Genomic DNA, 72,089 nt, shown 5'->3' with positions numbered 1-72,089 from the left:
TATCATATTTACCGATCCGATCATGAAATCCGTAGAGGAGGTGGTGTTGCTATCTTCTATAAAAAGTCCCTAAATCTAAAAAACATCCAAGTTACCCAGGAGCTTGCTATTCCTGAGACCATCGTCTGTGAACTGTCTTTAAATATCACATTTCGATTTTTACTATGTTACAGAGCCCCTGATTATGACATCGAATATGCAAACAAGCTAAATACACTACTAACATGGGCAGCATCCTTCCCACACACTTTTATCTTTCTTGGTGACTTCAATCTACCTCATATTAACTGGACCCTTAATGAATGTACAACTGAACCCACACATGCAACCTTCTACAATACAGTAACAAATCTGGGACTAGAACAACTAGTAACCAACAACACTAGACTTAACAACTGCCTCGATCTCATCTTCTGCAATAGTTTGAATTCAATTTACGGAATACAAATTAAAGAACCCTTTTCCAACAGTGACCACAACATGACTTTTGTCTCAACATACATCCACACAAAAATCATCACAACGATGGAATCCCCAATTATAACTTCAAAAAAGGCAACTATGATCTTATAAACAATGATCTGTCATCCTTTGATTGGCAATTTCTATTCTCTGGATGCAATACTTTAGAAGACCATTACACCATATTTTTACTTGAAGTCAAAAGAGTCATCAAACTATACATATCATTAACAACTCCCAAAACCAGAAAAAATAGATTACCCATAACAATAAGGATGCTTCAATCCAAAAAGAAATCACTTTGGTGGAAAAACAAATCTGGTCACGTTGCCAACTTCAAAAGCCAATACAAAAATTTATGCCACCAGATAAAAACTGAATGCACCAATTATTACATTAAACAAGAGGAAAACCTTCTACACACCAATTCCACCCATGCTTTCTACAATTTTGTAAACAACAAACTAAAAGACTCAAGGTCCATCCTGTGGCGATTCTGTCTCTGTATTTTTCCATAAGAGAAATCCTGCTTAAGCACGTATACCTCTCAGGGCAAAGTTCACTAAACTGACAGGAAAATAACTGACAGGAAGAAGCTAAATTGATAAGATTAACACAGAGGTCTGTGTCAGATAAAGTAAAGACATATTTCACAAAAGCCTGTGAAAGGATGTATATTCAAAAGTCTGTCAGATAAGATGTGTATTCTGTAAAGACATGTTTTCCGGAAAACTATTAATCAATAACAGCCAAGAAGTTCGTTATTTGTATCACTTGTAGCCTGGTCTAAAAGATAAACTTTGTAACTTCTTTGTCTTTCTGTAAACCCCCCTCACCCCCTCTTTTCAGCATAATAAAAGAGCACAGCTTAGAGCAAGCTAGCCAGCCTAAACATTCCATCTGTCTTAGGCTCAAATGAGGCAATCCCATCTGCCTCAAGCAATGCGCTGTCTCACCTAAAGAAATCTTCGTCTTGTGTTCTTTTTTCTTTTAGCTTTGCAATCACTCTTGCGAGAGTCCCTCAATCACCCTGGCTAGGGTTACGCTGCTTGCCAAACTTCGCCCTTGCGAGGGCTTCTCTCTATCTCACCCTTGCAGGGTCCCTTTCTGAGAGGAATTCAGCAATCAACCTGAAGATCTAAACAACAGACCGGTCGCTCAACGCAACAAATGGGGGCTCGTCCGGGATGCCTTGATTTGTCCGGGATGCCTTGATTCGTCTGGGATCTCTTCGATCTTCAGGTTTCAAGGTGTGACTTCTGTCTAGAGGTGCATCTCCTTCACTCCCATTGCTACGCACCTGGCATAGGTTTCATACGAATCGTAAGTAATGGGCTCCTCACTTTCTCAAGTTTCGTCAGGGCACAGGGACGAACTTTATAGTCTAGTGAAGAAGGCTAATTCCTTTCAGAAAATTAATGGTACAACTGTGTACCCAATTTCGAAGAAATCTTTAAATAAATTTATAATTTATATAGAGGCGCACTGTCCAGCCTATCCATCTGCTGGAACTCTTAGCCATTCTCAATGGGAAAAATTAGGAAAATATTTACATGAAATTCCCAGAGCTCCCATGGATATACTTATCTCTTGGAGAGCAATAATGGCTGCTATAACAATTGTTTATCCATCCTCTAGTCTTCCTGAAAAATCTTTTTCTCTTGTTTCCTCTGATTCCCCTTCTTCTAATTTAAAAACTTCCAAGCCTCTTGCAGCTCATTTTGATACAAATTCTTCCTTACCTCCTTATCCAGACACTTCTTCCCCTCCTCCTCCTCCTTCCTACAACTCACCTCACATTCCTGATGTTAACCCTATCAACTTCACTGATTCTCCTGCCTCCTTGCCTGTTTGTAATACCTTTCAGAAGGCACTGATTAAAGGATTCTTTTTTCTGACATCTTCTCAACTTGCTGCTTGGCACAATGACAATCGCTTAGCAGTTCAATTTGTTGCAACAGCTGGCTTTTCTCAAACTGTTACCCTAGACCATCTTCTTTGTCAGGGAGCCATCCCGTACTCCACAGGATGAGATTCAGAGGGAAAGGGGGTTATCCCATCATGAGAAAGGTCCTTCTCAACCTTCTTTGTCTTTTAACAAAATTCTTCAAGGACCCCACAGATTTTTCATTCTTATTCTCAGTGTGTTCCATCTTAGAACAAATCATTTAACTGTCTTTTATAACTTCTCTGTTGTGTCTGTTCAACCTGTGGGGCTGTGATCTTATGTCTCAACTTAACACAAAACTCATTATTGATTAATGGAATCTTTTGCAAAAACTCTACCATGTGTCAATACTATGTAAATAATGTCTTGCTACTCTATTGTTCTGCTTTTTCACAATTTCTGATGTACTTGAGAAGACAAGAGTGGGAAGCTAAGATTATTTATTGCAAGTAGATTTGATGATAAAGATGAAGGAAGGAAATGGAAGTAGGAAGGAGAGAGATGGTTTGTGGAAGTGTTGTTTGGAGGAAGGAAAGAGGCTTTGAAGAGGTCTCTGGAGTTAGCTGAAGGGATTGAAGAAGAGGAAAGATGTGTGTATGTGTATGTCTGTGAATGCAATGAGGGAATTCTGGATGTTTGTTTGAAAGTAAACAAGAATTACTTATAAAATTGGCTTTTTCTAATGCAAATCAAGATTGTCAAAAAAATTCTACAGCCAGTTGCTAATAAGCCAGGAGTGACTTTGGCTGAGTTTTTACAACTCTGTAGAATTGTAGGAACAACCACTCATAAAATGGATATGCTTGCTACTGCAATCACTTCTTCATTACCAAATTCTAATTCTGTTTCCATTTCTCCTCCTGATGCTTTTGCTGTAACACGCAATGGCAATTGTTTTAACTGTGGAAAGCCAGGACATTTTAAAAATCAATGTCGTTTGCCAGGGGGTGGAGCTGCCTTTCGTGGCCAAACCAGAGGTCCACCTTCCTCATCTAAGCCAAAAACTATCTGTCCTCGCTGCAGGAAAGGCTATCATTGGGCTTCACAATGTCATTCTAATCCTTCTCCTTCTCAGCCTTCGGGAAACTAATTGAGGGGTCTTCAGCTAGCCTCGCTACAAAGGCTGAATTACCTGTCACAACATTTCCTGTGGTGCTGTTAGAGGATCTTGTGTATGATGATCCTGGTGCAGTTTTTACTCTTCCTTTAACTACAACATTTCTCAAACCTTTACCTCCTTCCACACCTGTATTGCTTATTCCCAATTCTTCTCTTACAATAGAAGGTGTGGTTGCAGCTCCTTACTTATATGATTCTTCTGCTCTTAATAATCTTGCATTGGCTGCAATAGGAGATCGTTGTTTTCTTTAAAAAGGGAACAGTAGTGGCAACACTTATAATTTTGCCTCTTTTTGAACCACTTTCTTTGTTTGCATTACAGCAGCCTGTTCAAGCTTCAAAACCAACTCTTTCTGTTACACTCAATGGTTGAATTTTTGAAGGTCTGATTGACACCGGTGCAGATGTTTCTGTTATTCGTTCTTCTGAATGGCCCTCTTCTTGGTCTCTCACAGAAGCTTCTTCAGTGCAGGGTGTAGGTGGAGCTCAAGCTGCTAAGGTCAGCTCTCATTGGCTCTCTGCTTCTACTGAGCATTCAACTTTAACTGCTTATCTTAAACCCTATATCCTTCCTCTACATTGCAATCTATGGGGACGTGATTTACTTTCTCAATTTCAGGCTTATATTCAGATACCATAGTTTTTCTATTAAAATGTCTATTTTTCCTTTATCTCTTACTCTTAAAACCTCCCAACGTTGCAAAATATCTTAAATGTTTGTCTGTACACTCTTAACTTTCTCAATCTTACTGGCTCTCCTCCCTCCACAGCGGCTTCTCGCCACTTCACTAAGCCAGTAGTTCCCTCTTCCCGTCCTCTTGTTTATTTCAGACAGCTTCCAGATCCTGCGTGGAAAGGTCCTGCACAGCTCATCACCTGGGGAAAAGGTTACGCAGCTGTTCAACTTCCTGATCGAGTGCTTTGGGTTCCTGCTCGCTGTGTCAGACCTTACCATGGCAAACCTGACTCTAACCCTAATCTTTCTTCTGATATCAATACTTCCTGTCTTTTCTCAATTTAAGGCATCTCCTGATGCTATTTTTGCTTTCCTTACTGATACTGTTACTTTTATTTTTAAAGATAATCTTCTTTCTGCATGTAATTATGTTTTTCAACACAATGGTAGTTTTCTTTCTCCTACTTCTGACATAACTATTTACTATTACTATTCTCCTTGTTTAATATTTTTAACTATACATGTTACTCAACTTACTATAGGTTCTTATTCTTGCTTAGGATTTTTTCACAATCACACTTATTTCAATCACACTGTTCTATTGCTTTCAACTTCTTCAGTGGCATCTACTCCACTATCTTCGGTTTTACTTACATTGCCATCTCAAGCTAATTCTGAGAAAACTTTTCCTGGAGATAAACTACGCTGGCATCTTCGTTGCTGCTTTCCACCCTGTGATGTCACCAAATGCATATTGCATCATTCATCTTCCTGGGTTCCTGATCACTACAAACCACCTATCGTGCGAAGACGATACCTCATCCCTGATGACATCCATCGCAAGACTACAGCTCTCATTCGAGCTCGCTATCTTGGGTATCCTGCCTTCATCGCTGACAACTCCATCTCTAAGCAGTCTGCATCTCATGCTGTTCCAAGATTTGGCTATCATTGCATTCCTAGAAGCATGCAATCATCTTCTACAAATGAACATCAACCTCAAACTTACACCTGGACTATCCTTGATTTTCAAGGAAAAATTTTAAACACCACCACTAACTATATTCATATTACTCGTGCTCAAGCACATCTTCCCTGCTCTCAATGGCCTTGTTGTGGACAGAGAATAAATCCACTCAGAATCACTTTTACTGCACAAGGAAAGACACTTGCAAGAAAACAATGGATGGTTGGGTTCACTTGGGGAGGACGTCAGTGGGATGGTCAAGGAGATGAAGGGAATATTTTTACAATTCGTCTTTCTATATCAATGTCTCATTATGATGTTGGTCCCAATCCTAATTTGAAATCAACCTTTCTACAAAAACACAATATTCAGGTCAATTCTTCTTACACATTGTTAGCAATTACACTTAATGATTCATCTAAAACTGATAGTTTGAAAACACTTGACAATAAAGTTAGCTTTCTCACATCTGTAATTGAATCAAAAGACATTGTCAAAAAACCTTTGCTGGAATGGTACTCTGACCAAGAGTCAGAAGAAGAAATAGACACTAATAACTCCTTTTCTCCAAAAGAAGTTTTGTTAACTCTGCCAAGTCATGATTTGGGGGATGAGGACTTTTCCTCGTATGAGTTGAATCTGCAAGGCACCAACAAACTGAAGGGTTTGTTGTCACCTTGTGGGACTACTCGGGAGGAGAAAGGACTCTACCTAGAATCATGAGCACAAAAAAATAAAGAAAAGGAGGAATTGTGGCGATTCTGTCTCTGTATTTTTCCATAAGAGAAATCCTGCTTAAGCACGTATACCTCTCAGGGCAAAGTTCACTAAACTGACAGGAAAATAACTGACAGGAAGAAGCTAAATTGATAAGATTAACACAGAGGTCTGTGTCAGATAAAGTAAAGACATATTTCACAAAAGCCTGTGAAAGGATGTATATTCAAAAGTCTGTCAGATAAGATGTGTATTCTGTAAAGACATGTTTTCCGGAAAACTATTAATCAATAACAGCCAAGAAGTTCGTTATTTGTATCACTTGTAGCCTGGTCTAAAAGATAAACTTTGTAACTTCTTTGTCTTTCTGTAAACCCCCTCACCCCCTCTTTTCAGCATAATAAAAGAGCACAGCTTAGAGCAAGCTAGCCAGCCTAAACATTCCATCTGTCTTAGGCTCAAATGAGGCAATCCCATCTGCCTCAAGCAATGCGCTGTCTCACCTAAAGAAATCTTCGTCTTGTGTTCTTTTTCTTTTAGCTTTGCAATCACTCTTGCGAGAGTCCCTCAATCACCCTGGCTAGGGTTACGCTGCTTGCCAAACTTCGCCCTTGCGAGGGCTTCTCTCTATCTCACCCTTGCGAGGGTCCCTTTCTGAGAGGAATTCAGCAATCAACCTGAAGATCTAAACAACAGACCGGTCGCTCAACGCAACACATCCCACCCCTGAAAGGACCTAATGGTAAAGGCTGCAATGATGACACTATTAAAACCAACCTCTTTAACACATTCTTTGGCTCAGTATTTGTAAACAGAAATGGATCCTGCGCAGTATTTCCTAGTTGAACCACAGACAACTACAATGATCTAATACATATCGATTTTACAGTAGACAATGTTGAAAAAGCACTACGCAATCTAAAACCATCTCTATCTATTGGACTGAATGGAATATGTGCCTTCTTTTTAAAAAAGCTACCCGCTGCCATAACCAACCTCTAAGCATAATCTTTGAAAAATCTTTCAGGACCAGCTCCTTGTCAAAACTATGGGCACAAGCCACGGTCATCCCCATCTTCAAAAAGGGAGATCCAAGCCTAGTTGAAAATTATAGACCAATCTCTTTATGCTGCATCACCTGTAAAGTCATGGAATCAATTATTAACCAATCCATCATTCTCCACTTAGAAACAAACAACCTACTCTCTAATAAACAATTTGGTTTCAGGAAAAAACTATCCTGTAATCTGCAATTCTTACATTGCAAAAACATATGGATTATGCAACTCGATCAGGGCAAAGCAATAGACACAATCTACATAGACTTCTGTAAAGCCTTTGATTCAGTGGTACATGACAAACTACTCCTAAAACTAAAATCTTACGGTATCTCTGGACATCTGCATAACTGGATAGAAGCATTCCTGTCAAACAGACAACAAATGGTCAAACTTGGGAGTGTCCTATCAAATTCTGTACCTGTCAACAGTGGTGTTCCCCAAGGCAGTGTTCTAGGACCAACTCTTTTCATACTCTACATATATGACCTCTGTGATCATATCAAGAGCAACTGCGTTCCCTTCACTGATGATGTAAAGCTATTGAACACCACAGACAATACTGCTACCCTTCAAAAAAACCTTGACTATGTATCAGAATGGTCAAACAAATGGCAACTTCAAACTCAACAAATAAATGCTCTGTCTTACATATTGGCAAAAAAATCAGAAAATAAAATACAAGCTGAATAGTCAAGACCTTGTTGATGAGCCAAACTCTGTCAAGGATCTTGGAGTACTCATCTTTAATGACCTAAGTGCTAGAGCCCACTGTAACTACATAGCCAAAACAGCATTAAGAGTTGTTAACCTAATCTTATGTAGCTTTTTCTCTGGTAATATTACACTAATAACTAGAGCATACAAAACATTTGCTAGACCAATACTCAAATAAAGCTCATCAGTCTGGAACCCACATTATGTATCTGATATTAATACAGTTGGGAAAGTCCAGAAATATTTCACAAGAAGAGTTCTCCACTCCTCTACTCATTGCAGAATACCTTATGCCACCAGACTCGAAATTCTAGAACTAGAAAACCTAGAACTATGCCACCTTCAGTCTGATCTAAGTATAGTATATAAAATCATACAATGCAATGTCCTACCTGTCAATGAATACTTCAGCTTCAACCATAACAATACAAGAGCAAACAATAGATACAAACTCAAGGTTAATCGCACCAAACTTGATTGCAGGAAATACGACTTCACCAAGAGAGTAGTCAATGTCTGGAATACTTTACCTGACTCTGTGGTTTCTTCCTCAAACCCCAAAAACTTTAACCTTAGACTGTCTACTATTGACCTCACCCTTTTCCTAAGAGCTCTGTCGGGGGCATGCATAAGCGCACCAACGTGTCTACCGTCCCTGTCCTATTGTTTCTTTTATTTTATTTTTTTTATTTTTATTTTATGTATTCATGTATTCATAACTGTGTTTTACTTATACCTGTTATCTTGTAAGCATTTCACAAAAATAATTAATTAATAAATAAATAAATAAATAAATAAATAAATAAATAAATATCTGGATGATCAGAAGATAGCAGAAAAGAGATGCCAAAAACTTTTTCTTCAGTCTATTGATAATCCAGATTTTTGCAGTCAGATCTAGTGCTAAAAAGTATCAATAACAACTGAGGCATTGGACGAGAAGATTTAAAAACAAATGGGCAATTATTTGACTACTACGTTTTTTTTTTAAACAGAAAAAAAATCTGTCCCAAGAATAATCTTACTTAATTAACAGAAAGCTTATATTGGCAAAATCAATTATGACTTGTCTGACCAGCAGTCAATTTCCTTAGATTATAGGTTCTATGTACATTATAATTTTTGGTGCTAAATAAGAGAAAATTAAGCTAGGTACCTTGTCACTTACAAAATCAATATATCAAGTTATATATTATTTATAAAAGTGTGTTAATAAAGGGTTTTCTTGACCATCTTCCCTTTCAAAATCATTTCTACAATTTAATCCTCATCCCCTTTTGGGATTCTAATGGTTCATAGATCCTCTTTTCAATGTCAAAACTCAATTCTGGAATCTATGAAATGATAGTGTTTTTCTGAGTATGCAGTTTTTTCTTAAAACATTTATCACAAAGTAACCATAATGATGCAGAGAAATGCAGAGAAATATAGGCCAAAGGACAAATTCTGAGCACATCTGAATTCTGTACTCTTACTGATTGCCTTAGTTAAGGTTTGGTAACAGATAAATATTAACCAAGAGGCAGCTTGCCAAAGACTCTGTGTAATCATGTGGCTATTTATCTATTTCCTTGCAAAATGTAGAAAATGTATCCAGTTCCTTCTTTCTCAGGAATTATGACTGAAGCACTGATAAAATTGCCCTCATATTTTCGTTTGACATTGCAAACTAATCTTTAAGAGCTATTGTGAATGGTTGGCAAGTTGAACTTGGAGCATGGAGACCTAAGTACATATCTACTCATTTATGATGTTGAGCAAGTGACCTTGGATACACCCTCTTTTGTAGCTTGATTTATCTTTTAGAATTATTGCAAAGGTTAAAATGGAGAAGGGTTATTCTACTTTGTGTTTGTCTTCAGCCTTAATTTGTTGCCTAGATTCGTCTCTCTCTTTCTCTCTCTTTATAAATTTTACTTGGCCACCCACCTTACCTCAGGGTAACTCTAGGTGACTTACAATCATAAAAGATAAAAACTATATGTGGGAGTTCAATAACCAGTCATTTCAGTGTCCAAAGATGTCTGACCACATATGTGGTGTTTATTATTTTTATACTATTTTTACAAGCAAAGAAGAGTAACATAGATACAGTATTCAGATTGGAGAATAAATCCCACATGGGTGAAACCTCTCAACCACATTGGTACAACCTCCCAACCAATCCTTAAGACTAGTGGTGATGTTAGTAAATGAGATCACCTATATGTCTGGAAAGTCTAGGACTTTCCAGCCTAACAGATAGAGGATGAGATCATGCAGTAGCAAAAGAGGCCCCCTTAGCCAAATGTGCAGTCTACTGCTAGCATCTAGCACCATCCAGAGGATCTCAGTGGGTACTACATTTCACTCTTTTTTATTTTATTAGTTTAAAAAAATCATAAAAGGAGTTAAAAAGAGTTAGGAGAGGATACATAATAATAATTAGAAGAGCAAGCTTGCAGTTGTTTATACAGGGCATATACTTGACCTTTAGCAAGGTAGGAGAGGGTTTGGGATGAAAAGCTATGATACAGATATTGCAAAGAGAAGGGAGACATTGAATAAGACAGCATCCACTAATTAAAAGAGCAATAATAATAATTGCATAGCGTAAAATATTTCCCATTAAGCCCATGAGTAGCCAAGCCCAAAAACCTTCCCACCAAGATCCTACATTATCCATTTTTAAATCTGAGGGCAAATTGTGTAAAATATTGAGTTGATGCTGGATGTTTCTCAATTCATCAGAAAGATTATAACAACACAATCCCTGGAAACTTTCACAATCCAAATGTTGATGTAAAAGCAAATAATCAATAGCAGCACGGTTTTGTAAAATAGCTTTTCTTAATTCTTGCATCTCATGATTAATTGCTGAAATAGCTGAAGAAGTAGCATTAATTGTTTTTGCTAAATTACATGCAACAGAATTAATGTTACGATGAGCATGGGCAGCAAGTGCGGGCACACGCACCATAGACAAAGCTAGTGCTACATATTCTTCTTTATTAAGTAAGGTTGTTTCAGAGTCACAAGTGTCATCTAGTGTAACCCTTTGTTGAGAACAATTTGAATGATGAAGTTGTTGTTTAGAAAGTAAAACAGGAATCAGCTGACTGAAGCAGCAGTGTGCTTCACTAAGATTAGCAGGAATATAATTAAAAGTGTCTTTACCACATGTAAAAAAACCATCCTTGTGGCAACCAAATATGAGCAAAGTGAAAAGAAATCTCTTCAAAAGCTGTGCAGTTTAAAGTAGGTGAGCTAATACGATGACAATGAGGTTTTTTATTTGAAGATGTACAATTAACTATTTTTGCACAAGTTATATTTGCAGGAATGGCTACCACTGGAGTATGCAAAGCAATCGCATCAAGGGGTGGATAATATGCAGCAAATCCCCAACTAGCTATAGTCCCATAGTTAAAACTTCCATTGAGTAAATATTTGCTTAAGCCAGTAAAGTTTTGAATCACTACAACAGGAGTACAAACAGGAATTAAACATGTAGAAAGCAAATTTTCCATATCATAAGCTTCAGATAAGCAAAAGGCATCATTTTGCATGATGTTAGCTAGTTGCACTCATAGGTTTTGTTTCATTCATTGCTCAAGTGAATGCTTAGGTGGAATAACAGCTGCTGATGCCAAAGGACAGCTATGAACAATTAAACATAAGCAAAGGATGGCTAAGGAATTTGCAATTAAAAGCGCAAAAATGGCAGTGCATAAATTCTCGGGAGTGTATTCTACTTGCTGATGTTATAACAATGCCTGCGCTTTGGCAGTCAAGTTCTTCACATCTCCCCACATCACTGTCACTGTACAATTGGCATGGCGGGATCGGGTTGGACGCTGACGCTGTGCTGTCTGCAGCGTCATCCTTGCCATCTCCAGGAATGGATTTGGGGACTGGTGCCATGACATCCTTGGCAAGACAGACACAATGAGCTGGAACCCAGAGAGGTCCTGTAGGAATAAGCACAGCAGCATAGCCTTGCCCCCAAGTAATTAGAGGAACAGGCCCCAGCCATGTTTTATCTGGCAAGGCCCTATAATACACCATAGGGGGAGGCAAATGTATTTTCTGTTGAAAATGTCTCTGATAAGTGGTCAAATTTTGAATAGAGACATTCAATTGATTTAAGGTAAATAATACTTTTTGAACCTGTTGTGTTACCCATGATGAATTGGGGACCCTAGATCCCTCCTTTTTTATTTGTTTTTGGAGACAGTCCTTAAAGGACCAGTTAGTGTGTTCTACTATGGCCTGCCCTGAGGAATTGTAAGGAGGCCGTGAGTCAGAACAATATTCCAGGTGGTACAAAATTGCAAAAAACTTGATGACGGATAGGCTGGCCCATTATAATTTTAGAGAAAAAGGCTTGCCCAGGGCTGTAATAGCTGAATAAAGATGTGAAATAACATGATTAGTTGTTTCCCCTCACTGAGGTGTGGCCCAAATAGCTCCCGAGTAGGTATCAATAGATAAATGAATATTTCCAGGGAGCCAAAGAGGGAATGTGAGTAACATCCAGTTGCCAAAGTTGATTAGAGGCAAAACCACGAGGATTAACACCCATGTCCCTGGAGGGGGATGCCCCAGAGCATTGGGGACAAGATAAAACAATTTGTTTAGCTTGGTTAATTGGAATATAACAAGCTTGTGCTAGGCCTCTTGCATTTTGATGGAAAAAAGAATGACTGAAAAAAGGATCTGAAAATAAAGTAGGTAAAACATGAACAGCAACATCAGCATAACTATTGCCTTCAGATAGAGGTCCAGGGAGAGAAGAATGACTACGTATGTGAGCTACATAGTAGAACTGCTTTCGATCCTCGAGCAGTTGCTGTAAAGTTAAAAATAAAGCCATGAGATTAGGATCAATCCTGGGTGTGATATAAGCACCTGGAAGATTGAGAATAAGTTGACACACATAATGAGAATCAGAGATTAAATTGAAAGGTTGTTGAGAAAAGGTTTGGAAAGCTAAAATAGCAGCAGCTAATTCTGAACATTGAGGTGAGGATTGCACTGCAGTGTAGGACACTTTCCAGGTATCATCATCCTTGTAAGCAATCGCTCCTCTCGTTTGTCCACCATCTGAAAAAATAGTAGGAGCTTGAGGCAATGGAGAAGAAGAAAGTAATGGATGAATAGGAAAGGAAGAAGTCATTAAGCAAGCAAGTCTAGGAACTTTAGGCAAATGATATGCAATACAGCCTACATAGTCAGTTAAAGCACATTGAAGAGATAAATTATTCTGAAAACAAAATTGAAAATCATATTTTGGAATAGGAAGAATAATATTTATTAAGTCAGTGCCATTTCTTCGACAAGCTCAAGTTCGTCCTAAAATTATCAATTCAGAAATAGTTTGAATAAATGGTAAAACATTTTGAGAAGGGGTATGAGGTAAATAAAGCCATTCAATACAATATACTTTTTGTTCTTCTAACACAGCTAACACGCCTGTAGGTAGTTTATTAGTAGGAAAGATCAAAAGAATTAATTGACAATTTCTATGAGGAATGCGATCTACAAACTGAGTACTTAATATATTATTAATCTGCTAAACCACAGAAAGAGCAGCAGGTGTGACTGTAATAAGATCTGCAGGTTGTTTTCCTTTAGTTAATAAATCAAATAATGGACTAAGTAAATGTGTAGGCAAAGGAAAATATGGATGAACCCAATTAAGGGTGCCTAACAATTGTTGCAAATTAACCAAAGAAATAACTATAGGTAACTTCAAAAGAGGAAAAGCTGGAGCAAAATAAGATTGCAACATTTTATGGCTTAAATAAAGATACGGAGAGTGCAGGTGCACTTTTTCTGGAGCAATCTGCAATCCATAGATACTTAGATCATTTTTTAGTTCAGAAAGCCAATTAGGTTGTATCTTTGGTGCTCCAATTAAAATATCATCCATATAATGATAGACCAAAACTAATGGATGACGTTTGGGAAAAGGAGCTAATGCTGTAGCAACATAAAGCTGACATAAGGTAGGACTATTTAACATGCCTTGTGGCAGAACTGTTCAATGATAACGTTTATTGGGTTCTGAATGATTCACTGCAGGCACAGTAAATGCAAACTTTTCTTGATCGGGGTGGGGTGGGGGCATAAGGAAATAGAGAAAAAGCAATCTTTTAAATCAATTACCATTACTTCATGAACTTGAGGGATCAAATTAGGGTTAGGTGTCCCACACTGCAGGGGGCCCATAGGTTGAATACATAAACTTATGGAATGAAGATCATGTAATAAGCACCATTCACCACTTTTCTTTTTTATGACAAATACAGGGGTATTCCATGGGCTATTGGAAGGGAAAATATGATCAGCAAGCAATTGATCACGTACTAGCTGATGAAGAGCTGTTAATTTTTCATGTGACATGGGCCATTGATCAATACATATTGGCTCTGTAATTAGCCAATTCAATGGAAGGATCGTAGCCTCAGTCTTCCAAAGTAAGGATGGCTGTTAGGAATGTAAGTCACCTAACAGTTAGTTGAGTTGGAAAATATATAAACCAGGATAGACATTTTAATACTGTCTCTATGCTAAAATGGTAATTGGGTGTGGTTCCTCAAATGGCCATAAGATGGAACCAGAAACCTGGCTTGTCCTCTTCTGTTCTGGAGAGTGTTGCCGTTCCTATTGACTGTTATTCTTGGATTTGATGTAAGTCTGTTACTGAACTGTTTTTGATACTGGACTTTGTTATTTGGATTATCCCTGGACTGAAAACTGACTACTTTAACAGTGAATGACTTGGACTACTTGTTTGCACTTTGCTTAAATGTTTATTGGAAGTAAAAACCTACATTTTACTATACAGTGTATCTGTGTGCTAGTTGTGTGTTATTCTTCACCACTCTCACTACGTGTCCCTGTATGTGCTCATTCTCCTAATGGGGAATGACTTCAACACTGGTTATGGGCCCAGGCCATACCTAGCTCAGATAACTGAGAGTTGGTGTGAATACACAGTACTATACAGACAGATGTTTACTGTTTAATTGTGGTTTACTGTCCTGGTAAAGTTGGCACAAGACCCTTCAACAAGTCTATCACTGATAACCCAGTTGGATGGAACAAACTATGTTTCCTGATCTATGAAGTGCAGTCTACTTCTGCGTAGAGAAGGGTTATGGAATGTAGTTCAAGACCCACAGGATGTAAATGCTTGGGATCCAGAAAATGAGGATGATGCCAAGAAGCTTGCTGACTTTAAATGAAACAACGAATGAGCTCTTTGTATAATTGGACTAACACTGAGTGACTAGCAGCAAGACCATATTCATGGAGAAGAGTCTGCTGCTAGGTGTTGGGAGAATTTGGATATATGTTCGTGACAGTGTAGGTGCACACATACATCTTACATGTAAACTGTTTAGAGCAGGGGTCCCCAACCACCGGGCCCCGGACCGGTCCCGGTCCGTGGAACATTTTCTACCGGGCCGCCGGTTTGCTGGGCGCCGCCATGTTGTTTTGATGAGAAAGTGCTTCCGGTGAGCTTTTCTGGTTGGAAAGCGGCGTTTGTCCTGAGGAACTCGCGCCTTAGTTTCATCAAGGGGGGGGCAGCTTCAAACAAAACTAAGGCGCGAGGATTCTTTCAGCACCCAAGGCAAGGCGAGCCAAGCAACCGTCCCGAAGCCCATCGACAAAGGTACAAAGGAGGAGTTGAAGGTGGCGGGGAGAAGCGGGGGACGGCTGGCTGGCCGGTCGCTCGGCTCACCTTGCCATGCGTGCTGATGCCGGTACCGGACCATGGATCATTTTGTGATACCAGTACCGGGCCGTGGCACAAAAAAGGTTGGGGGCCACTGGTTTAGAGCATGTCTTCTGATAAGTGGGGATATGTTAGCTCATTTGAACTTCATGAAAAGAATTTTTCAGGAGCTACATAAAAAGGAACTGATATTTCCAGAGCTGCATCAAGTTTACATCATTCTTTCCTCATTGGATGAAAGTTATCATGATTACGTATCTTCACTGGAAGTCCTGCCCAGAGATAAACTGACATTGACTGACATAACCGGAAGGTTGTTAGAAGAAGCAAGAAGACGACTGGATAGGGACCAACTGAAAAAGGAACAACCACAAGAAGAGGATTTGTGTTCAACTGCCTATACTGTTAGGAAATGTTTTTCTTGTGGGGCTAGGGGACATATAGCTAAATTCTGTAAGAAGGGAAAATGACAGAATACTGGTAATCACCAGAAGGCTAAGAAGAATGTCAGTTTAGCTATGTCTAGCAATTCAACTGTAAACCATGATTTGTGGGTTGTTCATAGTGGAGCATCACAGTGCATTACTAAAGATAGAGAGTGGTTTGTAATGATGTCTACAAGTAAACAACATGTATCACTGGCAAATGGATGTAAGATGAAAGCTTCTGGTGAAGGTACTGCATATTGTTCTTGTATAAATGAGCATTTAACTATGTTATATGTACCTAAACTGAAATATAATTTATTATCAGTAAGGGCTTTAGTTAATATTGGTTATGTAGTAACCTTTAGGGGAGATAACTGTATAATAGAGAAAGAGGGTAAAAGTGTCACTGCTACTTTAGAGAATGATTTATATGTGATACATGATAACCAGTTGCAGATGGCTAACTCAGTTTATAGCAATGTTAAGCCACATGATGAATGTATACATTTACTGCATAGATGTCTGGGGCACATTAATTTCAAAACGCTCAAACTGTTGAATTGTCAGAGGGAGTAAAATTGGTCAGGGTGTGCGCGGACTACAAGGCAACCCTTAATTTGGCATTACAGCAAAGTGTATACCCAGTGCCTGTAGTGCAACATCTGTTGCATTCACTGGGTAACGGAATTTTTTTTGCAAAGCTTGACATGGCTCAAGCGTATCAACAGCTGCCGGTGGACTCAGCCACCACCGTAGCCCAAACCATAGTAACACACAGAGGAGCATTTAGATGCAATAGGCTACAATTTGGCATTAGTGCTGCCCCTGGGATATTCCAATCCCTAATGGAATGACTCTTACAAAGCATCCCTGGAGTTGATGACATTATTGTTTCAGCTAGAGATGAAAAGGCACTTTTAGACAGCCTAAGGGAAGTTTTTAAGAGATTCCAGGCAACAGGTTTGAAACTAAAAAACAGTAAGTGCCATTTGGGCGTGCCTAGGGTGGAGTTCCTGGGGTTCCTGATCGATGCTGCTGGAATTCATCCCACGACAGCTAAGGTTCAAGCCATAAAAAGCGCTCCCACTCCAAACAACAAAACTGAGCTATAGGCTTTCCTTGGCCTCCTGAATTTCTATGCCATTTTCATTCCTCACAAGGCATCAGTAGCTGAACCCCTACACAGACTTTTAGATAAAAAAATCACCTTGGGTTTGGGGCAAGAAAAAGGCTAGCTCTTTTAAGGCTGTGAAGGACTTGTTAACTTCAGACTCTGTTCTCATACAGTTCAACAAATGCTTACCATTAGTGTTAGCATGCGATGCTTCTCCATATGGATTAGGGACAGTTTTGAGTCACAGACTGCCTAATGGTTCTGAGTCTCCTATAGCGTTCTTCTCTAGGACCTTATTGCCAGCAGAATGGAATTATAGCCAAATAGATCGTGAGGCCCTTGCTGCCATTACTGGTGTTAAACATTTCCACGAGTATGTTTATGGACATAAGTTTGAACTTATCACGGATCATAAGCCTTTACTAGGGTTATTCACTGGGGATAAACAGACTCCTCAAATACTCTCCCCTCGAATGACAAGGTGGGGTTTTTTTTGGCAGCATACTCATACACACTGACATATCGGCCAGGCAAACATCTCAGCCATGCTGGTACCCGATTCCAGCTGCAGCTGAGGACCAGGAGGCTGAGGAATCCATCCTCCTCATTGACCATCAACAGGACTTCCTACTGACTGCTGCAGACATTGCTGCCCATTCAGCTAAAGACAGACTCTTAAGGCAAATTCTGGACTGGGTGAAAAGGGGAAGGCCACAAGGGTCTGTTCCTGCTGATTGTTGTCCTTTCAAAATAAGGCAACAAGAGCTGTCTTGCAGCAAGGGTTGTTTACTATGGGGGAGTAGAGTGGTAATTCCCTCATCCTTACAAAAGCACGTACTGGGGGCACTCCACAAGGGTCACCTGGGCATCGTTTGTATGAAGTCCCTAGGCCGAAGTTATGTGTGGTGGCCAGGGATGGACCAGGCAATATCTGAATGGGTGTCAGGGTGTCAGCAGTGTCAGGAAACTAGGCCATTACCCCAAAAAGCCCCAGTAAGAGAGTGGGAAGCCCCCAGAGGTCCATGTCATGCCTGCATATTGATTTCACGGGGCCCTTCCAAGGCCAGATTTTCCTCATCCTAGTAGATGCTTTCTCCAAATGGGTTGAGGTAGTTTTAATGACCTCTACAACATCTGAAGCTGTCAACTTAGCTTTCCCGATCCAATTGTATCAGATAATGGGCTACAATTTACCTCAAGAAGTTTTGAGCTGTTTCTCATTAGTTTAGGCATAAGACATGCACTAATTGCTCCTTTCAATCCCTCTAGTAATGGAATGGCAGAACGAGGGGTCAGATCTGCAAAAGAGGCACTAGCAAAGATGGGCCCAGGGCCATGGCCAACTAGAGTAGCCCAGTATCTGCTAATCCAGCATTCTACCCCATGTCCATCCACCAATCACAGCCCAGCAGAATTATTAATGGGCCAAAGACTTAGAACAGTGCTAGACAGGCTACATCCTGCCTATACACCAGAAAAGCCCCTTGACTTGCATAGCAATACCAGAGAATTTGATGTGGGGGACCAGGTATTCACTAGGAACTACACTGGTAATCCCCTGTGGGTACCGGCATCCATAACTAGCATAACCAGGCCATGTTCATACATTGTAAAGTTAGAGGATGGCCGGAACTGGAGGTGCCACATTAATCAATTAAGGGGGTGAGGGAACCTGAGGCCAGGAGCTGTATTAACAAGGGAGAATGATGAGTTCTCAGGAACCAACACAAGACCGTCTGCACCAACCACACACCATCAGCCACACTCACCAGAGAGGCCATGGGTCGAGGAATCACCAGCAGAGATCCAACTGCAGCAGTTGGAGGTTCCGGTTGAAGAGGTTCCAGACAAAGAGGTTCCTGCCGTGTCCAACGAGCCATCGCTGCGCAGATCAACTAGGATCCGGAGCCACCCAGCCTACCTCGAAGACTATGCATGTGCTGTTGAGGTGGGAAGGAGTGCTATGTTCTGAAGTTCCCCCTTTGGTCCGGTTTCCAGCAGGCAGCGCCCAGCTGCAACCTGATTTGGCCGGTAGTTTGACAGCTGACTATATAAGGAGCTGTCAAACAGGCCAACAGCTGTTGCCTCATGGCTGAGTGGTTCATTCACTGTTAGCATATGAATTCAATAAAGCCTGAGCAACCTATTTAGCCGCCTCACCTCAGTTTGTGGTGCGTTTGTTCCCAGTATTAAGCAAGCCACATGATGAATGTATACATTTACTGCATAGACGCTTGGGGCACATTAATTTCAAAATGCTCAAACAAACTGACACACACACTGTTGAATTGTCAGAGGGAGTAAAATTGAAACCCTGTAGCAAGTATTTAAACTGTAATGCTTGTAGCCAAGATAAAAGCAAGGTTATTCCAGCAAACAGACTTAATGGGTTTAAGACCAAAGAACCTTTAGAGGTTGTGTTTGCTGACATAATTGGTCCTTAGAAACTTAGTTTAGGAGGTGCCTGCTATATTTTGAGTATAATGGACCATTACTCATGGTACGGTTTCTGCTATCTCATGAAAAACAAAACAGAAACATTCCAACATTTCTTTAACTGGCTAAGGTATGCAGAGAGAAAACTGAGGAGTAAAGTAATTACTTTAGTTACTGATAACGGGACTGAATTTATTAACAAGAGATTCCAAACAATGCTGAAATTGGCTGGTGTCGAGCATAAACGTTCTGCACCTTACAGACCACAACATAACTCGTTTGTAGAACGAAGAGGGCAAACATTACAAGCCATGGCTCGTACTATGTTATCTGACTCAGGTTTGCCTGAAACACTGTGGGGTGAAGCCATAATGTACAGTAACCATGTGTTAAACAATGTAGTGAACACAACAACTGGAGAATTGCTATTCACTCGTTGGCATGGCAGAAAACCAAATTTAAGTTATTTACACACATTTGGAGCTCCAGCATGGGTGCATATTCCCTCACAAGTAATACTGAAAGGGCAACATAGAGCTAGAACATTATTTTTCATAGGTTACGAGGCCAACCATAGATCATTTAGATTCTGGGATCCAAGCACAGCTCATGTTTATTGTAGTGCTAGTGCTAAATTTCTTGAGCACGTTGGGTGGGATAAACTGGAACAGGAATCCAGCAATGATATTATTATTGACACCCAAATAGTCCCTAAAGATGAATTAAGTAAACCATAAATAGCCATTAAAGAGGAAGAACAGGCACAAGAGGAAGTAGGAGAACAGGCACAGGAAGAGGTAGGAGAACAGGAGCAGGTGGAAAAGGTGAGTCCACCGGTTAGCCCTGTATTACCAAGATGTTCAACTCGAGTAACACAACCACCTGATAGATATCAGGCTAGTGTTGTATGCCAAGTAAATACAGTTCGTAGTAATTATAATGAACTGACACTGTATCCTGCTAAGGATCAGGCTGCTTGGCAGGAAGCAATGGATAAAGAACTGAAATCATTACAAAAACTGGAGGTATATGAAAATGCCAAGTTACCACCAGGTAAACATGCCATAGGATGTACATGGATTTATAAGATTAAGACAGGTGTGGATGGGACTGTTACCCATAAAGCCAGGTTAGTAGCACAAGGGTTCAATCAGACAGCAAATGACTACGATGAGGTGTTTGCACCTAGTCTGAAGGCTACTACATTAAGGGTAGCATTAGTGTGGGCAGCTAAGGAGAAATACATTATAAATCATTTAGATGTTGAAACGCCATATCTGCATGCACCGTTGCAACACACTATATATTTAAAGAAATCTTTAGGTATAAAAGATGATAATACAACTGATTGCTGGAGATTGAAAAAGAGTATTTATGGCTTGAAGCAATCAGGATATGAGTGGAACCAGTGTATAGTTAAGGAATTAACTAAGATAGGTTTTGTAGCTGGCATGGCTGATCCATGTTTGTTTAGAAAGGAAAGTAATGGTATAATTTCATTGTTGTTATTGTTTACTGATGACATAGCATTAATCACCAAAACTGTACAAGAAGCTACTAAAATAATTTCACTGTTAGAGAAGAAATTTAAGATAAAATGGTTAGGTGAAATCAAACAATATCTTGGTTTAAAGATAGATAAAACTAAATCTCACAGGCAGATAAAATTAACCAATTACTAAAAAGTTTTAAAATGGAATTTTGTAAACCAGCTAAAACACCAATGAGCCAGGAGTTTAGCCACAGTGATGTTCAAAGTCCTGTTTTTGATAAGAACATTTATCAGTCCTTGATTGGTAGTTTATCTTATCTCAGTAATTGGTCAAGGCCAGATATAGAATACTATGTTAACCAATTAGCGAGGTTTAATGCTGAGCCAACTGAAAGGCATTGGCAAGCTGCTAAATGTGTGTTAAGATATCTGAAACAAACAATGCATTATGCATTGTATTTGGAGCCTAAAGATGAACTAAGTCTAACTGCATATGCTGATGCAAGTTTTGCTACAGACGTAAATACACGTAAATCTACATCGGGTATTGTAGTATTATTGGGAAAGGTGTTGATTGGATGGAGGTCTATTCAACAGAAACATCTAAGTTTGTCAACAATGGAGGCTGAATTCTCATGTTATTATGTACAGATTTAGTTTATTATAAGCAACTATTGATTGACATGGGAATTGATGTAACAGATTCTATTGTTGTTTATGAAGACCACCAATCAGCAATACAGATGGCTTCAAACATTGCTGTAAGACACGATCAAAACACACAGATTTAAGATATTTAAATGTGAGACAATGTGTGCAAAGTAAGATCATTAAGCTGGAATACTGCATGTCAGAAAATAACATCGCAGATCATTTTACAAAAGCCCAAGGCTCTGTAAAGCATAAGGCTTGCTGTGAGGATTATGGAGTTAGAATGTAAGGCTGTATATATTGTCCTACCCAAAGGGGAGAATGTTAGGAATGTAAGTCACCTAACAGTTAGTTGGGTTGGAAAATATATAAACCAAGATAGACATTTTAATACTGTCTCTTTAAGGGAATGCTAAAATTGTAATTGGGTGTGGTTCCTCAAATGGCCATAAGATGGAACCAGAAATCTGGCTTGTCCTGTTCTGTTCTGGAGAGTGTTGCTGTCCCTATTGACTGTTATTCTTGGATTTGATGTAAGTCTGTTACTGAACTGTTTTTGATACTGGACTTTGTTATTTGGATTATCCCTGGACTGAAAACTGACTACTTTAACAGTGAATGACTTGGACTGCTTGTTTGGACTTTGCTTAAATGTTTATTGGAAGTAAAAACCTACATTTTACTATACAGTGTATCTGTGTGCTAGTTGTGTGTTATTCTTCACCATTCTCACTACGTCTCCCTGTATGCGCTCATTTTCCTAACGGGGAATTACCTCAACAATGGCTCCCAATTTACTGAGCAGGTCATGTCCCCAGATTCTGACATGAATATCTAATACAAAAGGACGGACCTGTATGACCAAATGTAAATGAGCTGAAATAAATTTCACATTTTGACGTGCACATTGATGACCCCCCACACCCCACATACTAGAACAGGGCTCAGTTAGCCAGGCATCAAGCCACTGCCTGGCAGAAATCACTGAAACATCTGCTCCAGCATCTAAAATTCCCTCAAAGGGCTTACCCTGCAATACAATGATCTGACAGGGCCATTGAAATGTAATCGGGGTGGTGATAGCAGCTATGATGGAAGTGGCCGGATCAGTAGAACCAAAACCTCCTTCCACTCTCTCTTTTGGCTCTCCCCCTGCCACGACAAAATAAGGCAAATGTAGGAGTTGAGCAGGACTAGAATGTATGGGCAAAATTTGAGGAAAATAAGTCCTTAATTGGACATAAATAATTCCAGTATAATCTGAATCTATCACTCCCAGGATAACAAAAATACCTTTTTTCCCCATGCTTGACCGGGGAAGGACAAGCCCCACATAATTTTGTGGCAGGGGGCCTGATAATTGTGATGGAACTATTTGAACCTCCCCAGGAAATTTAAAATTCACTTTCTCCTGCAGTATCAACTCAATACCAGCACTACCTCTTGTAGCTGCAGGAGTATTTTCTATTGTTGACTTATTGCCTCTGTTTGGACTGGGGCCAGAGACCGGCCCAGTTGGCTGTTTCTGACCAATATTCCCTTGCCCAATGATAACCTTTCTGACATTTTGGACACTTTGTTTTCGATCTTATTTTCAACTCTTGTTTTCCTGAATTACAACATTCCCATTTAAAATGACCAGATTTACCACATTTGAAACATTTTCCTTTAGGCTTTGAGATAAAGCAGCTGCTAACAAATTAGATTGATAAGAGGCTGTTCCTACATCTTGACATGCTTTAATCATTTCTGCCAAATCAGGATTAGTTCCCAGACCAATAATTGCTCTTCTACATTCAGAAGTAGCATTTTCTTTTGCCAATTTCATTAGTAACTCATGCTGAGCCTCAGGATTGTCTATTTGCCTCCATAAAGCATCTTGTTATCTGTAATAAAAATCAGGATACAGTTCAGTAGCTTTCTGTCTGATGTTAGAGAAAGCTTGATGAGGCTTGCCAGAAACAGGCACTTTTGAGAATGCTCGATAGGAACACTCAGAAGAAACCTGTAAAGTGGCAGCTGGTAAAACAATGATTATCAACTGGAGCAAAATTGCCAGATCCATACAATTGCTCAGGAATAAAAGCCCCCCTGAATGCTGGGCATGCACAGCACATTGATGTCTAAATTCACTGTCCCATACTACATATTGCACTGGAGTTAGCAAGATATGAAAGGCGGTTTTCCAATCTTCAGGTACTAAAATATGATTTCTCATAGTAGCTTCTAACATTCCCTGCACATAGGTACTTCCCAATCCCATATCTCTAATTCCTTTCCTTAGTTCTGTTAAAATTACATATGACAGAGGGCTATATTCTACTATTTGAGCTCCATTTTGATCTACTTGTCCAGTGGCATGCACGGAAAGCATTTCTGCAATTTCTTCTACATTCCCCCCCCCGTCTAATTGTTCTTCCAATATTTTCCTTGTGGGGGTGTACACTGGCTGTGGAGCAGCAAAAGATTTAGTTTCTTCTGATGGAGCTGTAGGTCCAATTGAAAATGATTTTGGAGTGACAATTTTTACCTGATCATAATCAGGAGGGGGGCTGGTAGTTAATCTTTGCCCCATTGAGACATCAAAGCCAAATTGTTCCACTGCTTGATGGCATTGATACCATCGATGTAATATTTGAACTGGAGTCCTGGGTTCAAGATGTAATGTATGCCCTATCTTTATCCAATCTTGTAACCCGAGTGTCCCGTGCTCAGGGTACCAGGGGCAAAGCTTTCCTCTCTCTTCAATCAGCTTCTTTATATCAGCCTCAGGTATGTTTGCACCTGTTTTATGTAACAGGAACTTAAGTTCCTGAACATGTTTCTGCTGGTGATGAATAGATTACAGCCCATACTTACCTCTGATCGGTCCCGGAGGATGTGGTGCGCACCTTTGGCGTCTGTTCCAGATGAAGGCAAGTATGTTGGGAGCTGAGTCCTCATAGGGTAAATGTCCCTGTTCGGGAGCCACTTGTGGGAGTTCAATAACCAGTCATTTCAGTGTCCAAAGATGTCTGACCACATATGTGGCATTTATTATTTTTATACTATTTTTACAAGCAAAGAAGAGTAACATAGATACAGTATTCAGATTGGAGAATAAATCCCACATGGGTGAAACCTCTCAACCACATTGGTACAACCTCCCAACCAATCCTTAAGACTAGTGGTGATGTTAGTAAATGAGATCACCTATATGTCTGGAAAGTCTAGGACTTTCCAGCCTAACAAATAGAGGATGAGATCATGCAGTAACAAAAGAGGCCCCCTTAGCCAAATGCGCAGTCTGCTGCTAGCATCTAGCACATCCAGAGGATCTCAGTGGCTACTACAACTTTATAACCTAAAATGACAAAAATAAGTTAGTAATACAAAAATGAATCTTTGATGACTCCCTATCCTAATATATAGAGTTAACTATGGTACAGCTTTCTGAGAAAGCTGTACAGGGCACACTGCAAATGCTAATACTAGTTGGCTGATTTCATAAAACACACTAAATATTTCATAAATTGTGAGATACCACTGCTTTCCAAAGGTGTGAGGCTTAGGATCACTCATTTCACCAAGCAAGTAAATAGATTATCCATAATAAAAATTATTCTTTAATGTTACCGTATTTGCCGGCGTATAAGACGACTTTTTTGCCCCGAAAAACATGCCTCCAAGTGGGGGGGTCGTCTTATACGCTGGTATATCCACTGCCGGCTTTCGGATGCTTGTTGGATGCAGCGAAGGCGCCTCTGGCTTCCCGGATCCCCTGCGTCGCTTCCGCTTCATCCCGCTCGCCTCGCTCCGCCCGAGGCTGCAGCCTTCCTGCTCTTCCCATGGCCCCTGGCACTCCGCCCTGCCGCTGCAGCCCCGGGGATTTCTGGAGGGCGTTTCCGGTGGTGGTGGGGGGTCGTCTTATACGCCGGGTCGTCTTATACGCCGGCAAATACGGTACATTAAACTAACTGGAGAGAGAAAATCATAACTGGAAAACTTTTGGATAAACATTTGCAAAGAACATAAACTTTTATGTGAAAATACTGTGTTTTTATTTCTTTACAATCAAGACTAGCAATTGAAATAGGATGAATATTATGCTGATTCTAAGATGTTCTTTTAAAAAAAACCTTTCAAACCAGACTGTTAATATTTACACACTATATAATGCATGTAATATGAAGAGGAACAAATATACTTAAAGCTTGTTGTGTGTCATTATCCCTTTTATCTCTCTTTTTCAAAAAATAAATATCTATAGATGCTGCAGATAAAGTGCATGTGGCAGTGGTGGGATTCTAATTTTTTTTACTACCGGTTCTGTGGGTGTGGCTTAGTGGGTGTGGCAGAGGAAGGATACTGTAAAATCTCCAGTCAGAGGTGGTATTTGCCGGTTCTCTGAACTACTCAAAATTTCTGCTACCTGTTCTCCAGAACTGGTCAGAACCTGCTGAATACCACCTCTGGTAGAGATGCAATCTATAAATATTTAGGAGAAAGGAAAAGACATGTGTAGGCTGGTGTTCTATGTTCTAGAGCAGGGGTCTCCAACCTTGGCAAATTTAAGCCTGGTGGACTTCAACTCCCAGAATTCAGAGTCTCCAAGCTTAATGTTGACAAGATTGGAGACCCCTGCTCTAGAGGAATTTAAGAAACTCTGTCTTGATCTCTAAAACCAGATTAATAAGCATAATTACTATATTTATATAATGTGCTATTACTAGTAAACCATAGCATATTTTGAAGTGCTGCCTGAGTTCATGCAATCTGCTAGAAATACAGAACCTCAATATCATTTTAGTTTAGCATGTTATGTGAATCCAGGTGTTCTATTTCATGGTAGGGATTAAAGACAGAAATCTTGTAATACTCTGTTAGAAAAATTTATAGAAATGTATCCCCTCTGATAATGTGTAGGACTGGAACTGCTGTTTTAGGTTGAAGCACTAAGCTTATTTTCTATTCTGAACTCTAAAACTTATCTTGGAATAAGTAGCTGGTTCCTCTGAGATTCTGTTATAGCTCCTTTTCTTCTTCCTCCATGAATGTCCAAAAACTTTATCTGTCCTTCTGAGACTTTTCTACATAGAATGCATCAAAATATTCTCCAATATGCAGCCAGAAAAACATGTTAATGACAGTGATTGTAATATTTTCAAAGGATTGGCTACATTATAGCACTCATAAGTGCCATGGTCCCTGCCCTGCCACTAGAGGGTGCTCAGGCTTCATATATTAATATGAGTTAGTCTATACACATCTGCACATATACACAATTCTTTTGATATGGTTTATTACATTTCAAAAGCAGGAATAAAATGCCAACAAGCAAAGAAAAATAAAAAAGAGAAAAACTGGACAAAAAGCAAGATAGAAGTATGAATAAAAAAGGAAAAACTAAAGCAAATTGTTCTGCTTATTACTCTCTGGATGGGTATAAAGCAGACAGAGCAACTCCACAAAGCATCCATACAAAGTATTTTTTATTGGTTCATCAGGCATCCTTATCAACTCACAGTTATGACGAGATTCTTCTTAATGTCCAACCCTTTACATATCTGCATTATAGTGTAGAAAAATAATAAACTCTCATCCTCATGATGATTGAAGCAGCTGCATAGTAATGGATTCAGGCAAGAGTGAGGGAATCTCCCCCAACCCAACAAGAGTCAATTTAGTGACCAATCAGGATTACAGGTGTGACCACAAGACATGGACTACATTTCCCAGGATACCTTAACTACATTTACCATGATGCATTCCTTTAAGGGGACAACTCTCAATTCCTAATTAACTATCCCAAATCCCATTAGCTCTAAACTGTCTGGACAGCACACAAATGGAAAATGAATGACTTCCAACTTCCTTTGGTACAGATGTCTATTAAAAATACATCAACTTTCACTCTAAAATTAACAATAGTCTACATTACTTGCATAATACCATATAATTCTAATCAACAAATCCCTGAACCAAAATTTCGTTTATCTCAGTTTTTTTGCAAAAAATCCAAAAGTGACTTCCAAGTAGAAATAAAATTGGTCAAAATCTTTTCTTTAATCAAGGGTGTCAATTTTGCCACACCTGGGGATCTGCTAGTCCTGGTACAGAGCCTGCAACATGGAGTACCATTAGTGAGATTATACTTTTTTTTCAGATTATGTGTTTTAATGCTTTTAATCATTTTTAGTATTTTTTTGTTTTAATGCTTTTAATCATTTTTAGTATTTTGTTATTAATATTATGGTTATTTTTATATCGTTTGTGTGCTTGTTTATAATTCTGCAAGCTGCCCAGAGACATCCATGTGATAGCTGCCAAATTAATTTCCAAATTTTCAAAGATCTTGATGATATCATTCAGGTGATGAAAATATGGTTCCTAAACAAAGTGTGAGAAACCATTAGCTTATTATTTCTGAGATTAAGGCTTGCCAAGTGCAAATTCTCATTCTATGGAAATGCTCTATTCCACCTATAAAAATAAATTATTTAATATGCAAATATAACCAGATGCCTTTTGATTGGAAGAAATTTGATTTAATATGATGTGTATTGGACTCATAATCTTTTGCAATAAGCCTTGTTCTCATTGAGTTGATTTTGAACATGCACACAAACATAGGTTCTTGCATAGACATTGTTCCTGTTCAAGGCAACATTTATCCATCTGAGTGGCCCATGCTACCATTATTTCTTTAACTTGTTCCTCCTCCATTTTATATCCCAATAGGTATTTATAGGTTGCCTTTATTGCTTTTTCATCTGTTCCTAATAATATTTTAATTAATGTTGTCAGTTCTCTCTTTATACCTCATTCATTTCTATCTTTCCTGTAGCGTGATTGGAAAAGGACATTTTCCTTACTTCTGTCCACACAAAGGTTCAGATCTTTTCCAGAACCATTCATATGTCTTTAACTGATTTGTCATTTCTGTGTCATGTAATGTAATCTTATATCTTCTACAAACAAACAAGTACAGAAAAAGTTGTAACAATGGAATCTATCACAACTACAATAATACAGTTGTTGTGGCCTGTCGGCTTCTGGCTCTTCCAGCTGCTAAATCAGATGAGGAGGAGGCGTGGGAGTCAGGATCAGCATCAAGCCAACCTGAGAGCTCCAAGAGGGAAGAGGGAATGGAGCTGACAGAGGCAGACCCTGGACTGTCCTTCAGCCCTGAGATGGAGAGTCAACAGCCCCTAGGTCTGGAGGAAGAGGAGGAACAGCTGAGTCCACTGCCTGATGCGCAGATGCACAGAAGGCAGAGGAGAGGAGAGGAGAGCAGTGGAAATCTGTGGGCTGATCCTTGAGATGGAAAAGCCACCACTGCTAACAAAGTCCCACCTTAGTTCTGGGGATAAAAGGCAAGGAGTAGGGATAAATATTCATCTTCTAGCCAACAGGACTTGTTAGCCTGCTGTAAGAGAGAAACTTTTTGCCAGGGCTGCTGGCATTCCTAATAAATGAATCTTTGAGTTAACTTTAGAGGGTTTATTGGATTTTGGGGAGCTGGGTAAGAACAATAGCATTACAACTGTATACTTCCTCTTTGTGACTCTGACATTAAACCTTTTTACATTCAAAAAGACCTATTTCTGAATTCTGAAACATGCAAGTTTGTACTTGTGGTGCTGAAAATATACTGCAATACTTTTAATTGTTTTAACAAGAATGTTCCTATTATCTTCTAAAACTATTCTGAAAAATAAATCTAATGAAATGGATTGAAATGCTCTGTATCTATATTTGAATTTTCAGGAAAGTAAACTTGCATAAACATACTGTCCCTTTTCCAATTCCTGGACTGCCACTGTTGTTTTCATTTTTCAAGCCACTATAGGCACTTGATTAGCCTCCAAATAATGGTTGACAAATCCTAGATTTTAAACCCCTTGATTTTTTTCTTGGACAGGTTGCAATGTGGGGAAAATAGTATATTAACCCCAGCATAACTGAGGACAACTTAAATCCATCTTATTCATGGGCTGGGCAAGAAGTGAAGGGGGGAATCTCAACTGGCAATTCACAGAGGTTGTTTACACCAATCACTCATTTTTAGACTGATATAACAGTAATGTGGACAGGTTTTATAATACCTCTAAAATGGCCAGGTGATAATAAAAGACATTACAAACAGGACAGTGGCCTATGGCAATGTTATAGGGGCATGATAGAAAAAGATATTGCCAGTATCTGGTTAACTCCAAGGCCATGAAGCCTGGTTATAAGAGTGAGAAATGATTCCTGGTTATAAGAGTGAGAAAAGTCAGGAGAAAACAAATGGTGAAACAGTGCTGATGCTGTATGTGGAGGGCCACAAACTTGGGTAGAAGATTGTTAAAAGAAGGTAAACGTCTACAGATGTTTTCAGGGTCATCATGTGGAAGATGGTGCAGACTTATTCTGTGTTGTTCTACAGAAACCAGCTAAAACCACTGGGTGGAAATGTTGGAGAAGATATTTCAACTATTTAATTGGAAAAACCTCTTGAATGTAAAATGGCAAACTTTGTGCTTTTGGGTTCTATTTTTCAGGAAGTTTGGAAGGTCAGAAAGATGCCAGAGTTTCAGATCCAATACTGCAGGGTTCCCCAAAATGATAGTTATCGACCCCCTAAGGGTGAATGGGACTATTGAAGGGGTTGAATATTAGGATTCATGGTAGTATGAGGTAAAGTAATGTCTATTACATTATTTTCATATAATAAATATTTGGGGGTCAATGAACTTCATGAAGAGCTTGATGATCTGAAGAGTTTGAAGATCCTTGCTATACTGGACAGAACAGTAAATTGAATTACATCTATTGATTCTCATCAGCTTTGCAATTTTAAATCAAGCACACCGTTATCTTCAAACATATCTGCTACCCCGTGTACTGGTGATGAAAATATAGAAGACTTTCCATCCTATCTTATTGGGAGTGCAGTGGCTGGACTGACTGGCAATTCTGGGAATCAATACAACTGATTTTAATCTAGCGTTGAATTTTGCTTTGTAATAACATAGCACATGATAAAGAAATGCATGCATAAAGGGGAAAAAGAGAATGAGATATTTTGACCAACATATACAAAGGAAAGAAGGAAAGCTAGAGTATAAAAATATATTACCAGTCACTTTTATAATAGTGAGCTCCCTTCTGGATTATTTCCATAACACCAAATAAATCCATGCATATTTCTGTCCTCTAAAATCAGTATATCCTAACTACCACAAATGATTTTTAAATTTCAGATATAGAATATAGATATCCTAGGGCCTTTGGGATTGTTTCACTCAAAGGAATGTGTTAATCTTAGACAATTCCCAATCCAATTTTACTGTTTTTAACCCAAGTTATGATAGCTCTTGATTAGACTCAGAAGACTTCAAAGTTAGCCCTGCTCAGTTTGGATATTATAGCAAGTATGTTGTTTAATGAATTGTTAGATAATTGTTGGAAAGCTATGTAGTATAATGGCACAATGATGTAGCAAAATTACTGTCTTCTCATCTCAGACAGAATCTGAAAATTGGAATTTGTTGCTTTTATTTAATTATTTATTTAAAAAAGGAAAGGACATTCTTTGAAGACTCAGCTTCTTTCATGGCTACATATTCAGCTTGGTGTGTAAAAGAATGGCATACATGAATAGTACACCGTAGTGAATATTGAAAATTGACTTACAAGTAGTTGCTTTGTGACTATTTAAACTTATAATGGACCTCCCCAAAGCTACATATGATCCAGGTTTGAAGTTCCAAAGGCTGCCCTCCCTGCAGTCACTTTATCAGATTTGGGGTGTTTGGCATTCAGCCTGCATTTATGGCTATTTGCAGCATCCACAGTCATGTAACCCAATTCACAATGTTTGCTTGTTTGTTTGTTTTGCTGGAAACCAATGTTTATTTCCAGGTTCTGGCAAAAGAACATCCATTGCAGACAATGATAAAAAAATACTTAAAAGTCTGAGCTTTTACTTAACGACTGCCACAAAATCAGCTGTAAAATGAGGTGTGATTCCATAGTCACCTGCCCAACAATTTATGATCATAAGTCTGAACTCAGTTATAGATGTTAAGTTGAGGACTATCTATACCAGGGGTTTCAAACTCAATTTCATTGAGGGCTGCATCAGAGTTGTGTTTGACCTTTGGGGGGGCAGGGTGGACATGGCTAGCATGATGTCACTTGTGTCGGGCGCCTGTGGTGGCTCGAGTACTTTGCCAGCGAAAACAGGCTCCTGAGCTCCGTTTTCATCTACGATGGCTTCCTGCAACCCTCTGCCAGTGAAAATGGAGCTCAAAAAGGCCGTGCATGGCCCTTCTGAGCTCGGTTTTTGGTGGCAGAGGCACTGCAGACCAGTCCTTTGCTATTTTCAGGGTGGCCCCATGGGACAGATCTAAGCATCCCCTGGGCCTTGAGTTTGACCTATAGAAAACTCCATGATTCATTCTGGTGTGTGTATGGTCTTATGCCTACTTGTGCTTTGTATAAATTGATTGCCCCATGTACTTTTCTTGGTGTTTGAGCTGAACAAGTCCATTTGAAAGGACATTGTGGTACATAAGCTATTACAGACTGACATAATCCTGGAAACTTCCAGTAGCTTTTTCTAGTGAAATTTTTGGGCTTTTATGTATCAAATATTTGAGAAATGCCTAACTTGACTTTGCTGACACCCCCTCCCCACCAGTCTATCACACACACACACACACACACACACACACACCAAACAAAAGAGAAACAATTCTCTACCTCCCCCTTCTAGGCCACCCTGAAAAGTAGCACTTTGTGGCAGCCCCAAGACTAGACCCGGAGTTGGGCTTGGGCCTCAGGTCAAGCTTAGTGACACAACTGCCACTCAAAAGGGCTGCCTTGTGTCCAAGTCCCAGAATATTGCCGCTTACATTCAGGCAGTGTTTGACAGCAGTTATTTGAGGCTTTCTGACAGTAAGAACAATCAACCAATGGAACAGCTTGCCCTCGGAAGTTGTGGGAGCACCATCAGTTGAGACCTTTAAGAAGAGATTGGACTGCCATTTGTCAGAAATGGTGTAGGGTCTCCCACTTAGGCAGGGGGTTGGACTAGATGACTTACAAGGTCCCTTCCAACTCTGATTATCTGTTATCTGAGGCTGCCACAAAGAGGAGGAGGGTCAATTTATTCTCCAAAGCACCAGAGGGTAGGACAAGAAACAATTTTGGGAAACTAATCAAGGAGAGAATAACCTGGAATTAAGGAGAAACTTCCTAACAGGGAGGACAATTAACCAGTGGAACAGCTTTGCCTTCAGATGTTGTGGGTGCTTCGTCACTGGAGGTTTTAAAGAAGAGAAGTCTCTTGCTTGAGCAGGGGCTGAACTGGAAGACCTCCAACTCCATTCTGGTTCTGAATAGATGATATAAAATTGTTATTATGTTTTCCAGAGTCTCCTCAGCCTACTTCTTTCAAACATCATTCTTAATTTGTGTGATGGAATCTGCTATATGACTTTTCAGAAATGTGAAAAATGGTAATATTATACCTATTCTTTTTTTTTTTTAATTTTGTGCCTTGCTCATACCTGTAATAAGTACAGCTTCACTGAGTTTTTAATTCAGAAACAAGCTGTACTGGCTTCCAGTTCTTTTCGGGTGCAATTCAAGATGCTGATCGTTACTTTTAAAGCCTTTTATAACACAGGCCTAGATTATCCACGGGACCATATTTCCCTTAAGACCTGGACCTGCCCTACCAGGTCAGATAGGATGGACACAATCTTAATTCCTTCCCCTAATTATTTTCATCTGATGGGAGCTAGGAAGCATGCCTTTTCCACTGCAGTTCCTGCCCTATGAAGTACAGTAATACTCAACACTCCTAGCCCTGCCTAAAGCTTTGAAAGACCTGGCTTCCCCTGTCCACCCACAAGTGCTGGGATAAGATTAGGTGACTGCACATCAGAAGTTTGATTTGGCCCCAGATCTTTGATGGCTTTAATTCTGTAATGTGTTTAGTTTTATAACTTAATATGGTTTCTCTGCTGTTTTAACTTTTGATTGGGAACTGTCCAGATTTAGTTATAAGATGGGAGCAATGAAAATGTTTTAAATAAATAAAAAGCACAGTAGTAATAATTAATAACTATATTCTTTTTTCAGCCACCTACTTAAAATTAGGGGAACTGTTCAGAGGTGGTATTCAGCAGGTTCTGACCAGTTCTGGAGAACCGGTAGCAGAAATTTTGAGTAGTCCAGAGAACTGGCAAATACCACCTCTGACTGGAGATTTTACAGTATCCTTCTCCTGCCATGCCCACCAAGCCACACCCACAGTACCAGTAGCAAAAAAATTTGAATCCCACCATTGGAACTGTTACATTCAGAATGGAAAAATACCAATGAAAAAAATGAACTCCATTAGTTCTTATGAGAAGAGCTGTGCAGTTTGCAGGTTTATGGATTCAACTGTCAACACCTCCATATAAATAATAATATATATTACATGTCCAACAGCAAGCCAATTGTAACGTTCTTTAAGGTATAACTTTTTTAAGGTTCATGGTAGATCTTGTGATCAAATAACACTGATTTGAAATTTTGTTTCCTAGAGATTGTATGCATTGATCTTTTTTAAATAAAGCAAAACATTCCCCAGGAACTAAGTGGGAAACAGACAATTGCTTTCAATGTACTAATAAATTGGATGGAATGTGTTGCTGTAGCAGGTAGGAAAAATGTTGAAAATGACATGTTTTATATATTTTTTAAAAAAATATTGTGATAAAGCCAATATTACAGTTTCCAAAATGGAAAACAAGGTAATTGAATTGAAACAAGTAGCCCATAGAAGCAAATGATAAATTTTTTTGCAATATTTTGATGTTCATTAAGATGGCAAAGTTGATGACTCTGTATTGTTTTTTTTAGAAGCAAGCTATAGTTGGGAATCTTTGGGTAATTAAAAATTGATTATATCACCCATGTTAACAGCCTATTCATGTTAGCAGGCCATTTAAGTTTACCAAGATTTTAAATCAGGATTTTTCTTTCAACAGTATAGAAAAATTTATAATCATTTATATTGGCAAATTCTTTGCTCCCTAAAGGAGTTGTTTAGACTTCTACCTTAATTTATGTATATGTTAATATAAATCGTCCAGGGCTTTTTAAAATACAAATTCCCTTGATTTTTTTAATGCAGTTTTTATGCGATTTCCAGAAGCAGGTCTTTTTCATTTGCAAATTTTGATTAGAAAATATAGCTAGTTGAATGCTTATTTTTAATGTTTGTGCAATTTTAAAATAGTGTATATACGTGAATAAACAAAAATTTTAGGTGCTAAAATACACTCCCCAAATTGTGTTTGGTTTATCCAAGGATGGGCTTATCCATGGGTTTATACAATAATACTTTTTAAGTACCCATACTTCCTGTATATACTTGTAGATAAGTGTATACAGATAAGCAGACTCTCACATTTTTAACCAAAATATCTATCATATACCCTTGACCGAAGAGCGGTACATTCCACTCCTTCTATCTGGGATGGTCATCCTCTACCACCGAGTGTGCAGCTTCGGGAAGGACGCACATGGAGTGGCGAGGGAGGAAGGGGACACTCGCCTAGCCAGCCAGATCAGACAAATCAACCCTGGCGATCAATGGGGTGACAGATGTTGCAGCCAGATTGCCCTCACATTACGAATTCTGGAACTTATCACATTTGCCGATGCTATGAGAGTATGTTTTTTTTTAAAAAAAAATTAAACCCACTCAAGGATGCAGAAACAAGGGCCAGCATCAAAAGCAAAAAGGGTCTTGAAAAGTTAATATCAGACTGGCAAAAATTCTGGTGGATAAAACTGTAGCTACTTTATAAAACAAAAGTTGCTAATGTTTTGACTAGTTTAGTTTTCCAAGTTTAACAAAATGTCAATCTGTATTATAATTTTTAAAGGCATCATATAAATCATCATTTTGGATGAAAACCTGTGTTAAATCTAACAACATGTGAATATGAGATTGTGTCCTGGTCACCTCAACAAGCTTAATTTTGAAAACAAAAATATCTTTTTCTTTTTTGTCAGTAAAGGCAGATGTCTATTTCTACCCTCAAAACATGATTAGCCCATTCTGGCTAAACAATAACCAAATTCAGACAGCAACTAAAATATTAAATCCTGAGCTGCATATATTTTGTTTCATATTTTAAAATCAGAGAGATGCTTACAACAATATCATCAGTATAATTTACATTAAACATTATATAAACTATGCAGTTTATATATAATGAGAAAACAGCAATAGAAAGTTAAAATATATAAGCATTTAAACAAAAACGCTATATCTCTCTACTATCTATCTACATATTCTTTATTAAGATATAGATTGAAAGTTCAAAAACATTTCAGGCAAAGAGAAATGAATCAAAGATTAATAAAACACTAAACTAACTTATCCAAAAAGAAATTCCTCCAGAGTAAATAAACAAATGATTCAAAAACTCATTCTCCTTTTTCTCTCCATGTCTTGTCACAATGAAGTTTTTGGAGAGATTTTCAAGGGATTTTCTTTGTCCCTCACTAGGAGAAAAGGGAACACTTTCTCACAAAATGGATAATTAAAAGTATAGATATGATCCATTGAGTCAGCATTATAAAAGATGAGCCTATCAAAATCATGCTCCAGGATAACTAAGATACGTTGTGGTGATTTCCAAAGTGTAAGTTTGATTGGAGGGCTTGTAGATGCTTGGTATTCTCCTTGTGCTAATTGCAATACCCAGAATCCTTGAGTAATGGTGATATCTTCTGAATATGTTCTTTCTACTGATTCCCGGGCAATCCCAATGGCCCACTCTTTGGCCTTTCCCACTTCCACCACCCATTCTAGAGTCCCAGACTCAATGCCTTCTGCTCCCAGGACACCTGGTAAAAACCGGAAGCGCTCAGGGTTGTCAAGAAGGACCTGGGTTTGCTCCCCCATATGTACTGTTTTCCGATCTTCTGAAAGGATGAGGGCAGGATAAGCTGTCTTGGGATCCAAGATCACTTCCACTAAAGTTGTAAATAAAAATATTAGAATGATATTTTCTGTCAGGCTAAGATTAAAAACAATATAGAACAATTCAACCAAAATTCTCTTCTTTATTTGCTTATACACAATAGCCACACAAAGCCACACAATGTCTGCTTCCAAAATGGCACCCACTTTCCTACAGTGGCCTCTATATTGGAAAATTTCTCTTTCTGAAATGGCACTTGTTAGGGGGATGTAAGTATGAGCCCTCAATCAAAATGCAATGTGGATACTATAAACATTTGCATTTCTAGAGAAACACAGAGCTAAGCTTGGAGTAAAAATGTGGCATTTGGAAAACATGAATTAAACCCAGAAAGAACTTACTAGCAAGAAATTTAACTTGATTTTCTACAGTATACAGATAATCCTTGAATTATGACCATAATGGAACTTGTCCATAATAGTCTAAGGTGGTGATGGTCATTAAGTGGGGCGCTGACATGATTGCCTTCCTTAATAACACCCACCCTGCTCTCCCCAATGCATTTGTTAAATGGAGTATGGGGTGCCTCAGGTGCACAGCAATTCAGACTGGGATAAGCATTCAGATCTATCTTCTTCTGCCCTTCTTTCTGCAGCAACCCCAAGACTTTTATTTAGGAACACATTAATTCATTCAGCAGCAACTAACCTTTCTTTGAGATGCCCAAAAACTTGTCACATACATTTGACAGTATTGTCTTTTCTCGTTCTTTTTTTTCTTTCTTGGTCATGGTAGGTGGCTTTGGAAATAAATCTGTTGGAAATAAATGGTCATTCTTAGATTTAAAAATGAAGAAATAGAATCTACTTGGTTTCCTTTGTTCCTTCTGCAACCATCTGATAGGCTAAACAAATAAATGCATCAGTGCATAGTTAATGCAATGAGCATCAACTGATAAAATGAACAAACAATATTGGATAGAACAGATTTTTTCCCCCAACCAGACATCTCCTACTGCCATCGTTTTGTGCAACACATCTTGAGGAGCATTGTTTCCCAGAGAGTTAGTAGAATTTCCTGCAACTGTGGGGTCCAATGAAGAATAGGGAACAAGAAGGAATCAATTCCAGCTTTTCTTTTATCACCAGTTTCCAAAAAAGACCGAAGTAATGATAATGTAGTGATGTAAAAATAAAAGCATTTAAGGTTATTTTTAGTGTGTTCAGTTTGTTCTCCATGATCGCAGGTGCCTATGTTTGAATAATCCATCATGCATTGAGAAAAGCTGGCCAACAGAATTTTTCATCAAAATACCAAATTCAAAAATAAAAATGTAAAAGGATTTCTTGTTTGTCTGAGGAGGCAGATGTCTCAGCTAAAACAAAGGGGATAACTATTAACTCACAAAACATCTCTAGTTGTTTTTGGTTTTCTAGATTAGCAAATCAGCTAAAACGAGAGGTGAGACCTGAGTTGCAGAAAACAAGATGAACATCACAACAGACTCTATTAAATATTGCATTCACTACTTCATATTTATTTCCCTTTTCCTCCAGCTGTCTGACACGCTTGCTCTACACTCCAAAATGACAATATGTAAAGACTGTTCTCACATTGATTTTGAAAGAAAGATTATTAGGAAGCGAGGGGGAAAGAGGATTAGAAGCCAACAAAGGACATGAGTGCTTAAGAGTCACCCTTGGGTTGCCAGTTGGGCTTTCTCTACATACATTCCAGCATTTCCTTTCGGATTCTTGCTGCCAAATCCTTTTTATTTATTCTGTCTAGAATGCTGACAGTCATCTTCAAGGCCTTGGCATCATCAAACGCCTCAATCATGTATCAGGCTGTTTCAATGTGGGCAGCTTTCTCAGTCTTGGAGCGGCGAATGGGCTTATAGCCCTTCTCCACTGGGTAGTCCTCAAGGTGCATCTTAAATTTCTCAAATTCCTCATCATTCAGCTCTTCCAAATAGTTAACTAGTTTGCAGCGGGGAGTGTGTGACATTGTCCTCTCCCCAGTCAAATGTACCTGAAAAAAAGAAAATGTAAAAACTTCAATAGAAATCAGATTAAAGGGGTGAAACCTAGTGTGGTGTAAGTTTAGATAGGCAAAAGAAAGCAAGTTAAATATAGCAAGCCCTCATGGGAAAGAAGCTCCATCAAACTCTGGCCACTTTCAAAGGTCAAGCATGCATTTTATAATATATATTAGTATAAACATGATTATTAATACATGAAATAGATATGAATAAAAGGGAACATTAAGATAGGGAAGGTAGGCATCTTGATGAGCTTATGCACGCCCCTTACAGACCTCTTAGGAATGGGGTGAGGTCAACAGTGGACAGTCTGAGGTTAAATCAGATACATTCTTTTGTCTATGTCCATCATGTTCTCCTAACCTAAACAAACTGAGTACCCTACCTGACAGAATTGAAAGCATAGAATCACTCATTCACTCAATAGAAGAACGCTTAATAACATGTTTTGAAACAACTATACAAGCAAGCCTAATCTCTCTTGAAAAAAAAATGCAGCACAGATAAGTGATTACCTATCAGCTCAAAATCAAATCCCACAACTACCACAACCACTACCTCAACTACAATCACAACTACAACCAAAAATAACCACCAAACCACAGCCACAAACAATTACTATCCCATCAAATAATTCCACAAATAATATCCCCTTACTCATCAGAGACATCATGAAACGTGAGCAGAAACATCCAAATGCCATCTTATTTGGTCTCGAAGACACCAGCGAATCAGACAACACCATCAAAGTTCGCGATATCAGAAGCAACTTAAATACAAAAAACATCTCTTCTGAAGATATAATTGAAATAACCAGAGATGGTCCTGGGTACAAATACAGTGATAGCTCTGTGGCCCCAAGACTTTGTAAAGTTGTTTGCAAAAATGAGTCCAGCAAACGTATATTCATTCATGCAATAAACACCATTGCAAAATCCAATCCCACCCATAAAAAATTTAACTCAAGACCAGACTTATCCATACTGCAAAGAATCTGCTCCCAGGAACTCTGCGCAGAACTCAAAAACCATCTAGACAATGGAGAAAAGGACCTGTACATTGACTACCATGCTGAATGTATCAAAAGTAAGTCACACAACCCACAACTCAGCATCCAACCCCACTTCAACCAATCCACCATCACCCAAGACTAGGCACGCAGGCTCCCAACTACCTCAATTCCAACTACAGCTGGCCTTAAATGCAAGCTACTCAATGAAGAAGCCTTGTGAATAAAATACCTGAATTTCTCCTCTTACTAAATACGGCTAAATTTGACATTATATTTGTCTGTGAAATATGGCTCAATACATCTCTCCCTGATTCCATCACCACAGTAAGAAACTATCATGTTTACCGATCAGATCGTGAAATCTGTAGAGGAGGAGGTGTTGCTATCTTCTATAAAAAGTCCTTACATCTAAAAAACATCCAAGTTACCCAGGAGCTTGCTATTCCTGAGACCATCATCTGTGAACTGTTCTTAAATATCACATGTTGATTCTTACTATGCTACAGAGCCCCTGATTATGACATCGAACATGCAAACAAGCTAAATACACTACTAACATGGGCAGCATCCTGCCCACACACTTTTATCTTTCTTGGTGACTTCAATCTACCTCATATTAACTGGACCCTTAACAAATGTACAACTGAACCCACACATGCAACCTTTTACAATGCTGTAACAAATCTGGGACTAGAACAACTAGTAACCAACAATACTAGACTTAATAACTGCCTCAATATCATCTTCTGCAATAGTTTGAATTCAATTTACGGAATACAAATTAAAGAACCCTTTTCCAACAGTGACCACAACATGAATGACTTTTGTCTCAACATACGTCCACACAAAAATCATCACAATGATGGAATCCCCAATTATAACTTCAAAAAAGGCAACTATGATCTTATAAACGATCTCTCATCCCTTGATTGGCAATTTCTATTCACTGGATGCAATACTGTTGAAGACCATTACAACATATTTTTACTTGAAGTCAAAAGAGTCATCAAACTATATGTACCAATAACAACTCCCCAAACCAGAAAAAATAGATTACCCATAACAATAAGGAAGCTTCAATCAAAAAAGAAATCATTTGGGTGGAAAAACAAATCTGGTCACATTGCCAACTTCAAAAGTCAATACAAAAATTTATGCCACCAGATAAAGACTGAATACACCAATTATCACATTAAACAAGACAAAAACTTTCTATGCACCAATTCCACCCGTGCTTTCTACAATTTTGTAAACAACAAACTAAAAGTCTCAAGGTCCATCAAACCCCTGAAAGGACCAAATGGTAAAGACTGCAACGACAACACCATTAAAGCCAACCTCTAAGCATAATCTTTGAAAAATCTTTCAGGACCAGCTCCTTGCCAAACCTATGGTCTCAAGTCATCCCCATCTTCAAAAAGGGAGACCCCAGCCTAGTTGAAAATTACAGACCAATCTCTGTGTCACCTGTAAAGTCATGGAATTAATTAACCAATCCGTTATCCTCCACTTAGAGACAAACAATTTGGTTTCAGAAAAAAACTATCCTGTAATCTGCAACTCTTACACTGCAGAAATATATGGACTACACAACTTGATCAGGGCAAAGCAATAGATGCAATCTACATAGACTTCTGTAAAGCCTTTGATTCAGTGGTACATGACAAACTACTACTAAAACTAAAATCTTATGGTACCTCTGGACATCTGCATAACTGGATAGAAGCATTCCTGTCAAACAGACAACAAATGGTCAAAATTGGGAGCGTCCCATCAAATTCTGTACCTGTCAACAGTGGTGTCACCCAGGGCCACCACACTTCATACTCTACTTAAATGATCTCTGTGATCATATTAAAAGCAACTACTTTCTCTTTGCTGATGATGTAAAGTAATTCAACATCACAGACAATACCGCTACCCTTCAAAAAGACCTCAACTATGTATCAGAATGGTCAAACAAATGGCAATTTCAAATCTCAACAAATAAATGCTCTGTCTTACATATTGGCAAAAAAAAAATCAGAAAATAAAATACAAGCTAAATAGTCAAGAACTTGTTGGTGATTCAAACTCTGTCAAGGACCTTGGAGTTCTCATCTCTAATGATCTAAGTGCTAGAGCCCACTGTAACTACATAGCCAAAAAGGCATTAAGAGTTGTTAACCTAATCCTACGTAGCTTTTTCTCTGGTAATATCACACTACTAATGAGAGCATACAAAACATTTGCTAGACCAATACTTGAATACAGCTCATCAGTCTGGAACCCGCATTATGTATCTGATATTAACACAGTTGAGAAAGTCCAGAAATATTTCACAAGAAGAGTTCTCTACTCTTCAATTCGTTGCAGAATACTTTATGCCACCAGACTTGAAATTCTAGACCTAGACAACTAGAACTATGCCGCCTTCGGTCCGATCTAAGTATAGTATATAAAATTATACATTGCAATGTCCTACCTGTCAATGAATACTTCAGCTTCAACCATAACAATACAAGAGCACACAATAGATACAAACTCAAGGCAAACCGCACCAAACTTGATTGCAGGAAATACGACTTCAGCAACAGAGTGGTCAATGCCTGGAATACTCTACCTGACTCGGTGGTTTCTTCCCCAAACCCCAAAAACTTTAACCTTAGACTGTCTACTATTGACCTCACCCCTTTCCTAAGAGGTCTGTGGGAGGCGTGCATAAGCCCACCAATGTGCCTACCGTCCCTGCCCTATTGTTTCTTTTTCTTTTTTTTATTTTTCTTATATGTATCCATTTCATGTATCCATAATCATGTTTATACTTATACCTGTTATCTTATAATTGCTTGACTAAATAAATAAATAAATAAATAAATAAATAAATAAATAAATAAATAAATAAATTAAAGAAAGAAAGAAAGAAAGAAAGAAAGAAAGAAAGAAAGAAAGAAAGAAAGTGTTTGGGGTTAGTGGAAGGTCTCTAAGCGGGTAGCAGAAAAAGCAGAAACGGGGGCCAGGCAAAGCTACTACTTCTTCCTCTTAGTCATTCTCCTTGACTCCCTCCATTTCTGGACTCTTGCACTCTGCCTTAACTGTAACCGAGATGGGATTCCGAGGACTCTCTTTGGATCCTGAAGAGGCTATCGCTTTCCTTTTCCCACGAACCGCCTGTGCTTTTCGTGCTGCGCCTTCTCTGCTCAGGGTAAGAAGGCATTCAGTGAATAAGCGGGCAGCGCTTTCTTGCAAGCCAAGGGTTGGAAGATGGCGGAAGATTGTCACTCCTGCCCAGTGGGTTTGCTTGCAATCAAGATACCTCGAAGACCGGGGGAACCGGCGCCGGTCCAGCAAGGGAGAGGAAGGCAACTGTCTCGGCTCTCCGCCCATTCCCTTCCTTACCGCTGTCCGCCGCCTGCAGCCTGCCTGGACAGTTCGGAGCAAAAGAAGTGAGGCGGGACCCCGGGAAGAACTCGCCACTTAGCCGCCGCTGCTTCGGGCTGCCCAGTTCGGAGAGGAAAAGTGAAAGTGGATGGCGAAGCGGGAGGGGACGTCATCCTGAGTTTTCAAGCACACAGACTGCCGTCCTCCGGCACACAGACATGAATTGGAAAGCCAGTTGAGGGTGGGCGGGCACGGAACGCCCAGCTGCGTGGGTGACTTTGGAAAGGGAAATGAAGAGATGCAGCGTCGGAAACAGACAAGAGAGGCAGGAGCTCACAGTGACTTGAAGGTCTGGGGGGAAAAAAGAAGACCCATCCAGACGGTTAAAAGTGGCGATGGGAAGTTTGTTAAGCTTCTATTAATGTCTCTTTTCAATAAATATTACTTCACCTAGTATCGTTTCCTTTGTAGGAAGGCTGACACCTGCCAATGGAGGAGTTTCCCAGGGCTGCTGCCTGCAATTCCGGATAGGTTGAACAATTCCCGCCATCTCTGAGCCAGTCAGCCTCTCTAGTAGCTTGATCTATAAACATAAATAAATAAAGGTAACATGCTTTGTAAGTGTAAAACTGCTGCCTTCCTGTGCCAAAAACAAACAAACAAACAACAACAATAACAACAACAAAACCATTGCCAAGGCCTTTAGAACTTTTTAAAAATATTTCCAACTTCAAAAGCACTTTTGGTCTTTTATTTCATCGAAGCTTGTAGGAAAACAGAGAAGTTCATACATGTGGTACAGAGTAGCACATAGCATAGTAGGGATAAGAAATTGCCTAGTAGTGCATGTTTTTCTAATTTGCATGTCTACCATGCCATGGATGTACTGCATACTAGTGTGCAGTTGCTTGATGCATAATTTCTAACTATTAATCTGTTTGTAGTTTGAGTCCCTTTGTTCCTGTAGATATAGTTTACATGTGATAGTGGGAGGGTGTCTTTCCCCTGAGAGGATTTTATCCTGTCCTTCATGTGACTGACCACCAGGCTCTGCAGTATTTACAAATTTGTGTTCCTGGTCTTCTCAGTAAAAGAATGAACTCCTGTGGAAACAGCTGAAAAGGAAGAAGGAGCTCTGGGTCTCAGGTGCCTTTTTCAGTGACCTATGAAATAATGGTGATATTCTGAATAGATTCTTATTCTGGAGGCTTGGTGCATTTTTGTGGAACTGTCTGTTCTTTGCATTTTGGCCAGAGGAATACCAGGCTAAAGAACCTTATTATCATAAATTGCAATTAACAATCCCAAGCAACATGCAATCAAAAATGCTGGCCTGAAAAATAAAATCATTGGATTTTCTCTTCGGACATTCCAATGAAGGTAAGTGATGCCCTCTTTCTCCTGTGCATTAAGCACTGATTAGTGAATGAATCACATTATTGTATTTTGATTACACTTTTATGCAGGAAAATTCCAATGCCCCAATCACTTTTCAAAGGAAATTAATTGCCCAAATATACCAGAAGTGTAACAGGATAGCAGAGTTAGAAGGAAAGTTGAAGGAACCTTTCATTCACCCTGGCCTGATAGTGTTTTTTTTATCACTCCATCAAGTTTCTGTATTGGCAATAATATCATATCTGCCCTCATGTAGTTTGATTTCTAATTCATCCTGTTCATTCTTCCCATTTTGTGGATTGGACTAAAGGCATTTGAGTCCTTTTTGACTGACCCTGTGTTTGTTTTCTAAATAACCTGTTTTGTCTGAGTTCCCTTTCTTCCTTCCCCTTCTTTGCTTAGTGTACACATGATATGGCACACCATATATATTGTGTAGCCCATCATATGGCACTGCCATATTTGTTTTAATCTAGCTAATTATGAAGCAGCTTGGGATGTTACAACGCAAAGCTGCACAGCGCAATTGGCTAAACATGACTACATTTGTACTTTAAAGAATATTGTCTGTAACATGTAACACCCCAAGCATTAGATTACCCCATGGATTGTGTTGTAGATTTACAGAACCAATTGTTTTAAAACTTTATCTTGCAAGGAATTTTTATTTATTTATTGGCTACAGTGAAGAGGGATTCATTCAGTCCTACAACAATAAATTAAAGGGTCATTTAGACATCACTGCAAAATATGAAAGCAATTGCTCCTGTCATGCAATTATACAGAATAAACTATGAACTATAAAGATATTCATAAGTTGACTGCATTTGCTGTAGGTTTCTAAATTTTGAAACCTTTCTTAAGGATGCCTCACAGAACCATAAGCTGCTTCAGGTTGAAAGTATTTGTCTGAACAATATAATATTGCAAAATAGACTTAGATCACTTGTTAATAGAGCACAGGGAGTCAGTATGAACATTAACGGTCTGTATGTTTCATGAAGGCTTAATTACACAACTAAACCTAACAGTTGTCTCCCTAACTAGAGATAAGGAACATATTCAAAGAATTGGTAGTCCTTATTGAAGAATAAATATCTCATGCAATGTATTTTTTTAACATTAACCAAGATGTAAATTTTATCCATGGAAGAGATTATTGTAGCTCAGGATTGAACTGTGGGATCCTTGTTTTTCTCAAAGCTTGGTTTTTTTAATGCTCAACTTGAATTCTTTGGTGATTCACAGTTTTTGGTGGGCAAAGAACCCCATTTGCAAAGGTAAATGTGTCTCAAACTCAGAGATGAAGTTTTTATCAGTTCGACCCCAAACTTGGGGTGTGTGAGTTTTAGGCAACATCCTCCCTGATCCCTTGGACTCTGCCAGTCATCAGCTCCATTTTCATAGACCCATCTTCAGTTTGTTACACTTTCCCCAGATGATCATAACTGGAAAATTTACTAAGTGAGGTAGTCATAAATGAGGCCCATTTATTCTCACATTTGAGCAAGCCATAAGAAAGGAGGAATAGGAGATTTTCTGCCTTCAGCTCTAGGGAAGCTTTAAACTCTACTTTAAACTGCAGTTGGGATTGACTGGAGATGGAAATGATTTAGACAATAGGATTCCTCGAGCTGAACATCAGAAAATCTCTTATTCCTCCATTCTTATGGGTTATGGTTTGCAGCTCCTCTGCACAGATATATCAGTTTGGCTTGAGCAAGATATGTGCTGGTGGGGGATCTGGTTTTTGTCTCTGAGTGTTCAAAAATAGCCCATCAGTATCATCATATCAGTAATATCCTTTTGAATGCATTTTATGCAGAAACAGAAAGTTATTGAATGCATTTTATGCAGAAACAGAAAGTTTTCTCAACTCCAGGCCACTTTAAGAAGAAAGATGTGGATACTGGTTCAGTTCTTTGAGAATGTTTCCTTGTCCACTGTCTTCTTTGCTTGGAAATTTGTGGTCAGTTTCAAAGCTTAAGTGCACTTTGATAAGACTTTTTATACTATCCTGCTTTTATGTCTCTTTTTATTGAATAATAATTTTCTATATTAAATGGTGAGGATAAAATTGCTGTAAATAAAGTCGACAAGAAGATTTCATCTTTTCCAGAATCTTCTTCTTAGCTTACTTTTCTCACACATCCCTCTTAATTTGTGTCATAAATTTTGCGTCAGAGTATCGAGAAGACTTATGACAGACAGTAATGTTATGCCTATGGTGCCCTTCTCTGTTTCTTTGAATTGTGTAACTTGCATGTGTCTCTACTCAGTAGTTTCACTGAATCTTTAATTCAGAAGTGAGATACACTGGCTTCTACTTTCTTTTTGGGTGCAATTCAAGGTGCTGATCACCAACCTTATATAATACTGGCATATGTTATCTGCAGGACCATCTTTCTCAAGGACTCCATCCTCCTAGCCTTTCCTAAAACTTGAACACCTGTTTTTTTGACCAAGGTGTGGGACAACTCATCATGGCCAAGTTGCTGAGGCCAAATTCATCATGGCCAAATTGCCAAAGTAAACTAGTCATGGCCAACTCGTCCCGGTCAACTTACCACAGCAACTCAGTGTAGCCAACTCATTGAGGGACAACTCATCGGGGCAACTTAACATGGGATTCAACACAAAATAACTACTGACATTGGTTTTTTTATATATTTGTTCCTCCTTTAGCATTCCTTCTTTAATGATTTTATTCCAACATTTCTTTGATATTAGTAATAACTCTTGTATTTCATGATTCATCAGAGGTTCGATAGTAAATTCTGCTGAAAAATGGGTTTGCCTGATGGCAGTGGGTAAATCTGCAACTGCCAGGGCACTCTTATATGCCTTAATTCCAGGTAAAAAGATGAATTGAGAAATGCAAGAGTTATATTAAAATAGTACAATAGAATCATTGGTACAATAGAATCATTGAAAAAAGGATATTAATGGAAAGACAGAATAAAATGTGAATGACAAAAATGAAAATAATGTAAAAGAAATGTGTAATGTGTTTAGTTTTATAATTTTACTATACTTTCTGTCCTGTTGGAAGCTGCCCAGAATTAGTTAGATCTCCTGGTCAGATGAGACTTGTTGGAATTTTCTTCCCTAGAGAGGATATGCACTGACTTTTTTGCAAAAACGAAGCATTTGCCAGGAACTAAATGGGAGTCAGATCAGTGCCTTCAATGTTTCTGCCAATTGGATGGAATGAGTTGCTGTAGCAAGTAAGAAAAATGTTGTGTTTTATGGCATGTTTTATAAATTCTTTTAAAATATTGTGCTAAGACCAAGTATTTACACATGCTCCTAAATGCAAAACAAGGTAATTGAATCAAAACCCTATAGATGGAAATGACAAATTTCTCTTTGTGGTATTTTAAGGTAGATTAAGATGACAAAGTTGGTGTGAATCTGGTGACAGGCACTATTTTTTAAAAAAAGAATTAAGCTATAGTTGAGAATCTTTGGGTCACTAAAAATAGATCATGTAGTTCATGCTGGAAAGCCATTTTAATCTACCAAGATATTAAACCATGTTTTTCTTTCAGTGCTATAGACAAATTTATAATCATTTATATTTGCAACTTTTATTCTCTCTAGGGGAGCTGTTATAGATTTCCCCCTCTATTTATATATCTATTGTTGTGAATTGCCAGGGCCTTTTAAAATACATTTTTTATTTTTTTAAATGCAGTTTTTATGCAATTTCTGGAAGTGAGTCCTTGTCATTTTCAGATTTTGATTAAAGAAAGGTAGCTACTTTTGGAATCCTTACTTTTAATGTTTGTACACTTTTAAAATATTGTATATACTTATGAATAAACTGAGAATTTTATGTGGAATTCCCAAATTGGGGTTGGCCTATCCATAGATCGGATTATCCATGGGTGTATATTGTAATATTTTTAAGTTCGCATACATCCTGTATATACTTGCAGATAGGCCCATCCATGGATAAACAGACTCTCAAACATTTAACCAAAATACCAAGCAAAGTGCAGTTCAGCATTTTTCACAGTATTTTGTTAAAGAATTTGCAGATAGGTTGATGTGTTGTGCATATATGGTATATGAGGTTGATTGTACACATGTGCTTCCAACAATGTCATGGTTGATTTAAAAAAAAACTTTATAGCACCAGTTACATTTATTTGATCTATTTTTTATTTTTTTATTCATTGACTCTGTTGTTCACTGGGAGACATCCTAGCAAAAATATTGTATCTGACAGAAATCAGAATGTAAGATTCTATTGTCTGCCACAACAAATATGGCTAACCTCATTTATGGAAATAAACCTTGTAAGAATCCACAAAATAAGTGGTAGATAATTCTTGTCCAAACCTGAATTTATCCAAGACAGTTTCCTGAGATCTGTTTACTAAAATTATAAATTGCACCCAATTAAATTGAATCTGTGTTAAATAATCATACCACATAAAAATCTAAGTACAAATCAGTTTTAACAGTTATAAAAAGCAAAGCAGAGAGGGCCTTTGGCCTGAAGGGTTTCCAAATTCAAGAACAGCTGCTACTTTTTCAAGTTATTGTAAGACTGACTAAAATTCTGATAGGTAAAACTATAGCTAGTTTAAAGAACAAACGTTTCTAAACTTTTGACTAGTTTAATTCTCCAAGTTTAACACAAACATCAATTTGTTATTATAACATTTTGTGTTTTTTTTAAGGTGTCCTATGGTACATCCTGTTTGTGGATGCAGAACTGTGTTAAATCTAATGACATGTGAATTTAAGTTCTTTCATAGGGTTGATCTCACCAAGCAATGTTTTTAACTTAAAGAACAAAAAATATTTTCACATATGGAAATCTGAACAATTTCCACTTTTGTGAATGGCCCTTACTTTCCCTTTCCGTAATCTTCATATGAATTATATATAATATTTTTACTTTTAAGTCTTCTAATTCTGCCTAAAGCCTTTTGCCTATTACAGGTAGTCTTTGATTGAAAACCATCAGTTTAGTGCCCAAAGTTTACTGGCACTGAAGGAAATGTCTTACAACCAGTCCTTGCACTTGCAATTATCCTAGGATTCCCATGATCATGTGATCAAGATTCATGCACTGGGCAATGGTGTCACCTGGTATTTACAATGGTTGCAGCAGCTAGAGTCATGGGATTTGCAATCTTCCCCATCGCCTTTCAGCAAGCAAAGTCACTTGGGAAGTCACAGGGGAAGCCAGACTCACTTGAAGAATTGCAACAATTCATTTAACAATTGTGGCCAAAAAAAGTCATAAAATTGGGCATGGCTCACTGAACAATCACCTTGCTTAGCAATGAAAATTCTGGCTTCAGTTGTGGTCAGAAATGAGGACTAACTGTATAGCATTTATGAGCTTTGAGTTAGGTCATTGGTTTTTTTTTTAATTGGGAGTTATTTTTTCTCTAAAGTGAAATGGCAGAATTACTCTGAAACAATCTAACAAGAAAGCAAGCATAGGAAGACACAGGCCGGTCAGAATTTTTTAAAAATAACTTAATGATTAATAATAATAATAGTTAAAAATATTTCTGGGAGATTTTGAATCGGCAGCCTTTGATTTAGTGCCCTCATTCTATTCCTTGCCTTGTATTTCAACCATCCTTCCGCCTGAAGTGTTTCCAAATTCAAGAACAGCTGCTACTTTTGCAAGTTATTGTAAGACTGGCTAAAATTCTGAAAAGAATAAAGGGAACAGAAATCAGAAATTAACAACACTATTTTATTGTATTTATTCAAAAGTAAGATTCCCTGAATGTGCTGTCCAGACAGTTTAGAGTTAATGGGATTTGGAATAGTTAGTTAGAAATTGTGAGCTGTCCCCTTAATGGAATGCATCATGGTAAATGTAGTTAAGGTATCCTGGGAAATGTGGTCACATCTGTAATCCTGATTGGTCACTAAATTGACCCTTGTTGAGTTGGGGGAGGCTCCCTCACTCTTGCCTGAAGCCTTTACCATGAGGCTTCTTCAATCATCATGGGGTTGAGACCTTATTATCTTCCTACACCACAATTCAGATATGCAAAGGATTGGACATTAAGAAGAACCTCATCATAAACGTGAGTTGACAGGATGCCTGATGAACCAATAAAAAAGACTTTGTGTGGATGCTTTGTGGAGATGATCTATCTGCCTTTGTACAGTATTTGTACAGTATTTGTACAGGACAGGCAGAATAGTAGGAAGATAATAAGATAAAAAGATAAAGTAAAAAGATGGTAAATCTTGATTCCTGGAAGAAACAGCATCTGGAGTCCCAGTAAAATGACATTGTGTGATTTTGATACCAGGAGGCAGTAAAAAAAAGATTAATTTGGATTCCCAAAAGTAAAATTTGAATTTGCGATAAGACTAAAATATTTTGAAGCCAGAAGTAAATGTGCACGTTATTCCTTTGTACTTTGGTTCTCTTTCCCTAAAACCTCCCATCACAGCTGAAGGAAGGGGAAAATTTACCCCCCCACCTTTTCTCTTCAGAGAAAGAAGTGCTGTGTCTCAAGTTACAACTCCTAACTCAGAAAGAACCAATTTGTAAAATAAAGAGAGGGACCAAGTATTTCTCATTCATCCCTGTATTCATCCAATTACAAACCCTTTCCAAACACAATGAGGAAGTTTCAGAAATCTTGCTGGTTTCCAGAAAGGAAAGCTAATTTTGCCCTGCTCATTCCAGCTGAAAGGCTTTGCATTTCTCCAGCTCAGAGGCAAGAAGAGAAGCCTCTCCAGCTATTTTTACAACTATTCTGGCCGTTTTATTGGGGGTCGTAATTCATTACTGACAGACCATCTTCAAAGCAAAGAAGCCCATTTCCCCCCTCCCAAGACACAAGGCTAATTCAAGCAGCGTTTTAAAAAGGAACAATTTATCTTTCTGCTCAAAAAACTTAAAATTTTTTCATGTTCCCCTATTTTTACTAAACAATTTTTAACAATATAACTCTGCATGCAAACCTTTGGAGTGTTGTATTCAATTGATGGATTTTTCTTCCAGCGAGGAAACAATAAATTTCTCTGGGGTTCACCCCCCCCCCTACAGACTTAAGCAAAGCAGCCCACAGCACCATCTGGTAGTTTAGGATAAATTTCCCAGAGAATTCAGAGACTTGTCTGCCAATTTTTATAAGAACTACAGGGAGTTTCCCAAATTTAACCAATGAAAATTCCTTTTTTTAAAATTATTGTGGCAACGTTAAGCAACTTAATGCGAGGTTCCAGTACTACCTGCAGCCTAACCTGTGCTTAGCAACAGTGTCTTCCAGACCTAGCAAGCAACACTAACAGGCAAAGCAGCATTTTGCTCTCACATCTTCAGACTCAGCAATGATGCCTCCCTTTGTGCCCATTTGTGTAGCAAGCAACACTAACAAGTAACCCTGCATTTTGTTCTCACATCTTCAGACTCAGCAACAACGCCTCTTTGTGCCCATTTGTGTAGCAAACACGCAACATACCCTACAAGCAGCCATATTGTGCAGCGCCACCTACGGGCTCAAGTACTAAATTTTCCAAAATTCACCTTTGCCAATTTGAGGCATGGCAACTTCTTCAGCCATGACAGATGTCCCTGAAGTACCAGAGGACTCGAACCCTCCACCCACCCTAGATGTAAACATGCAGCCTGGTTCCCAAAACCCTCATCCGGACATCCAAACCTCCTAAGACATGGCGATACCTCAGAAAGCCTACGACCTCAGACGGCATAGGAAGCCAAGCAGTATCGCTGTCATGCAGATGCATGGATGCAGCTGGTAAGGATCTGCGATACCCCCAAAAGCAAGTTGCCCCTCAAGAGCCTCCTACTAATGCAGAAAGAGATAGAGGAACATCTTGCACGGTGGAGAGAAAGTGAAAGTAAGCTTAAGTACATACAGTCGAACCTGGAAGACCCAGAGCTCCAAGAACACATTCAATGCTTCGAGGAGGCGAACAAAGAACACAAAGACTGCATCCGGGAAGAGAAAAACTCCCTCCAAGCTGTGCTCTTCGATGCGCTACTGGAGGAACAAATACCGAGGGGGAAGGCCACATCTGACATAGGTCTTCAATCACTAGCAGCTTCTTCCCACCATTCAAAGAAAGCCTCCTCTCTCCACCCCAAGCCCACTAGATCTCCAGCAGTTTCCAGTGTCTCGCACCAATTCTCTGCTGCTGTCTCTCACCATTCTTCCAGAGCATCCTCCCATTGCAGTAGTGCATCTAAGGCCTCCAAAGCAGCAAGTTATGCCGACCGAGCTGCAGAAGCTGAAGTAGAAGCTGCTGTAGCAGACGCAAATCTACGCGCCACAGAGGAGGTAGCATGGCAGAAGGTGGGCAGTAGCTGCTCAACAGGCAGAAATAGCAGCTAAAGCAACAGAAATGGCCAAGGCCCAGGCCGAGCAAGAAGCAGAAATGGCCAAAGCCCAGGCCAACCAACAGGCAGAATTGGCCAAAGTTCAGGCCAAATTGGAGTTGGCCAAACGGCAAAGAGACTCTGCAACAAAGATGGCACGGGCTGCAGTATGGTGGAAGATGGTCGACAAGAAAGCAAGCACAGGAAGACATAGGCCGGTCAGAATTTTTTAAAAATAACTTAATGATTAATAATAATAGTAATTAAAAATATTTCTGAATATTTTGAATTGGCAGCCTTTGACTTAATGCCCTCATTCTATTCCTTGCCTTGTATTTCAACCGTCCTTCCGCCCGAAGGGTTTCCAAATTCAAGAACAGCTGTTACTTCTGCAAGTTATTGTAAGACTGGCTAAAATTCTGAAAAGAATAAAGGGAACAGAAATAAGAAATTAACAACACTATTCTATTGTGTTTATTCAAAAGTAAGATTCCCTGAATCTAATGGCAATCACTTCAAGGTCTGAACAGAAAATTCCTCAGGTTGGATAATTTCCCAGAACTGTTTCATCTTGTTCTTCTTCGGATTATTTTACAGAGTAATCTGTACTAATTTTTAATGGGGTTTTTTTGTCCCAAGTCAGGAAAAAGGGGAACATTTTCTCAGAAAATGGATAGTTGAAAGTAAAGATAATCTCCATAGAGTCCACATCAAAAAAGGATAATTTGCCTAAATTGAATTCTAAGGTAACAAGAATCCGTCGTACTGTCTTCCACAGTGGAAGAATGGTCTTAGGTGTGGTGGTGACCTCATATTCTCCATTCATCAGCTGCAATACCCAAAACCCTTCAGTAGCCCCTATATTTAGATATCCTTTTCTTTCTATGGATTCACGTACAGCACCAATAGCCCATTGTTTGGCCTTGCCCACTTCCACCACCCACTGTGATGTCCCAGAATTGATGCCTTCTGTTCCCAGGACGCAAGGTAAAAAATTAAAGCGTTCAAGATTGTCAGGAAAGTCCTGGGCTCGGTCACCCATGTATACGCTTTTCCGATCTTCTGAAAGGATGAGGGTGGGAAAAGCTGTCTTGGGATCCAGCATCACCTCCACTAAAAAGAAGAGATGGAGAAAAGTTTGAAGTGATAGCGACTCAATTGATGACTTACAGAATTAGGAAAAGAAGTATTAATTCAGGTTAAAGACAAAAGAATTATGAGAATGTTTGAAGTGCTTCCCCAGCCCCATCATTTAGAAAAAAGTTGGAATCAAATGCTTCCCGTTTTGACATCTTGAGATATGATTCTGCAGCAAGGCACCTGCAGACTGCTAATTAGTCTTTTTTCTTCTTGATCCAAGTCTTGTGTTAGAAAACACTTAATGCATCTGTGGACACTAACCTTTATTTTGAGGTTCAGAAAATGTTTCATTGTCTGATTCTGGAAACTGAAGGAAATCTGTTGGAAATAAAAGTCAGTTCTTATTTTTTTAAAAAGAATCATGAATGAGCTAATTGCTACCCCCTTTTTTTCTTTGGTCATGATCACATGGATGAGAAAAATATTCTTCACAAGAGCAAGACCATTAAATTGATTCAATTAAGATCAGGTTGTTTTCTAGCTAGAACTGAACCATATTTAGCTAAAACATGGAGTGACATTATTTTTTCCCCAACGGGTTGCCCTTTAGATATATTGAATCACAGTTCCCACCATTCCCAGTCAACACAATAGAAAGACAGCAAGTTGGGCTGCATTGTTGAGCAACTTTCCATACAGCAGAACTATACTAATTCTATCACACTACATAGGAAACAGGGACCAGCAAAGTTCATCAGCCTGACCATTTTACAAAGGAAGCTCCTACTTGGATAGTTTCTGATGTTTGATAAAGCCCAGGAAGCTGTTTTCGGTAGAAATGGGGTCATTAAGAGCATGGACAAGAATAAGCAAGAGTCTAAAGCATATCCAATTTACTAGGATGTAAAAATCAGGTTTAAAAAAAACAATCATGGTAATTTGCTTGGAAAAAAAACAGGGGAACATTATTTTTCTAAAATGCTTTCCCTCAATTATTTGCATTTCTCCCCAAATATGCTCATTTTCTCCAGTCTTCTGTGGTTTCTTATTTTTCCAGGATTTTTTTTTTCTCTCCCAGGCCTTCACTGAAAATATGGAGCTCTTATATTTCTATGTACAAAAGATGACCCCTAATTTTAGACCTTTCCCCCTATTTGTTTACCTACTTTCCTATACTTTGCAACCTCCTGTGTAAGGACTCTAAAAGAGATTGTCATTAGAAAGCCAGGGACCTTGTTAGCTTTAGACTAAGGGACAAATCTGACTATAGCAAATCACTCAAGGAGAAATATTATTAGAGAGCCAAGGTATAAAGAGGAACAGAAGCCAACACAGGAATTTGAATCACCCTTGAGTTACCAGTTCACAGCTGGGCTTTGTCTACATACATTCTGGCATCTCCTTTTGGATTCTTGCAGCCAGATCCTTTTTATTTATTCCATTCAGAATCCTGACAGTCATCTTCAAGGCCTTGGCATCGTCATACGCCTCAATCATGTATCGGGCTATTTCAACATGGGCTGCTTTTTCAGTCTTGTAACGACGGATGGGCTTGTAGCCCTTCTCCACTGGGTAGTCCTCGAGGTGCAGCTTAAATTTCTCAAATTCCTCATCATTCAGCTCTTCCAAATATTCAACTAGCTTGCAGCGGGGAGTGTGTGACATTTTGCCCCCTCAGTCAGATGTTCCTGGAAGAAAGAAAAGGTAAAGGCTGCAATAGAAAGACTTTATACAAATCAGATTAAAGGATGAAAGTTCCTGTGGTCAGAGTTGTTTATTCATTTGTTAAGGTGACTTTAAGTGTTTAGAAATGCACAAGTGTCTTTTTCAAATGATAAAGAATATACAGCTCCCATGGATGCTGCTAAAGGAAACAGACAAAACACCTGCCTTGCCCAAGGTGCCCACCTGCCTTTGTAGAAGATGGTCATTAAGATGTTGCTTTCCAGGAAGAACAGTTAGCAAGAAGAAAACCATCATCTGACCAAAGAAAAAGCAACAGCAGAAAACATCTTTCTCTTTCTTAGCCAGAAAGTCCATTTTTCTTGCTAATTCAATGCTTCTGAATATATATTCTTTTTTGTTGCCTTCATAATTTATTTTTATGGGGAAGGATTATAACTGATTTTATAAATGTCTAAGACCTCTTTTGAGGGCCAGCTTGATGTAGTACGGGTTGAGGATAGAAATTGGAAGCTGTGAATTCTAGTCCCACCATGAGCACAAAGCCACCTGGGTAACCTTGGCCAGTCACTTTATCTCAGCTCTAGAAAGGAAGCAATGGCAAAGCATTTCTGAAAAATTTTGTCCTAAAATCTTATGTGAACTTTTTCATGCACTGTCTCAAAGCTGGACATGATTGAATGGAAGGGATGGAAACTTTTAAGCCGAAGATTAATACAATATCTGTTATTCACACATCTGTTAACACAATGGAAAATGAAACATGAGCTTTTATTTCTTTTCTCTTTTTCTGTACTCCATAGGAAAAATAGCTATTCCTGTGACAGGATACTTGTTTTTTAGAATGCAAAACAGATTAACATAACTTCTTTTTGGACCATTTTTCATATTTAGGTCTAAATTGAAGAAGCCATAAAGTTATTGGAACAAAGTCAATGAAAACATCTAGACTAGTAGGAGAAAACATCATAGAATCCTTCAGAATAGTTCAACAGAAAGATTTTATCAATATAGCTGTACTGTGGAAACGGAGGCCTTAGAACTGAGAAACCTTTCCTCTATCAGCCTTCCTCCATCTCTAAGAGGTAGCTGAGGAAAAGGAAAAAGGCCACCCAATGCTGCTTCTTAATCTCAGCCATTCCTCCGATGCCCCAATTCCCTCCTTTTCCCACTTGCTGCACACTAACTGTGGGTATAACATCACCCCAAATTTCTTTAGAACAGGGGTTCCCAAATTAGAATTAGAATTATTTTATTGGCCAAGTGTGATTGGACACACAAGGAATTTGTCTTGGTGTAAATGCTCTCAGTATACATAAAAGAAAAGATACATGTCAAGAGTCAAAAATTATCAGGTACAACACTTAATGATAGTCATAGGGTACAATAAGCAATCAAATCATACCAGGAAACAGTCAATATAAATCGTAAAGATACAGGCATACAAGTATACAGTCACAAGTGGGAGGGGATGGGTGATAAGGAGTGATGAGAAGCTGGCTGAGGAATTCTGGGAGTTGAAGTCCACAAGTCTTAAAGTTACCAAGTTTGGAGACCTCTGCTTTAGTACCTGAAAAGCTGAGAGTAAGACTTTCGCCCCTTCCCCTGCCTGTGCCTTCTTTGCCTAGGATGGAGGGGAAGAGTGGGTGGAGTGGATTGGAAGGGGAGGTTGGCATTTCCTGTTGTGATCCAGTGAACAAGGGGGCAGCGCTTTCTGCAAGCCAAAGCATCGGCGATTGGACGGAGGCAGCAGAGCATTGCTCTTGCCCAACGGTTGCTGCAGTTAAGATACCTGTAAGGCCAGGGGAACCGACGCGGGTGCAGGAAGGGAGAAAAAGGCAACTCTCTCCCCTCCCTGCCCATTCCCTCGCTTACCGCTATTTTCCGCCTGCTGCTTGCCTGGAGCAAAGGAAGTGGGATCCGAGAAGGAACTCGTCATTCCGGCGCTGGTGCTTCGGACTGCTCAGAGTGGAGAGGGAAAGTGAAAGTAATGCGCTACATGTGCGTATGGGTATCTGTCTGTCCATCCGACCTCTGCAACTAAAAAGGCTGACTTAGGCCTAGTGTTCTTCAATATCTTCATCAATATTTAGGCCAAGGGATAGAAGGGGAACTCATCCAATTTGCAAATGACACCAAGCTGGCAGGAAGAGTCAATTCTCCAGAAGATAGGCTCGAGCTTGAAAAATTATTGGAAGTCAGCCTTTCCAACTCGATTTAAAATAAATCTTTAAATCGAACGTAATTTCGTTCACATAACCTTGCCATTTTCTTGGGAAAGAAATGTCCTAGCTTGTGACATCATCCACTAGTACTAGGTGTAATTGAGGTACTGGGGCCCGTTAAGAAAGAAACAGACCAGGTGTATTTTTTTTAAAAAAAAGGTTTCCTTTAAAAGTTCTGGAAATGTAGTCCTCCGGATAAATTAATTAATCTTTGAATCCTCTTGCTTTGCTGAAAGTATCTGTCCATCACATTGCTCAACCCAGGCACCCAAATCTTGTGCTCTGCTACCCTTTTGTGGTCTGTTTTTCAATCTGTATCATTCCCCCCCCCCCCCCATCATTCTGGCATTTTTTAAAAAGTCTATGTTCCTCCCACCCACCCCTCCTCACCCCATACTCTTCCTTTGAGAAATATTCTCAAGAATTGCCATTTTTAAAAGCAATTTTAATTCGAACATGCTGTATTTGTGTTGTTCCAGTAACACATGGAATCAGGTTACTTCGTCGTAATCCAGTTAGGATAATAGAAAATTGAAGTCATGTAAACAGCAGTGTCTTGATGCAGTCAGGATTACACACTTGGCTCATGATGTATGATCCAGGTGTCCAATTTGCATTTACCTTGTATTCTGACATCATGAAACACATTTTGCCACTTATCCTTAGTACATAATGATAACTAGTAGCTACATTTGAAGAAATCTTAATTTTGTTTGCCTTCGTACGTTATGTGAACTGTACCTATTTGGTAGTTCTGCATTTAATAAATTATAGAAAAATCCTGTAACTCATGTGCATATTGGAAAATTACTACGGATAATTTACATTTTAGTTTGCAACCATCACACTTCCAATTAATCTTTATATCATCAGAGCAATCACAAACACACACATACATAATACACAACTAAATTCAGCTAACAGAAATATAGCTTGATGTTTATTAAATGAAAACAAACACCAACAACTGGCAAAAGGAGACAAATAGGCAAAAACATGCAAAAATATGAATGACAGTCAAAATTTTACATTTATCTAGTTTATATATCATCAAAAGGGAGAGAGCTTTACAGAGCCGCTGGAAATAATGTCTTCAACTTACTTCATTTAATTCTCGTGACATGATGAAAAAAGTGATTCATGACTGATTTTTGCAGGGCTGTCACAGCATCCCCATAGTCACATGATTAAAATTTAGGTACTTGAAAACTGGCATATTTTTATGACTTTTGCAGCATTCCAGAATCATATGACTGCTATTTGTGACCTTCCAAAAGAACTTCTGACAAGCAAAATCAAGGGGGAAATTGGATTCACTTAACAATAAGTCTAAAAAGTAATAAAATCAGCTGTAACTCACTTAACGACTACACTGCTTAAAATGATTGTACTGTGGCTATAAATTGAGGATTACCTTAATATGCTATATATACTATGAAAAATCTGCATGGACTTTCCCAAAGACAGTGGTCTTTGACCCAGCTTTAAGTACTGTACTTAGCAGCAGAACAGAGATGGAAAGGCTCCTGGTAATTTACCTTCTATTTTACATCATAAAAAAACAATTTGATTGACAGGAATAATGTATCCAACAACACAGACAAAATGTCTTTTCACAATATAACATCAAAGTCTACAACAGGACTGTATGAATCCATATCAGTTTTTAATTTGAACTTTCCTTAGTGTGATCAATTAACCCAAAGTTATTTTTGTCAGAAAAAGTCATAGGAATTTGTTCTCTGCCACTGTTTGACCTTAGAGATATGTTAGATATCAGAATGTTTTAATGGGTAGAGTAAATAGGCTCAGTTCAGCTCTACAAAAGCTTTGTAAGTTCAAACCAATGCAACACTATAAAAATGCAAAATTCTTGCTATCCCTTTAAGTTACCTATATCTTTGCTCGTGCCATGAAGATCCAGCAAACTTTGCAACAGGGAATTATTGTGATTTTGTAGTATATTAATCTTGGTTTAAAGAAATCACAGCCCTGCTGAGTGAAATAAGTAAGCATTTCTTTTATATTATTGCATATATTATATATTTATATATTAATTAAGAGGTAGATTGCTGTATGATTTTTCTTTTTTTGCTTTATTAGTTTACTTTATTGTTATTGCACCTTGTACAACAAAATTAAATGCCAACTTCAGTGTACATTATAAAAATAAAAAACAAATATACATCCTTCACATTCTATACAATTGAATTGAAAATCTGATATTATATTAATATTGCACTATACAGTAGAATCCAATACAGTTACTGCTCTGGGGTTGAAGCTATTTTCCATCCTATTTGTCCTTGTTTTTATTATTCTGTACCATCTGCCAGATGGTAATAGTTCAAAAAAAGGCTTCCCAGGATGAGATGGATATTTGAGAATGTTTTGAACTTTGTCAAGGCAGTGGGAGCTATAAAGCTCTTCCAAAGAGGGGAGAGGGCAACCAATGATCTTCTGGGCAATGACATTAACCCTCTGGAGTGCTGTCCTATATGCCACTGTGCAATTGGCAGATCATACTGTGCTGTCCAGACAGTATATAGGTAATTGGGAATTGAGATAGTTAAGCTAGAATTGGGAGCTGTCCCTTAAGGGAATGCCTCATGGTAAATGTAGTTAATGCATCATGGGAAATGTAGTTCATGTCATGTGGTCACATCTGTAATCCTGATTGGTCACTGAATTGATCCTTGGTTGGGTTGGGGGAGTTTCCTTTACTTTTGCTTGGACCCCAGCACCGTGCTGGTGTCTCACCCTTTGCTCCAATGTTATGGGATGAAAGGTCACTATAATATTACATTATGAAGTCAGCTGTGCAAAGAGTTGGACATTAGATGAATGTCGACGTAACTGTGAGTTATATTTGAGGATGCCTTGTGATCCAATAAATAAACTTTGTATGGAAGCCTTGTAGAGTTTAATCTGACTGTCAGCAATTAAAAGACAGAACAATCTCTGCTGGACCCTTTTGACCAGTGCTGCAACGTGAACTATCAAGTATCTTATGATTGGGAAAACATATGCATCATTTTAAAAAGCTATGTAAAAGAAATACAGGATGAAATTCGTTGGCAGGAGTTGTGTGAGAATGGGAGCTCACCCCATTACATGGCGCTCAGGTCTCAAATCTGGGTTGTCAACTCAGCTGACAAACCCAGCATCTTATCCATTGAGCCACTGTGCCACCTTCTGGCATATGTAGACTTGCTCAAATGTATTAGTTTATCAGACTCTAAGAACACTGTTTCTCAACCTTGTCAATTTAAGCTGTGTGCACTTCAACTCCCAGCATGGTGACTAAGGAATCCTAGAAATCGAAATCCACATAATGGAAAGTTGCTAAGATTGCAAAATATTGCATTAGAGCAGTGTGGACTTGGTTATTTTCATTGTGGCTATAAGCCAAGATCATGCTTCCTAAATAACTATATCAGACATAAAAGCAATTCTTTTATATTAAGAATAGTTGTAATTCTATCATTATTCTGTATCTGTTATTCTTAGCAGCAATGTTCTACTGAACTCACAAATTGTTTTAGCTCCCAAGCACGCTTACTGTATCAACCATATTTCAATTTTTCCCATTTTTTTCTGGTTTTTATCATATTTGTTACAGATTTATTTTGTCGTTATTGTGTATCTTGGTACTTACATTTTGTACTCTTTCTAAAACGATGCATAAATGAAACAAACTTCTGAGCAGACTCAGCATATGAACTGAGCCAGTAGTCGAGCTGCTTAGGGCAGATACATGAAACCATATATAAAGCTGGCCTTTGAGAAATAATTCACCTCTGAAAATAATGTCTTTATCCTACGTGAGCAACTGCAAAACCAATTGTCTTCTTTCCTGGGCCTGACTACTCCTCTAGATTAAGATCTGGTAAGTATTTAACTTTGCTTTTTTCATGAATCTTTTTATGCAGAGAACTGACTTATGGATTATCAGACCTTGTCCTTGCTTCAGTGTTCTGGTATTTGCCAAGCACAGAATCTCCTCTGCTTGATCAGGTCACTTTCTATAGTAGTGATAAGCACAATTTAGTTTATGGTTTTCAACATGTAGCTGTATTGCAAGTGTCCCTTGTCATTTGTAATAATTTGTAGTGAATTCAATATCTAGGAGGCTACAAACTTTTTTTTTTACACAGGTCTAAAAAAATTAGGAAGCTTCAAAATTAGGGGAGAGATCATTTCAAAAATTCTGTTTAGGTAACCTAAATTGGAAATAAACACTACCCCTCATTTGAGGATCTTTATGCAAAATAAAACTTCCACACACAAAAATTGGTGCATATTAGCTGAAATGAAGATACTCCAATGTTCTGTTTGTTTTATTGTATTAAATATTAATACATTGAAATCTACAAATTATAAATCCCCATAATTTTCCCCATGCATTGTCCAACAAGATTATAAGCATACAACTGAGTAGAATTTTACATGTTCAATTTTCCCTTATCTTTATAAGAGAAATGACTTAGCTGTTGGTTTAAAAAAAATAAAAGCTAATCAAAGAGAGGCATTTATTTATGAGGCCACATTCGGAAACATCTCCTATAGGTTTGACAGAATATTGATGGCTCTCTTGAGACGGCAGAACCTTGTCTGATCTGAGTACAGGTAGTCCTTGACTTACAACATTTGGTGACTCTTCAAAGTTAAGCAGCACTTTAAAAAGTGACCTATGATTGTTTTTCATACTTACAACTGCTGCAGCATCCCCTTGGTCACATGCCCAAAATTCCAATGGTTGGCAACTGTTTCATATTTATGATGGTTGCTATGCCCTAACGTCATGTGATCTCTTCTGACAAGCAAGGTCAATGGGTAATCCAGATTCACTTACCAACCATGTTACTAATTTAACAAATGCAATGATTCACTTAACTGCGGCAAGAAAAAATGTAAAATGGGACAGACTCATTTAACAAATGTTTCCCTTAGCAAGTCAATTGTGGTTGTAACTTGAGGACTACCTGTATGTTAAGCCACAGAAATGATTTTATTTATTACTACTGTAATCAAATTTCTGAATAAAATATATTAAAAATGATTTTACTTAAGAGCTGAAGATCAGTCCCTTGATCCAGCAAGAGATTTTTGCACGCAAGTAGTTTTCTAATTACAAAACAGAATGAGAATCCAAACATCTTGTATAGTGAGTAAAATATTCTGAAAAGTATCATGTGAGGAGCACATGTAGAAAAGTTCTTACTCAAAACATACAGGGTTGACATCATTTGTGAACCAAAAGTTTCTTTTCATTATTTCAGTATTAAAGTATTTTCCAGAAATTTAGATTAGGCTTTCCTCAGGTCCAGCAATTAGCTTTGTTTCAAGCTATGTCTAAATTTGTGGCCTACCAGCTGACATACTAAAACAGCTAAATGTCTTGTACAAAATTATCCCTCAGAGGACCAAGAATAAAGAGCTAATTTTTCTCTTTATGCAATTCAGATTTAAATCATTACCATATTTGTCTGGCAATATGATACATGCAAATATATTGATTTTGTTGATTTTTGGTGGGGAGGATTTTTTTTTTTGGTAATAATACTTCGTAAGATTTTCATATCATACAGCTTCATAACTTAACGAAAAGCATCAAAAAGATTTTTCTTTTATTGGGCAACCATGACAAGCTCTAAATCCAATATGTAAAGCAGCTTTTTAAAAAGAAATACTATGGCCCTCTAGGGCAGCACCATAATGAAATCCTCAAAATAATCTGTCCTCAAGCAATCAGGTATCTTTCAACTGAGCTGGGACATCCACTTATACAAAAGAAATATTCCTTTACAGATATAAACATGAATGGTGAAGGGACAACATGGTTGCATGAAGCGGCTTCCAAGTTTGTAGATCCCCAGGTTTTGCTACAACATACCTTGGAGATGGGAAATATGACTGCCCAAGTTTGTAACACTACCACACAAAGCAAGATAAGTTTGGGCCGATTCAAGTCATTCCATGTCATTCAGCAGCTGCAATTCAAAGCCCTGCAGGTGATCCTTAAACTGTTGGTGCGTATCGGCACTGTGTGGCCGCCGTTCACGCTGCAACTCACAGATGCGCAGAAGGAGTCTCTGTTCTCGACACCGGGAAGCCTGGAGCTGCTGCTGTGCTTTTCCTAGTGCATCAAGTGCTGCCTCAGCCCGTCTCTTCCAGAGTAAGGCACTACCCACCCGGTAGCTGTGCTCATTCTGGATGTAGGCACCAGCCGGGGGTGGGAGTCGCAGCATGTAGAGGGAAAGAGAAACGGGTTGAGATGGATCCCCTACAGGTTCTGGGAGAGCTGGAGATTGAGAAGCCTCTTCTTGGCCAGTGGCAGCTGATAATTGTTCCAGGGGTATGTCTGACAGAGTGGCCAAATTCTCTGGTTCTGACCCTGGCAGATTGGGCTGGTTTCGAAGCTCAACAGTAGTGGGAGCAGCCCCAGGGCTTGGAAGCTCCTGCACGGGGTGGCAAGAGACATCCATACACAATGGAGTTGTCTCCTCTGCAGAGCAGCTGTGAAAAAGGAATAGAATTGAGGTCAGGTGAGGAATAACTGCTACATAAGCTGTGACATAGAGTAACTAGCAGAGAAAAACATGATTGAAGATGCAGGATGCCCGTATACCATACTTTTTGGTCTATAAGATGCACAGCACCATAAGACACATTACCTTTAGAGGACGAAAACAACAACAAAATCTACTTCTGCCTCCCAGCATCCATCCGGTATTCATCTGGCTAGAATACGTTGCAGTAAACAGTCTGGTCAGCTTCAACACTTTATTGCATCCCCAGCATGTGGCTCGTCAGGGCTCTGCCCCATTGCACCCACCACCAGTTAACCAAGCCATTGGCGGGGAACGCTAGAGCCTTCTCTGCTGAGCAGCTGATTTGCAATTGGCCTCCCAGAATACTGCACTTCATTTGTTCTAGGCGGCGGGGATCACCACTGTCATCTATCGCCACCTGTTCATCACCGGTCGCTGTGGCCCATTTGCCGCAGCTGATTTTCCATCTGCCCATTTGCTGCCACCCATTTGCCACTGATTGCCATGGCCCATTTGGCGCCCGCACATTCACCATGGCCTGTTCACTGCCGATCACCACAGCCTGTTCGCCGCATGTTTGCCATCGCCCATTGGCGCTAAACGGGTGGAGGCAAATGGGTCACAGCAATTAGGTGGCGGCAAATGGGCTGCGGCGATTGGTAGCAAATGGGCTGCGGCAAAAGGCAAGCGGTAGTTGGGCGGTGGCAATTGGGCTGTGGCAAATGGGCAGGTGGTGAAGGGCCACGGCAAACCAGCTGCAGCAAACAGGCCGTGGTGAATGGGCCATGGTAATCGGCGGAGAACAGGCTGCGGCAAATGGGCGGGTGGCCATCGGATGATGGCCATGGTAATTGGGTGGCAGAAAATTGGCAGATAGCAATCGGTGGCAAACAGGCAGCGGCAAACAGGCGGGCAGTGAACAGGAGGCAATAGGCAGCGGCAGAGGTGATCCCCACTGCCTATAACAACTGGTTGGCAGTATTCCGGGAGGCTGATCTAACCACCAATCAGCTGCTCGGCAGCAAAGGCTCCTGCATTCTCCGGCAATGGTGCACCAACCCCCCTCCTTCCCACCATAATATTCACTCTATAAGACGTACAGACATTTCCACTGATTTTTTGGGGGGAGGGAAAATGCGTCTTATAGAAAAATATGATAGAACATATTCTTCCTATAGGCTATAAGGAGCCAATATGGAGTGAAGCTTGGGCATGGAAAACAAGGAATGTTCTAGGTAGCTATGAGTGTCTTTTGTAATATGCTACCATGAGAAGATGTGGATTCATATAGCAAAAAGAAAAAGGTGATTTAATTAAGCCACTAAATTATATTCCAGGATGGATGTTTTTCACATTTTTAATATTCTTAACTTAATTCATATTTTTCCCTCTGGTTCCAATCTAATTCCACAATTCCATTCTGTTATACACAAAATTCCTTTTAAATCTACTAATATATTAATGGCTGAACAGATTATGCTTTTTACTCTTTATCAAGAAGTAAGCATCACTGAATGTACTGTGCTCTACTTCTAAATAAATATGCACAGGGTTACAGAGAACATGAGGTCAGAAGAGTGGGACTCACCTCTGTTTCTGTTGATACTTTGCAAGTTTGGAACTGTTTAGTTTAGACTTCCGGCGTGGCTTTGCATGAGGCTCAAATATCGTAGGAATAGCCCCTTCCTTGAGACGATGATAGCCGCTACAAAGGAAACAGCCCTCACATATCAAAGTTGTTACTGGCTCAGAAACCCCAGAATCTGGACTGTGGATTGCTGGAGAAGGCAGATCTTCTGAGGGCTTTGGAATTAGCTAGTTACATTCTATTTTGAGTATTATTTCTCCAGCTTTTTTATGTACAGAAGTATTTAATAAAGTAATTAATTTTGGCCACATATATTTAGCCCTTTCCTTTCCTAATTCTGTTTTGTCATTATGACCCAGAAATCTTGTACTGAAACAATGTCAAGTTATGATCAAGTGAAACGTATGATCTGTTTTGGCAAATCTAGTGAGGATAACTAGCCAAGATCCTTTTTCACTCACACTTATTTTTTTAAATGGATTTACCAGGGTTTTTTTTTGGTGGGGAGGGCAAGAGAAGAGTTGGTGTTATATACAAGTCTGTAGCTAATCACCCTAAGAATCTGACACTTTAGGAAAGAAAAATCCCCTTGATTTCTGATTGGAAATCACATTCTAAATTTTCCAAATGTAACTCAGATTGGTACGCTAATCTTTTCATCTCTGGAAAAATATATTAAACTGAAATCTGGTCATCTTTAATAAACCAACTGGTTTCTGAGCTTTCAACACTGATGATTTTTTAAAACACCTTTCAGGTCACTTTGACTTCCCTTCCTTAGCCTTACTCTCTGCTATCTTAGCAGCTAGAAACATATGTCTCACCTTTTCTGGGTCTTGAAGCTTAGCAGGATTAATTCTGGTTAGTATTAATGTGACACTAGCTGCCATACCTAAAGATAAAGCAGGCATAGAAGCAAAGACAAAAAGCCATGGATTTTGTTTAAAAAATTCCTTTGGAAGATTGATAAGAAAGAGCCAAGTCCTTAAAGAAATAAAGAAAAACATGTAACCTAAAAAAAAAAAAAAGACATTGGGCATGAGAACATGGGAAGCTTCTCCTCAAATACCTTCAATAGTTACCAGACATAAAAATCAACAAGGTGAGAATTGCTGCCAGTATTGTGAATCAATAAAGCAAGGACTTTTAGGCCCTGAAGCCACTATATCCTTCAATCATCTTTGGAAGCAGACTTGGCAACTTCTGCCCCTCTAGCTAGTGCCTGGCAAATCATAGTTAAGAATGTGATTGTGTGCAACCAAGAAAGAAGTGATTTCTAGTCTAACAAAAGCCAGCTCAGTGATTTGGGTCAGTCACTTTTTCAGCCCAATGCATCTCAAAGGGCTATTGTGAGGAAAATAGGAGGAAGGTATAGGTATGTTTTCTACTTTGAACTATTTATAAAAATAATACAGATGGGATAAAAATAAGATTTGCTATCACTTTAAATTCATTTGGGGTGTAGCTGTTGACCAGGGCTTATGTGAGCATAAGACAAACCTGAGAATACATGTAGCACTTAGGATAGGGAATTATGGAACAACAGCAAGATTGCAGATTAAGTGGAAGAAATCAAAACAAACCCTAGAAAGGACAATAGTAAACCACTTTCAAACTGCTGCCAAGAAAATTACACTGATGTGCCTACAAAAATCCCCAGAGGCTGAACTTGACTTGAATAAGACTGTTAACTTTTCAGCTTTAAAATGCATCTCAAGATAATCCTTTGGGTGTATACACACCTTTAGAATGGTCATATCATGCTCTGAGTGTTTTCACAAATTTGTCAGAAAGTTGATGAGATTAATACTCAGTGAATCTCCCACTCTGTCTTTTCTCCAAGCAGAAAGGTAGGGAAATATTTCTAGAGAAAGCATTGGGCTACGCCCTGTAGACGTTTACTTTTTTTTTTTTTTTAATAAAAAAAGGTTTGTGAGTTGTTTCCCATATTCATAGTATTTTAAAAAATGAATGAAAGTCAGATGGAACAGGTATCCTGGAAGGCCCATTCCTCTCCTTAGGAAGGATATTGGCTATATTGATGTACATTACTGTCCTACTACAAACTGTCTACTTTAATTCTGCATGTTCTTTCATATTTTTCAAGTATTTTAATTACCTACCTGGTGCCCACTAGTTCAAAGCAATTTTTCTCAAAGTGCTTGGAGCAAAAGTAAACATATTTAGAGGCAGGGTTCCAGAGACCCTGCCCACTCATGTTCTTCCGCTGACAATTCTGCAACCATGTGGTTCGCCGTGGATTGTCCTTTGGCAATCTGTGAGAAGAGATATTAACTCATTGGAGATCAGAGGTCAAATGCAATATTATGCATATCTATTTCTCAAGCTCAAGTAAAATAGCTTTGATGGCAGCGTGGCTATCTCTGAAGGCCATCTATTGGGAGACTGGTGCTTTTCTTGTATAGTTGGGGGGCCTGGGGTCTGATCCAGCAGGGCACCATGTATATTCTTACATTCTTTAAAATCACTGATCCTACAAAGCTTGGTTTTATGATGGTGAGATATCACATGATGCTGCAATTTTAACAGACTAATCCTACCAACTTTCATCTTCATATGGGAATAGGAGTCTGCAAGGGCAAAAAATAAAATCATTTCTCACCGATGAAAAGAAATGCCTTGGTTGCGTGTTTCACGAGTATCACGAGTGCAACAGCCAGTCGCAGAGCAGTGACGGGGCATCTGCAAGAGAAAAAAACAAAACCATAGTATGTAACTATTTTGAGGATCAAGTCATACATTTCTTTTAAGAAGAGATAAGACAGGTACCCAGAAGACTCCAGAACTTGGTTAAAGTCCCAATATTCTCTACCAGCAATTGTTGAAAGCAGAACTATGTGTAGTTTACAGAATGGTTTAGAGCATGGGTGTCAAACTTGTCACATCATGTTGCCGTCATGTGACGTTTCGTGACATTTTCCCTCTTTGCGAAAGGTGGGGGGGTCAGGGCATGGCCTGCACGTGATGTATCTGGCCTGTGAGCTGCTAGTTTGACACCTGGGTTAGAACTACATTTTAATCAATGGAAGGATATTGAAATCACAGTATTAATTAGCTGCCGGAAGTATTGTTCATCCATTACTTTAGCTTGCAAAATATGCCAGCAAATTATGCAAACTTTGACATTTATCTCCTCAACATGTCTATGAAATTAAGACCCCGAAACAACTGAGTATTTTGACATATACTGTACTTTTATACATTTTGGGATATTTTCAATAAAAATAAGGAGAATTATTTTTTCTGGGACTTGGTAATGCACTGTATGCAATGCCAGATTAATATATGGAAATCATTCCTGGGGTGACAATGTGCATTAGCATTAATTTTTAAAAATGAACTTCTACGCAGTTCAGATTTAAGGAAGCCTTTAAGAAGAAGACTTCTCCTTGCTAACAACCCAGTCATGTTGGCTAGATACTTCAAGGTTATTTAGAGACCTTCATGCTTCTGTTGCCTGCCATTTTAAGTACCACTGATGCTGGATTTGCATTTTATTAAGCTCTACTTTGAATAGCCTATGGTTTCTATAAAAAGCAACAACATAAATGCAACTTGCAAGAACACAAGAACAAGTTCATACAGCAGGTACGTACATAACATAAGCAAGCGCACCACATACTGCTTTATGTCAGAGTCTCAGCCTAGTGCTGGATCTCTAATGTGAGGAAGAGACCTTGGGGTGGGGAGACTTACTTTGTGGATAAACTTCGACCTTATTTTTGTATAGTTATGTGGTGAGAATATGAACTCAGCTGATTTTTGTATCGTTATGTGGTGAGAATATGAACTCAGCTGACCTTAAAAAGCTTAATAAGTTCGGGACTAGCTTGCATCAACAAAGATGGTTAGGGGACTGGAGGTTAAAACAGATGAAGAACAGTTGCAGGAACTGGGTATGTCTAGTCTAATGAAAAGAAGGACTAGGGGAGACACGTAGCAATGTTCCAATATCTCAGGGGCTGCCACAAAGAAGAGGAAGTCAAACTATCCAAAGCACCTGAGGGCAGGACAAGAAGCAAAGGGTGGAAACTAATCAAGGAAAGAAGCAACTTAGAACTAAGGAGAAATTCCCTGACAGAACTATCAACCAGTGGAACAACTCGCTCCAAAAGTTATGAATGCTCCAACACTGGAAGTTTTTAAAAAGATATTGGGCAACCATTAGTCTGAAATGGTGTAGGGTTTCCTGCCTGGAAAGGGGGTTGGACTAGAAGACCTCCAAGGTCCCTTTCAGCTCTGTTATTCTATTCTATTTGGATGGAGGGCCACCAGGAAACGCGGGGCTGTAAGGAACAAAGCGGTAATGATGACGGCAGTGGCCACCCCCATCATTACCACTGCCAAGAAAACGTGCCTCATGATCAAATAGGGGTCAGGCTCGCTCTTAAGAGACGCTATTATAAAAGAAAGAAGGACGGGAAGGTCTTCCCATCAGTCTCGAATCCAACCGCAAAAGTATAGGGGGGAGAATGGAGCATAAATGGGGCGTGGCTACAGCAGCCTGCTCTTTTCTCTCTCTCTCTCTCTCCCCCACTCCCCAGCCCTCCTGGTGGGGGTAAGGAGAGCATCCAGCGCGACAAGGCCGGAGTGAAATGCCACCGTGCTCCAGGGGTTGGGAAGCACGCACAGGAATAGCTGCGGGAGGGCATCACGGGACTCCGCCGGCATCCATTCCCCCAACTTTCTCCGCGGGTCACCTCACCTCCCATTGCTCGAGGCACCACGGCGGCGGCTTGAAAGCTGAAGCGGAAAAGAGAATCGCCGATCTTCTCGTGATAATTAAACTTAAGCCCGAGTTTGGCATAGAGGTAGAAAGTCTAGAGGTCCCCAGGCCCTGTTCCTGAGGCGGTTTTTTCCTACCTGAACGGCCGTACAGAAAGATCTTTCGTAGGTTGCCCCATCTGGGCTGTGAAGAATCCTTTTAGATGGCCTCCATCCGATACCGAAAACTCTTAGCAGCCTTTCAGTAGCTGTCCGGCTTTTTGTTAATTCTCACATGGAGTATCTGGTTTTGTTTTGTTTTTTGGTTTTTTTTTTAGCCATCGGGAACATAAATGCCTTCATTTCTTTAACGTAATAAGGAAGCTATTTATTTTATAAAAGGCAGCAAGGTAGGAAAAAAAGGCAGCGCTTTTTTAACAGGATGCTTAGGCAGCAAATGAACTTTTTCCTGTTTACCGCAGCTTCCTTTTCTTATTTGTTTTGTGTTGTTGTTTTTCCGGAAGGGATTAATGTGTATCTTCGTTTGAGAAGTGCTGCTCTCTATTTTTTCCTATCTCTATAGTCAGGCACCAGGTCTTCAGTAACCGCCCTCCCTTCCTAGCCAATCCCCGCTTAATCTGTTGCCTTCCACCAGTCGGATTGACAAAAGCTAGGATCAGTTGAAAGTCTCCGGAGTGTGAAAAGGTAGATTCAATTTTTATTTAAAGCAGGGGTCCCCAAACTTGGCAACTTTAGTCCACAAGTCTTAAAATTGCCAAGTTTGGAGACCTCTGATTTAAAGTGTTAGTGTGAATAATGCAAGGAGGAAAATAAAAATATAAATCAAATAATCAATGTTATATTCCCATTATGGAAGCATTTTTTTTAGAATTTACAGGTAGTATTGGAAAGATAAATGTTCAATCAATGGTTTGAAGATCTGATTATACTTGCCACTTATAAGCAGATTGCTTATAGATATAGATTTTGTCTTTTTTCTATTATTTTAAAAGCAATAAAATTTTATTAAACCCTCCAAATTAGCTTTTTGTACTTAATAGTGCATTTTTTTAACCAAGATATTAACTTTGGTTACACAGAGAACCATCTGTTTCTTACTAATTAAAAAAAATCTAACCTCAAAATGTGTGATTTTATTGAGGTTAGATTTTTTTAATTAGTAAGAATTAGTGTGATAGGTAGGTAAATAGATGAACAGTATGTATTATAGTCATTATTTTAAGCTATTTTGATAAGGATTGTATCTTGAAAGGTTACAATATGCATTAAATTATCTGAGGCAGCTTTGAAAGAAATATTGAAGGGAAAAAGTACACATTTATTCTCCAATCTCTCCAAAGCACTTTGTGTTGGAGATGGCACTGACTCTCCAGTCATAACTGGATAACCTATGACTGCAGATACCTTTTATTGCTTGTTAGACATATTTATTAAACTGCTGGATGTAGCAAATGGACAATCTAGTTTCCAGCCTACATTCAATTTAAGCCAATAGTATTGTTAAAAGAAATCCTTCTGAGTTCAGTTCCAAGTGGGGAAAAAGAGACTGGAAACATGGAGGCTGCTTGGAAGTTTAATGGTGGACAGGAC

General features: G+C 39.0%; 3 protein-coding genes and 1 pseudogene across 6 annotated transcripts in view; 1 reads left to right on the top strand and 3 right to left on the bottom strand.

Moving 5' to 3' along the window:
• Positions 1–35,825: 35,825 nt before the first annotated feature.
• On the bottom strand, positions 35,826–43,051 carry LOC113424391 (E3 ubiquitin-protein ligase TRIM7-like; annotated as a pseudogene). Its single transcript, XR_015745780.1, has 4 exons — positions 42,823–43,051; positions 38,205–38,505; positions 37,183–37,287; positions 35,826–36,526 (listed from the first exon to the last, which is right to left on the bottom strand). The product of XR_015745780.1 is annotated as an E3 ubiquitin-protein ligase TRIM7-like (transcript).
• Positions 43,052–53,074: 10,023 nt separating this feature from the next.
• Positions 53,075–57,362, bottom strand: LOC148129042 (E3 ubiquitin-protein ligase TRIM39-like). 3 transcript variants are annotated; one of them, XM_087946278.1, is made up of 4 exons: positions 57,262–57,362; positions 55,092–55,391; positions 54,025–54,081; positions 53,075–53,736 (listed from the first exon to the last, which is right to left on the bottom strand). In XM_087946278.1, exons 2-4 carry the CDS (start codon positions 55,366–55,368, stop codon positions 53,210–53,212), a joined length of 861 nt encoding a protein of 286 aa, XP_087802404.1. In that variant the 5' UTR covers positions 55,369–55,391; positions 57,262–57,362; the 3' UTR covers positions 53,075–53,209. The 3 variants fall into 3 exon arrangements, with proteins under 3 accessions (XP_087802404.1, XP_087802403.1, XP_087802405.1); XM_087946277.1 differs by having other exon boundaries at positions 56,957–57,262; XM_087946279.1 differs by lacking the exon at positions 57,262–57,362 and adding an exon at positions 57,179–57,245.
• Positions 57,363–63,228: 5,866 nt separating this feature from the next.
• On the bottom strand, positions 63,229–70,983 carry LOC113429094 (THAP domain-containing protein 7-like). Its single transcript, XM_087946276.1, has 6 exons — positions 70,480–70,983; positions 68,377–68,456; positions 67,877–68,029; positions 65,754–65,870; positions 64,190–64,198; positions 63,229–64,130 (listed from the first exon to the last, which is right to left on the bottom strand). The coding sequence occupies exons 1-6, from the start codon at positions 70,579–70,581 to the stop codon at positions 63,584–63,586; spliced, it is 1,008 nt and encodes a 335-aa protein (XP_087802402.1). The 5' UTR covers positions 70,582–70,983; the 3' UTR covers positions 63,229–63,583.
• A 133-nt stretch (positions 70,984–71,116) lies between these two features.
• The window catches only part of LOC148129037 (vomeronasal type-2 receptor 26-like), a 600,870-nt gene continuing 599,897 nt past the window's right edge, over positions 71,117–72,089 (top strand). The window contains exon 1 of the mRNA XM_087946273.1: positions 71,117–71,183. The gene's annotated coding sequence lies outside the window, so the exon portion shown is untranslated. The remainder of the gene's footprint in view (positions 71,184–72,089) is intronic.

Source organism: Notechis scutatus, chromosome Z, assembly GCF_049901735.1.
Source record: "Notechis scutatus isolate UNSWTSFEM ecotype Mainland chromosome Z, rNotScu1.2, whole genome shotgun sequence".
In the NCBI taxonomy this organism is placed as follows: domain Eukaryota; kingdom Metazoa; phylum Chordata; class Lepidosauria; order Squamata; family Elapidae; genus Notechis; species Notechis scutatus.
This window is presented reverse-complemented; position numbering and strand designations above follow the sequence as displayed.

What these genes read in the sequence shown, in the direction of transcription:
- LOC148129042 (XM_087946278.1), bottom strand. Translation starts at nt 55,368, where the DNA reads ATGTCACACACTCCCCGCTGCAAGCTAGTTGAATATTTGGAAGAGCTG. An exon ending in CCAAAAGGAGATGCCAGAAT is followed by an intron (nt 54,082 to 55,091) that starts GTATGTAGACAA and finishes TATTTCCAACAG; the next exon opens with ATTTCCTTCAGTTTCCAGAA. An exon ending in TTCTGAACCTCAAAATAAAG is followed by an intron (nt 53,737 to 54,024) that starts GTTAGTGTCCAC and finishes TCTTCTTTTTAG; the next exon opens with TGGAGGTGATGCTGGATCCC.
- LOC113429094 (XM_087946276.1), bottom strand. Translation starts at nt 70,581, where the DNA reads ATGCCAAACTCGGGCTTAAGTTTAATTATCACGAGAAGATCGGCGATT. An exon ending in GGTGCCTCGAGCAATGGGAG is followed by an intron (nt 68,457 to 70,479) that starts GTGAGGTGACCC and finishes TTTCTCTTGCAG; the next exon opens with ATGCCCCGTCACTGCTCTGC. An exon ending in TTTGAACTAGTGGGCACCAG is followed by an intron (nt 65,871 to 67,876) that starts GTAGGTAATTAA and finishes TTTCCTTTGTAG; the next exon opens with CGGCTATCATCGTCTCAAGG.